The sequence below is a fragment of the Antennarius striatus genome, chromosome 1, assembly GCF_040054535.1.
Source record: "Antennarius striatus isolate MH-2024 chromosome 1, ASM4005453v1, whole genome shotgun sequence".
NCBI lineage: Eukaryota > Metazoa > Chordata > Actinopteri > Lophiiformes > Antennariidae > Antennarius > Antennarius striatus.
Genome location: NC_090776.1, coordinates 26,179,496 through 26,251,584, shown reverse-complemented (window position 1 = coordinate 26,251,584; position 72,089 = coordinate 26,179,496). Strand labels below are relative to the sequence as shown.

The 72,089-nt window shown below is 40.4% G+C and overlaps 1 protein-coding gene across 2 annotated transcripts; it reads left to right on the top strand.

Moving 5' to 3' along the window:
• Positions 1-24,262: 24,262 nt before the first annotated feature.
• sall1a (spalt-like transcription factor 1a) lies at positions 24,263-35,630 on the top strand. Of its 2 annotated transcripts, none has more exons than XM_068322677.1 (3): positions 24,263-24,410; positions 29,580-32,983; positions 34,021-35,630. In XM_068322677.1, the coding sequence occupies exons 1-3, from the start codon at positions 24,338-24,340 to the stop codon at positions 34,459-34,461; spliced, it is 3,918 nt and encodes a 1,305-aa protein (XP_068178778.1). In that variant the 5' UTR covers positions 24,263-24,337; the 3' UTR covers positions 34,462-35,630. The 2 variants fall into 2 exon arrangements, with proteins under 2 accessions (XP_068178778.1, XP_068178787.1); XM_068322686.1 differs by lacking the exon at positions 24,263-24,410 and adding an exon at positions 26,948-27,050.
• The last annotated feature ends 36,459 nt before the right edge of the window (positions 35,631-72,089 follow it).

The window sequence follows — 72,089 nt, the reverse complement described above, 5'->3', positions numbered from 1 at the left end:
GTGTGTACATATTTGTACACATTTATTAGCATTTATTATATGGTAATAAATGCATATGAATGGGTGTATGTGGGGTCGAGTGTTGAGCTGTTTCATGTATGTGGTTAACCTAGTGGTTGCGGACCATACCAAATTAAGAGAAATGTCCTGCATCACGGATAAATAAAAACACTTCTTAAGCTGATGGCAGCATCTTAATAATGATTATTTTCAGATGACATCAGTAATTGCTATCATCTATGACCCATTTTCAAGGTGGAAGAGAGATATAATAGTTTTAACTGTAAGGAAGGTTAGCTTTGGTCACAGCCATTATTATTTTTCATTTCAGGCAGGACAAGAGAGGAGTAGTTGCTTAAAAGTGATATTGTTTAAAGAACCCGTGTCAGAGCAGCTCAGGGAGAGATGAGGGACAGGAGAAAAGCAAAATGGGCGGGAGTGCTCTGGCTTCCCTCAAGCGCTCCATCGTCATTGGAGCCAGGGAGGCAGCTGCTTGTTCACCCAGCCAGGGCTCCCTTTAGCCAAGCCCCGCAGCACTTCTTTTCTCTCCTCTGGAGCTGGGCTGGGGACTGACGAGGCCTGGAACTCCTCTGCCTTACACATCGCAGCCAGGACAGCAGCGAAGCCAGCAGTCCATCCAGGCAGGCAAGCCCCCGCCCCAACCCCAGCTCCTTTGCGGTGCTCCACTGCCCAGTAATTGATGCTTTGCACTGGGGATATATTTAATCACCATAACAAGGAGTTGGTAGTTAAAAAAAATGATCTTGTAAAGGCCCTGCAAAGCTCTCTGAATAAGTTGGATCAAAGTTTGTGGGAAGCAGAGCATGAAATCCTGGAGTATGTGTGTATGGGCATGCATGTATTCATGCACTTTTATTCTTTTGCAATTATACGTAACTTGGAGATGGAGACACTCATCTGCATCCTCCTTGTTGCCCCCGTCTACCGCCCAACCCCCAACTCCTACCAAGAAACACAACTGTAAGCCAACAAATTTCATTACAACGGCCCAAAACTACACAATTTTAGAGCCTTCTAATTATTCCCCTCTCAGATGTGGTTGTGTTGAGAAAGGTCGTAAATCAACAGAAGAAGGAGTGCCAGGCCTGGAGCTGTGAGAAAACTGGAAACAATGATCTTCCCCTTCCCCTACTCTCCTTCTCTCATCATCCCTCTCTACAACACCTTACATGTTTGTATGTATTTCTTGACTTCCACAGACAACGAAAGATGAAACTGAAGGGCTTGGACAGGATAGTTGTTTGTATGAGGTCTGGTGGGTTCAGATAATGCGTGAAAAATACTGAAGCCACCTCAATCAGCACACCAAACCCCCAACCTATTGGCATCAGCTCAGATGTGGACATTTTCTTCCCCACTTGCTGCTACTGAGCAGCTCTAGTGAAGTATTTGGGACTGTAGTGTCAGTATCTCCGCTGGTAGCTGTGATGTGGTGCCTGGTTGTACAATGACCGGCAGACAGCTGAGTGGTACCTGGGAACAGGTCTGCCTGTCTGCTGCACAATCTGGACCTGCCTGTAATCAGCTTCGTTAAAGGTTCCAGCCAGTAATTACTCACTCTAGCCCCAAGATAGCAATCAAAGAGATGTTGGACTCCATGCTCTGCCTCTTTCTCTGTTTCTCTATCCTTCTGTATAATCTCTTCTGCTCTTTTCTTTCGTACTCTGGATCTATGTCTGCTACTTTATAACTGGAGACAATGTAAAGAAAAGCATCTTAGCATTTGGTTTTAGTGTGCGTGTGTGTGTGTGTGTGTGTGTGTGTGTGTGTGTGTGTGTGTGTGTGTATGTGTGTGTGTGTGTGTGTGTGTGTGTGTGTGTGTGTGTGTGTGTGTGTGTGTGTGTGTGTGTGTGTGTGTGTGTGTGTGTGTGTGTGTGTGTGTGTATGAGGAAGGAAAATCAATTCAAATTGAACTAATGGAAAAACTGATATTGCTTTGAAAAGTGCCCCGACAACCCACCCATCCCCACCCCCGCTCTCTGTCCTGGTTGCATTTTTCTCAATTCTCTGTTCTCTTATCTTTCAACAATTACAAGAGCAGTCTAATGGTCCTTTTAAGATGCCTGCCAGCTGTATTTGCAAAAAGAAAATAATGTCTTCTTCATCTGTGAGCAAATGTTGCTGTGTTGAGGTTTATTCTCATGTAAGGATTGCTGATGCCTTTCCTCTGAAGTCATGATGAGGACATTAAATTTGTTTGTCTGGGCATGAGATGTGAGCTGATTCATGGACAGATCTCATGATGTTATGTCAAGTCTGTCAACCATCATAATCTACCAAGCAGTGTTTGATGTGGTATGAATTCCTGATGTCCAAAGCTGCTAATGAAGCTCAGAGTGGTGAGCCAAAACTATTAGCTGATTAACCGATGAAGCTGTTGTTGGAAAACTACTGATGAAGTCAAAATATTCTTTTTCTGAGTATAGTCTCTTGGGTTTTGTTTTTCCTGTTTTTGTTGTGGTTGTTGTTGTTGTTGTTGTTATTGTGGTTGCCGTAAGTCATCTTCCAATGAAAACCGATTTTATTTGGGCTGCTGAGTATAATGTATGATTTCAAAGCATAATTTGGTTTTCTGGTCACTCATAATTTCTCTTAACATTAAAGAGACCAAATCATTAATAAAATATAATAAATAAAAATATAATAAATTAATAAAATAAAATATGAAACTGGAATGAATGTATATTTATATTCTTAGCTTGATATGTAGAATGTTGTCTTTGCACCGCTTTGTACATAATGTTCTGTCAGTTTTCTTACTATTCCTGTTTTATTTGATTTTGATTGGATTTTGGTTGATAATTTCCCACTGGAATAATATATTATGTTATACAAATTTTTGTGCTCATTTATTCAGGTGATACTGTTGCTTTAAGTAACATTTTGTCACTGGGTGAAGTCATCTGTTAACTCTCATGAGGAATAACAAAGCAGGCACCTGCATTGAAGCAAATGTCCCATCAATTATCACTGTTGGTTCTTCACTAAATTCACCCAGCACCCACCCCTACTTCCTGGATGGTGGCCATGGTCTCCTTTGTGAGAAATCTGATTAAGTACTCCATTCATTTAAAAAAATTTAATTCTCAGATTAGTTAACAGTATTTCTTCTGTTATTTTCAGCCTGCTCCCATATTGCTATGATGACATGCTGTGTAGAAAAACAATATTAAGACTGAAGACTATCATACTGTCACTTAGTACTTAGTTTGATGGACATGTTGCTCAGCTTTAATACCAGTTTATCCTGTGCTAAAGTGAATCCAACAGGGGAAAAATGAAGTGGTGTCTCCTTTCCTGTTAAGTCTGAGAAGTTAACCTGCTTAGGAATGTGGATGACGTGGGATATCAGGCAAGGATCATCCAGCACGGATCAAATCTCATCTCTAAGCACACAAGCCCAGAAATGCTAATACGTACATAGAGGAAGCGCAGGTAGTGACAATGGCTGAGAGAGGTCAGAAAGTGAAGCTGCAAAGGAAAGGGAGGATAGAGTTGAAACAGAAGCAGAGAAAGAGAGAAATAAAACACTGGAGAGTGGAATGAAGGAGTCAAGGAGAAGAGGGTATCAGACACTGCAGATCAGCTGAGACTGAAAAAGATAGAAGAGAGAGAGCAAGAAAGAGTCTGAGCAGGAGAGAGAGCAACACGAGCCAAGTGTTTGATGTGGATCACTGTAGGCCAAACATCTGAAGAAGACAAGACTGCAAACATGTCACACTGCAGCCTGCTTGCATTTAACAACAGATGTTTGCTTTCTCCATCTCCACTAATGGTTCTCCATCTAGGTTGGACTGACCTGATGAATTGGGGGTAAAAAAAATAAAACTAAAATAAAATATATATATATATATATATATACAGTATATACTGAAATGCATATATTAGAGGAAGAAGATGTGCTTTACTCACTCACCTATCCAGAGCCAGTTGTTCAGACATCCATCCCTATTCTTCAGTTTTTCCTTCATGTGCTATGTTCTCTGTTTTTAACCGCATGCCGGGCCACGCTTCCTCTTTAACTGTGTAATTAATTCCTGTTGGTGATCCTGATTTATGGGAGCAGGAGGTTGAAAGTTTTAAAAATATTCAGGTAACAAATCAAGACCCAATCAGCACATTGTGATTCTGAGGATGATGAGAGATTGGCACCCAACAGTTTTAGACCTACGCTCGTTTTTTTTTTGTTTTGGCATTGTTGTGAGAGCAGAGCCAGAGGACCTTCATGAATTATAGATATGAGGCTGAATGATTAGGGCTGAGACAAAAAGGACAGGATGGGTTAGCCAAAGCGCCAAAGCCTCTACTGTCCTGCTGCATGCTGGTATTACGCACATTAGTGATAGGTTGCTGAATAAAGAAGTATGTTCTGTCTCTGAGCAGTTTCGAGCCAGTAAACTGTGAGGTCATCGAGGGGATGCTGACAACTGCAGATCAGAGCTGATGGTGAGTCAAATGTATCAACTACCTTCAATTAATGGCATAACACAGAGCTTCAACAATGACTTCAAGTCTGACCTGGTGTCTGTGAGCTCAAACTTGTAATGGAACAGAAATGAACTTTAAATTTACAGACTCTACTTTAAATCTAGACATGCAAAAAAAAAAATCAAAGCATTTTTTTGACTAGGAAAATGAAAGAAGGGTACATTGGGAAGGGGCTAAATTGACAGTTAAAAAGGCATTTCATATTACATATGAACATTTTAGATTTTTTCTAGATTATTTTGAATTTTACTTATAGTTGTAAATTTAATGTTTAAATTATTTCCTTAAAATATTTCCTCCTCAAATAAAAAAAGGCAACAAACTAATAATAAAACCTCACCTGGATCCATTTGCTCTGTTAATTCAAGTCATCAGAGTGACAGTAAACCATATCTCACTTTGTGCTTTGATTTGTCTCGTCCGGTACGCATATGTAATACATGGAATTAAACATTGCCATTCTGTTTTAATGAACCACTTGTTGGAGGAGCATTGATTGTGCAGACATTAAGCCTACGCTCAGATAAGATAACACAACATTCTCTAATCTAGCGCTGTCCTACTTCACACTTGACCAGATGGAGTGGTTTTTTTTTTTTATCGTTTAAAGAAGAGAGAGAAAAATCTCTTTAAAAATTAATACATTATTTACACCCACTAACGGCTTACTGCTAAATCAAGTCCACAGCAGGCTCTGCTGAGTCCTCTAATGACTTCTTAACATATGCTTTTTTTTTTTTAAATCTTTCTCTCTTTTTCCTTACTTCATCGCTACACTGGGGTTTTTTAGCCTTTTATTAAATTTTCACACACATGCACACAAACACACACACACAAACACACACATTGTGACATTTCCAATGTGGGGAGGAGACCAGGTCCTCTGCTGCGGTGATACAATCTGACAAAGGACACACAGTGAATCTCCACTTCCCAACGCTGCCTGGTTCTGTCCCTCCTAGAAGGAGCTAAAAAGGAGGAGGGAGGACCAGGTAGTAATAAGCTTATCTTATATCCAAGCTGACCTTATATCTAGTAGGTGCAGCTCCCTTTGTCAAGACCTCTCAGATAAGGTCAGCCATTGAGGCCATTGTTTTAGCAGGTAAATATTTTTATATGCAACTGAAAAAGCATCTAGTGGGCGGCACTATGAGATTACCACCTGAGATTTATTAAAATGCTTAGTGATAAACAGAACAATGAGGTTTAAGTAGGGTAAGTGGTCCTAATTCATGACAGGAAGAGGGGATGCAAGAATTCTACACTAAGCAGAGGGGTCTGAGGACAAATGCCCCAGTAGTTTGCCAACAATTAATCCACAAACTCAGCAGCTGTATTGTTTCTGAGACAGAAAAGTAAAAAAAAATAATAAAAAAATACAGTTTTGTTATGGGGCAACAGTGAGATAAGTTTATCCAGGTGACAGTAGGTCAGGAACATCAGAGGCCGTTTAATTTTGTGCGAAGTCAAATAATACTGTAAAAGGATTTTGAAAGCAATATTCATCACACCCATATTTGTGTTTTACAATTTTTTGCATAGAAAAACAAAATGTCTGAAGATTTTTGGAGAGAAAGTATGCGTTGTTTGTTTGTTTTTCTGGACACTGATTAATTGCTGCTTTAAACCCCATGTATTCCATCTATGTACCAATTTGTGCATGCATGAGATCTTCCTCTGCCTAATAAATATTTTGAGATTAAAAGTGATTTTACAGATGTTCGGGCTGGCATTCACGGTAAGCGTATGTTTTCGTGTTAAGAGGATGTGTTTAATGCAACGAGGGAATAATTATTGAAAATACCAGGCTGCAATCCTAATCTGGGGTCCAATCAAAGCATGAGCCTTAGTCAGATTAAATTTACCCCCCCACACACACATTTCCATCTGCCTCAAGACATCTTCAAAGAAATACACATTGTTTTTGGAGGAGAAAACAACAGAATTAGATGTTGGCCTGCAGCATTCTCAAAGTCAGTGTTTACCAAATCAGCAGGGATTAAAGGGAAGGCCTTTGTCCTGGCACAGGAGCAAGTCTGCATAAAAGGACAGAGCATTCCTAAAGTTCCTTGACCCACACTTCTACACACACATACATACACACTAGTACATGCTCCAACATTACCAAGCCTATGACTTTACATGCAATCAGCTTGTATATTGCTTGGGTGCATTTTTAAATCCGCAGCAGCAAGTTTGGGCTTCGAATTGACAGAGGGATTAAACAACAGGATGCTAAAATTGTTGACATCATCATATGGATTCAGGTTCAGATGGACAATTTTTGTCATTGAGAGTAAATCTAGCTACTCTCACCTGTTTCTTTTCAATTTCCGCCACCCTGTTGCAGTTTGTAATGAGGCAGAAAGGGAAAAGGCTTTTCCCTTTGGGAAATGCTCTAATCTCAGAGCAGGACAGGTTTACAGGGAGTTTCTCTATTGAGTCCTGTTTACAGAGCCATGTCAGTGAGTTTCTATTTAACCCCTGACTGTAGACTTGTCACCTGTGGTAAAAACTGGGGTTGTACAGTGTTAGCGACAAGGGAGGACAGCCAGTATCATCACATAAAAAATGTCCAAATGTCAATGCAGTAACTTATTTGTGAGCAAGAAAATCCTTATTGGGTAGCTGACAAATATGTATTTGCTTAACAGATATAAATAATGCACTCAGTCACCCTGAGAAACAGGACAGGCATTTAGAGAGCAAAAAACGTCACAGGATTCTCCTGTGGAAGAAGAACGTATAAAACCTCCCTCCTCCTACCTCAAACCTATCTGAGAAATTTTAAAATATTGATATTGTCAGACGACTGACAGGAGCCATAAGCTTTATCTAACACATGACCTCTGCTGCATGCAAAAAAAAAAAAAAACCCACGGTGTTATGTAGGCCTCAAAAAGGCCTACATTTGCCTTTACTAAAGATAAACGAATGAGACCACTAGAGGTTAGATACTTACCTGCACAGACACCTTCTTTTATGGGCACAACTGAGCTTGAATACACCATTCAGTTGTTGATGTGACAACATACTGTAAGTGAAACATGAACAATCCAAACACATGACTGCAGTTTAACCACAAAAGCAAAAGTCTAATTATTCATTCATTCATTCATTCATTCATTCATTCATTCATTCATTCATTCATTCATTCATTCATTTTCTAAGTCTTGCCCAGTTGGGATAGGCTTCAGCGTCATCCGTGACCTGCAAGGCAGAATACGGCTGGAGATGAGACGGTTGGATGGATGGATGAATTAAAGATAACATTTGAATGTAACTGGGTATAATGTATACAAGTGACTATATATTAGCATAATAAAATAATTGCATTTATTTTTTTTTATAAAAAAATATTTGACACTGTAGTCTCTGTGTGCTCTGCATGTGCACAACATGAACAACAAAATGAAAGAAGAAGGGTTAAAGAAGATTCTGTCCAACTATCTAAATCTCAGTGGTGTGACACAGATGCAGGTGGATGTGATGATGGTGCTCATTCTAGTCTTTCATTGTGTTGTTTTTAATTATATTTACAGTGTACCTGTCAGTTCACTTCATGAGACTGGCAACAGATGACAGCAGGCTGCTATTACCTCATTTACTAGGACGTGGCCTCACCTGCAGACATTTCAACCCATTTGAGGGATTTGATGACATAGTTCCTGATCCTTGCGTGCGTCTGAGGGAATTCAGACATTCTCAGCCTCTAAGAAAGGATGGCCCTGCCAGTTCACAGTTTACTTCATTTCAAACTTTGGATTATTTCATTACTCTGCACAGACTTCCACTGTCTGCTACCTCATATAACTGACCAATTGTACAGGAAGTCCTCAAGATATGAACATTTGACTTATGAACACTCCTTGATACGGAAACCTGCGTTCCGCCATATCTGACTATAAGTTCCCCTTTCTACCACAACCCAAGCCAAGCAGCGCAACATTAACCCCCCAATGATTTATATTTCACATCATGTCAAAATAACTCAGCAAATATAAGATTAACTGTTTGCTCTGCTGTTGAAGTTGGGTTTTCCTGTTGATGCGTGATCAGCAGCGTTTCCACCTTCTTTTTATACACTTCTCTGCAAAAATCTGAGCAGGGAATGAACACACAATATATTTATGTATATGGGGACATTCTCGAACATCGAGACAGCTGACAGTTCGGTTCAGTTTGAAAGTTTGAGCCAGCAAAGTAGACAATATGGCATCCTCTAAGAAAATCTGTCACAACCTGCCAGTTATTTCATTTTTTGTAATTATTGATGGGGTTGCCCCCCTTGTAGGGCCTAAATGATGTAGGAACCGATGTTGGCCTGGTTAGGTTTCTGTTTCGAAGCCTTAACTGATGCCAACACTGAATGTTAAAAGAACAGGAATTATGAAACAGAAGAATTTGAAAAACATAAAATTAGAGCCAAATTTCAAAGTCACTCTTAAATACTGTACAGTGCGCCCTCTTTCTTTGCAATTAATGCATTTCAGGAACCACACGTGATTAATGAATTCCGCGATAGAGCGACGAACTATTTATCTTATTATTTACAGCAATTTAAACATTTATGAACCTCCCCATACTGATATTAAACCACCTTCTATCTGTATTACCTTTTCTCACACTCTTATCGACTGTGTAAAGCATGTTACCTCCCAATAGGCTTCCATGAAATAGACTCATACATTAGTTTGGAACAGTAATCAAATCAGACAAAAGATGAGCAAAGAAATCACCTTGACTTTCAGGTATAGATTTATAAGCTCAAATTTGTGGCCAAATGCTCATTTTTGTGGATAAATCTAATATTATAAACCTGGCCAATATCCAGTAGGCCCATTAATTAAACTTAAGGCCACTGATGTTGAATCCACATACAAACACACACAGTGTTGATATATTGTAAGAGGTACAGATCATAAATGAGGGAGGAAGTATCATAATCTCTCATTACATCAGTCACGGAGGTTATTGCAAAGACATAAACCACTGCTGCAGGAAATGACCTAACAACTGTCATAAAAGTCAGTTAAACACTACTCACCACCCCCCATCCACCCCCAACAAAACCCTTCCTTTACAATCAATATGTGTGGAAATGTATTTTACTTCTCTTGCAGAGAAGTGACTCTGTTGAAACTGTGTATCAAAAAAAAAAAAAAATCAAGTTAGGAGTATGCCATTGATGTCAGCTTTACTCACTGTAGGCTGCAGATCAACTGGAATTTAAATGGTTGATGTTCAAGAATGGTTTGTTCGTGGTACCATTTGCAACACATTGCAGCTCTCTCCAGATGGGTTCGCTTTGAAGATAAAAGATCTGTAAATCAGTCGACAATGGCACAATGGATCAAAAGCGAAATGTACGGTAAAGAATATCAGGAGCTGTTATGGATAAACCTTTAATCCACATCTCAAGGAACTCCTCAAATAATTGTCCACCAACTACTAGTTTTAAAACTCAAAATGCCAGTAATTCTTTCCCCTTCATGCCAGACTCAGGCTTCTCCTGAGGTCATGTTTTTGTGGCCATGTACCTTACTTTAAGAATTACCAAAAGCCATTTTATCAAGTAAAATTGACTTTCTGGACCTCCCTCTCAGTTGTGTCCCAATTATCCTCGCGAATCTTGGAGTAAGTATCCAAATGTCAAGCGTCTTCCGTGTTACTTCTCCTACATCTCCTTCCTCCAGTAATTAGTACCTGTGGGATGTGTCAGTGTGATCAGAGGCTGAGGGCTAAGCATGGCTCCATGCTCCTTCATAACGACTTTGTGTTGCATTTCTCAGATGGGGATTTTTGTTCAATAGAACGCCTGAATCAGACATTACAGCAGTGTCAGTGATGTGTAGGTAAGGGGCCAGGGCAGGTGGTTTACCAAGGTGGGTCTTTGTGTTCTCACAGCCTTGAGTGTTGCCTTCCCACCCTTGTTAAGACTAAATGTATGAGTTTTAACAAGTTTGGATGTAATGCTACAGCAAGGGTAGCACTAGAGTATACATCAAAGGAAAGGTAAGCAGATATTAGTGTGGTCTAATGATGAACACTTTCGCTTTTCACACATATGACAAAAGCTTGTTGTTTTTTAAATAACTATTATTTTTGCTTGTTGATTTACAGTACTTTTAGGGATGAAAAATTAATTCATTCAATTGTATAGTTTCTCTGTGAATCAAATGTATATATTTATATATACTGTATATATTTATATGTATACCACGCATTACTTCAGACCATTGTTACACATCCACATTTTCTTCCAAAGTATCTTCCAAAGTATCCTTCTTCAACCAGGCTGGTAGAATTCAATCTATGTCCATGATCCTCCTTTAAAGGGCTTTAATGTTTTTATATCTGTGCCTTTCACAGGTATAATGTATGGAAAAAAAGTGTTTTACACCAGTGTGCATCACGTAATGATGCTATAAGTTGTAATGCCATGTGCAACCACTATTTAAGTGTGCGTGTAACAACTTGTAATGCATCCAGACTCCAGCGAGGACACACCTGAAAGCACCAGACAAATAGGAGCTGCAGCTGGTGGGGGATGTAACAGCTGTTTTGATGGTGCTTGGTTTAGGCCAGAGACAGTTCAAATATGAGACAGTTCAGTGAGAAGTCATTTCCTTCAGGAAACCAGCAGAAAGTCCTGACTGCATTGATTCTAACAACAAATGAACCACAGAATATGACCAACTCTGTCATCCTGTAGCCACAAATATTCATATATTACAGCTAAATAGTAAATAATAACTTTCAAGAGAGAACTGGTCACTTGAGTAGCACAATCTTGATTCTTATGGTCATAATCTTGTTTGACAGTTTGATCTGATATTCAGGAGCCTGGTGCTCAGCAGACTCAATTATATGACACAGAAGTCAATTCATGCACATATGGTGAGTGGTCCATCCATGTCGTATCCATCAAGTACCATACAGCCTGATCACCTGCTCTTCTGAGAAAGCATAGGATCTGCTGACTTGACGTCCGTCTCCTTATCCATTGTTAGCAGTAGTAGAACCAAAAGAAAGGAACCAGTGCGCTCAAACGTCACAACCACATCTTATTTTGTTTGTACGTTAATGCCGTCATTTTGACACGAGAAACTGTTTGAAACTATTTGTCATTTCTGTTCTTTTCCACCTCCTTTGACCATTCAGAAATAAATTTGAATTCTTCCTCTCCTTACATGGCTGTCTGAATATATTTGATTTTAGTTAGGGTTACTTGGGGTGTCTGGTGTTTATACTTTGGTACACTGAGCATTGAATTCTAAAACTAAACTTAATCATTAACTTTTAAATGCTGAATTTTCAGAATTTCACAATTGTCACAAAGGATTTGGTATAGTTTAACTGTGGAAAAATGAGAAACAGGTCAGCAACTTGCTTTGGAGTGAAACCTCAGATCTGGTTTCCATACGATAGGAGTTACCTTAAACAGTGTAGTCTTAAAAACAACTCCGGTATCATGATATTTTGACCAGTTTGCTCTCATTCTTGCCCATTTTAACCTCCTGTAAATAAGAGAATAGGTGATAAACTAACACAGGGAATGTGTGAAATCGACTGATGGGGCCGCTCAGCTCACTGTCTCTGTTTGATATAAGAGCTGTTCTATGCAAAAGCACTCCCTGCTCGTTTTTACCCCTGTCCTCCCCCTTTGTCACTTAAAGAATGCTTGGTGCCTGTGGATTAATTAAAGTCTAAACATTAAATATTGATTGATGCATTATCAGCGGCTCACAGTCGCCTCCTCTCAGATTGATTTCCACTGTGATTTATTGTCATATTTGCAGAGTCATTTCACTTGATAACAAAGAGAAATTGCTTGAAACCTTGGTACCCCCACCATTAGCCCCCCACATTGACATCTTCCGTGGTACTTAGCCCTCCTCCCATCCTTCCTCTCGTTTCTCTTCTTTTCTGCAGTCTTTTTTATTCTTTTCTCTCTTAACGGACTTTTTCTCTTTTATCTTCACTGTCATCCTCGTGCCATTTAACAACTAGCCTGACTGGTGTGTAATGTGATGCGAATGCACGGATGTTTTTCTGCTCTGCCACAAGTCTAAGAACATAAAACATTTTAAAAAAAATTTTTTAACTCCTATCTTTAGGGAACAAGGACAGTTGATGAAACATTTATTAATTACATTTATTCATAAAAGTAAAACATTTGGTTTTTGTTTTGTAGATGTACTATCACAAAGACAGCAAAACAAAAGGGCCAACTCAAAAATCATTATCCAATTTAAAAATGACATGTTTAAGAAAAAGAAAAATCAAATGCGGAGAGCGTATATTCACATGTCGGTCCTCCAGTTATCGTGCGATTTTCATATATCAAACATAATTTATGATTTTTCACCTCAGCCGTCAACTGTGAACTCTATTATTTTGTAGGGGGAAGTCTGATTTATAGGCATATGATCCCATGTATCCACATCATCATTTGTTATCCAGGTATTTGCTGCCACTTCCCTGGATGATGCCATCATCCTGTTCTCTATAGCACACAAACACACACACACACACACACACACACACACACACACACACACACACACACACACACACACACACACACACACACACACTGGGTACAGAAACACATATAACCTTTCACAATGAATAAAATAATACAAGTAATATATTGAAAGAAAAAACACCTTTCTATTTCTACTGTCGTTATTCTAACTTGCCTTGTTTAGGCAAAATCATGTCATGATTGTCTTATTAAGCTCTCTGGTATAATTTAGCTGGCATTCTTATGTCGGCATTACGAGCACGTGTTATAGCATTCACTCAGCTGAGAGGATCTGTGCTGTCCCACACTGTCAGAACAGAAAAATACTGTTTGTAGACTTTTTTCCACAGATTGAGTTTCCCTGATTTTATTTGGATTTGTGGACATTGAATTATGAGATAATTTGAGTTTTTTGAACCTGTGTGTGCATGTGTGCATGCGTGCGTGTGTGTGAGTGTGTACATGCACGCACGAGTGTGTGTACGCGTTTGCATGTGCACACGTGCGTGCATGTTTGCGTGTACTGGATGTGCATCTTTACAACGAATATCTTGTGTGTCTTAATTCTTAAACCAGCGCCGAGGTGAAGAATGTCTGTCATGCAGGTCACCGTATTGTGTTGCCTGCTAAATTAAATTATCACTCATGAGGAAAAGCATGTTCCAAAGTCAGGTGCCAATAAAAAAAAAAAAACTGAACAAATGTGGTTCATGTGGTTCACATTTCCTCATTTACAATGTATCAAATTACACTATCCAGGTGTTTTGACCCTTTTAAAACATGCTTAGTTGTTTTCATTTTATCTGTTTAGGTATTTTATCAGGGCTTCTCATTTTCTCAAAAGCCCTATACAAACCCTATTCAGAACATTCGGCTGAATCAAGATACCCTCTCAATGTTTAACATCCATAATCAGTACTCAGCAAGGGAAATTATTCAGTCAACCCTAATTAACACTCTAATATTCTACAAATTGCTTGAAGATTAGACTTGTGCTTTGACTGTTCCGAATGATGCTCACATACACTTTACAAGCTCATCTATTGTCTGTGAGCAGTTAATTAAGGTTAAATTTGCTAATTGTTCATTTGTATTTTTCGTATTGGCCTGTCATGATAAATCGCCGTGCGGTAATTCATCTTGCGGTGGCGTACTTCATCTCTGTCGCATAGGAGCTGGTGGTGCGGCTGAAGATGAAATGTTCATTGTTAGCATCATCTGTCACACCGTGGGAGGAGAGTGATGACATAGCTGTGATTTGCTTGAGTTTTGGCTTCCAGGTCTCTTTACCTTGCAGCTCCCTCCAACTGTGCTGGATTTTGAATTAATAATCACAACTTTTTTTTTTCTAGTTGTTCTTGTAATGTCCTTGCTTATATATTGTGAAAGGAAATACATTTTTTTTATACATTAATGTTCATGACTTTCCCACTTTTTGTTAGATGTTCATTAACAACCTTATTCACATGAGCTTACAGTATGTAGCCCTTCATGGACTCCTCCCACCACATCCAAAATATGTTGTAAATAACTGGATCTAATAATAACTGGATCTAATTTTACACTACTAATTATTTAAATTTACATAACGCATGAATGCAATTGATATGTCATTGCATTGGTTGCTTTTCTCAAGTTAGCATTTGTGCTAACCTTGGGCATGTTTTCATTATTTTTTCAGCAAATGTGTCTGGCAGGTTTCAACTTCAAATTTAGCGTTATGTTTTTATTCTTTACTTCATTACTTTTCAAATGTTACATTCATTACCAATTTTCTATTTCATGCAGATTACTATTGCTTTTCGAGTAGTTTTGACCGACTCAGATTGTTACAACTAACTCAGGTTACAACATGCTGCAGCATACTGTTCGTGTGAACGAATAAACTAACTAATAAAGTTTAGGTAGACACCGATTTGCATCAATATCTTGATGCAGTATTATTTTTCAGTTTGAGAAATTCTGTTTTGGGAAACATGAGCTCAAATCTTTATTTGTAATCTGTTTAAAATAATCCATGATTACATTACGTTGAACAACACAAACTTGTCGCACAAGTATTTCCCAATCTAACCCGACTGTATATCTCTATTTGCTTTTTCCCTGTATGATGATATCCTGCGACCATACCAGATAAAACCCAGAAAGCTGCTCACCATCCTGAACATTACTGCATTTTCTCCAAGGCCTCCTGTTAGATAAACAAACCTCTGCACCCTCTGTACGATGAAGCAGTTCAATTCTCTCCCATCTCTATTTTCTCTGCAGTCTCTTCTCTCTGCGTGTATTGGCTTCGGCCTCTACCAATCATCGTATTGATCCCAAATGAAACACTGAACTCATCAATACGGTCTTAATGCGAGTTTGTTATTCATTCACTTGTCATTTAAATCACCCCGCACAAGTCATCCATTTTCTGTCATACGCTGCGTTCGTGTCCCACCAATTTGCTTTGTCATTTCAGGAGAACTGCGTGATTATCATCAACATCTCCCAGCGCTCACTTTGTCGAGCCACAGTAAACTGTGATCATGCCTATGACGGTTCTTCTCTTTGTATCTGTTTTATTACCTTTTGTTGCAAAAAAAAAGAAAAAAAAAGGTTCTTTTCTCTAACCACCAATACACCGACCTATTCTTACATCTTAAATGAGGTTTCATGAATGTCACAAATTAAGTCAAAGTGTAACACCATTGATTAGGCTGGTAATTAAGATGTAAATGTGCTAGAGGCCCGGTGAGCGATCGCACCTGGGATAACAGAAGAGTGCTGTTAAAATCATCAGGGGTCCTACCGCCAGTGCAATGCACTGCCTTATCAATGTTTAGAGTGATCTTCTGTTTAAGTATAGGTTCCACTCTTAATTCAGACTGTCAGATACTGTGCTACAAGGTGATGTCAGTTTTCTCCGGTAGGTGCAAGTAACTCACTGAGAGGTGGCTCTTGAGTTAGCCACCTGGTTAAACAAAGAACCACCAGAATTGTTACCGACTAAATGAGAATTATCTTGCAAAGTACACAGCTCACACTGACGTAACATTGCAATGAAAGGAACAATAAAGGACGCACCATCTATGCTCCCCAAAAATTAATATTATCATGAGTCATCAAATTAACTTTCCCAGACTACTGCATATTTGTGGCTTTGTTGAGAAGCACAAGCATTGAATGATACTGCATACCTTTTTGTGTGGAGAGCAGATGTGGTGTGGATTTAGGGAGACCAGGCATGTGCAGCCGCTGGCAGTCTTTTAGAGTTTGGGCATTCACACATCAGTGTTAACAGTTTAGCTTCTGTGCCAGGTAGAGAATGAATGACACGGGGCAGGGTGGCACATCCGTGGAGATGTTTGTCAGGAGGTGTCCCTCCCTTCTGGATGTTTACACTCACAGGGGCCACACTTGGCTGTTAGCAGGGGGAGAACACTTGGAAAACAGCCGTCCTGTGAGAGCCAAGAATCTTACTGTGAATATTAAATAAAGAGAGACAGAGAAGGAGAAAGGGGGAGGGAGAGGAGAAAACCAGCTATCTGGACCAAACAAAGCTGGGTTTGGAGAGGCTGGTGCACATAATAAGCACGGCTCTTTCACTGCACACCCAGGGCACTCTGGAAAAGTGGGGAGGCCACTGAATGGGAAAGGAAGTAATAAAAAAAGCAAACTTCTTTGAAAATATTGTGTGTGTGTGTGTGTGTGTGTGTGTGAGAGAGAGCAAGAGAAAAAGAGAGAGAAAGTCTGTGTGCGTAAGTGTTTGTGTGCAGCTGCCGGAGTGATGAGTGTGTAAAGTCTACCTGTTGTAATGTTTTAGGATTTGGGATTTGGGATCCCCGGCTTTTTAGAGGTCAGATCACTGTGAGATGAAAATAATAAATAGTGTAACATCACCTCAGATGGTGGGGGAATCACAAGTGGTGAAAAAGTAAGGAGCTGTTGTGTCTACAGAATAGGGGAGCCAAGTATGAGGCAAAGCAAAAGGGCAGTGGAGCGCAATGAGAGTCTGACATGAAGCTGAAATGCACTGAGAAAGATCCTGAGTATAATGTTTATACATACAGGAGTGGGCATTGGAGTGTCCTGCTGTTTTAAGCATTTCAGATGAGTGCATGCATCATTTTTCTGTTACTACAATTTTATAATGCTGTTCTGGAAACAAAGGAGGTGAGTTTGGTTAAAGTGTAAGAGGAAGCGGGCGGAAGGGGGGTGTTTAAAAAGAAAAGTACATGGGGAGAAGTAAATTCAGGGAGTTCAGCCCCCCCCTCCCCCCCAAGGTGGTCTTTTGGCGAGTCATCAGGGACCTGACTCCTCTGACATCCCGTATCCAACCAGACTTGTACAAGTGGTGTAAATAAAGAATGACAAGCCGCACCTCCTCTTTCACCTCCAGGCAGGTCTCATCTCTCTCCTGCTCTCTCCAGTGGAGAAACTGTGAGCAACAAAACAGTTTTAACTAAATAGCATTTCTTTTCTATCCCCCATTTTTTTTATTGAAAGATCTTCCAATTTTTGCACGATTTTTTTTTTTAATCCTTCATGTTTTACCATGTGGTCACTGGGTAGCTAAATAACACGCTATACAAAAACAGACAGGCACCCAGCGACTCCCTCTGACACGCACGCACACAAACATACATTTAGAGCTGTCTCTTGTGTGGTCACAAGGAGCTACAGAACACATGCACACACATAAGAGGACCTCACATTGAGCCTACAGCGCCGTTCTTTCCAACAGATTGCTGATTTTTAACAACCAAAACCTCAGTGCAGTCTAATGTGTGTTTGTGCTTGTTTTAAGAGCAATTAAGTACAGAAAGGCGTCATATTTAGCACCATTTTCTTAGGAGGAAATATGAAGGAAGCACAGGGAAAACTGAAGTGGCCATTTGATGAATTATATACTATTGGTCAGCTGCTAAAATGAAAAACACAGTCCACCCAATTGCAATCACTTTATTTTAGATAGGAAGTACAAATATACAAATAAACTATTTTACATTGAAAAGAACAAAAGAAGACAAAAAAGAAGTGTGAATGAAATTTACAACCTTTTACTTTGTTATAAATAAATAACAATTTTAAAATTGCTGCCGAGGCTGTAAAATTTGAAATGAAATGAAGGACATCCACAAAATAAAACCTTAGCCAACTGATTTAAATAGACAGCAATGACCTGAAGGAGTGATCATTTTCTGAATACCAACACAAGCGGTAGCCCTTTCCAGGTGCTAGACAGTGAGGCTCGGAGTAGCGTCGATGCTCCACCTGGCCTCCACTTCCTCCCTTCCTTCTAGCTCCGGGCAAGTTAGGGACAAGCTGGAGATCAATAGCTTACGTTTGCCCAAAGCAGCCTCATTTCTCAGCCAGGACACTGATGCTAACTATCAATAGTAATAAGGGGCTGTCTGAGACGCAGTTAACTGCTGGTCGACCAGCGCAGCTGTCTAGCCGCACTTGATAAACATCTTGTGCCCAGAGTCCCTACGAATAAACCGTTTGACATGTTTCAACTTTGTGGGTGTATTTACTGTAAGAGTGTGTGTGTGTATGTGTGTGTGTGTGTGTTTTTGTTTTACGTGGCATGTCTACCCACTCAGCGGTTACCTGCATGCAGTCTTGTTGTGTGGTTAGACTCTTTGGTGGCTACAGACACAGACATCACATGTGTACATTCTTTATGCCCTGCTTTTACAAGCGTGTGAAGCAGTGTAGGGATAATTGAATTTGTGATTTTTACTTTTTCTTCCAGGTTCTTAAAAATACATAAAACACTCAGCCTTTTGGAGACGCGGTGAAGTCTTTAATTTATTCAAGATGGTTGGAGTGTTTGGTTCCTCCTCCTGTCTTATTGATGTTTGTCGATGTAATCCGGCTCCATCCTGTGAAACATCTAATGAACTGAGCATCTCTATTCAAGAAAATATCACTAGTCTACCTCAGATAAAAGCAGAAATGTGTTTCTCAAGTATACAAAGGAGCTTAAGTGGGAGTCTCGTTGGTTCCCAGTAATGTGGTGTGTCTCATTAATACAACACAAATGAGGTTGTTTAATCAAATATAATCAAGTGAATGTACATCGCAACAGCCGGAAGATAATGAGTCCATTTCTGAATATGAGCAGTTATCCCAAGATAATGAGAAACAGACATTTTCTTAATATAAGACTGATAATTAAAATTGTACATATGTTTACTGCCTTGTCTATAAGGAAATAATCAGTTTGCTCATTTTGTTGCACAAATCACCGATAGATATGTATAAAAAAAACTTTTTTTGCTATAGAATTACTTGATTTCAGATTCAACCACTCTTTAAATACATTATGATTTCTTTTTTTTCACAAATGCAAAAGGCTACTGAATAGAATTAATTTAAATGAGTGTTTGTCAAGAGTTTGGGTAACCAGTGTGGGCAAACTATACAACACAATACTGATGTGGTTTTGTGCATGAGTGCACACCTCCTGTGGTATCGGGTTTTCAGTTACACCGGTGACGACAGGACACTGCTGACTGCCCAGCGTCTCTCTCTAATAACTCGGAGGCAGGGCTCCGAGTCAGGGATCCGCTGGCACACATCTCTGAACACTTGTACACTTGTACCTAGGCAGCTACAGCTGACACAGACACACACACCAGCACGAAGTAGAATAGACAGCATGTGTGTGTATGTGTGTGCGTGCCTGCGTGTGTGTGTGTGTGTGTGTTTCAGGCGACTGTACACGCAGCACATGAATGCTCACACGCATCGTGCAGACACGGCGTGTGCGACGGGCCTGTGACCTCCGGCACCTCTATGACACTCTTGATTGTTTGCTTGTTTTCACTCAAACAAGATGGGATCGAAAGGAGGTGTCCGTAAGTGCAGCTGAGATAATGTAAAAACAGGAAGTTGTCAGGGGGCACAATGGGGGGAGACATTCAGTGGGACAAGTGGTGGCAGGGTTGCTGGAGGACAATAGAAAGAGTTTGATCTCTTAATTAATGGAGGCTATTCTCTTCAGCTGCAGGTACTGAATTTTAATGTGGGTCATTTTTCAAATAGGTTTCTTCAGTAGTAAAAGGGAGCTTTAAACGCTGCATTCTGGTCGTCTGGAATACAGAGTCATTTCAGTTTATAACACAAATATAGATTGTTTCTGTTTCAAATGCTTGCATTGGTTTACAGTGCGCCCTCGTTCCTCACAGTTAATGCGTTCCAGGGCGCGATTAACCTTTTTCCCACACTCTTATCGACTGTTTAAAGCACTTTTGTGTCTCACAGGAGTCTGAGACTCACCGAACTAGCGCACTTCCGGATGCCATCAGCCAATAGAATGCGCGTACATTATCACGTGACTGCCTACCAAAAATCCACGATGAGGTGAAGTCGCGAGCGTTGATGCGCGAATGTGCGAGGGCGCACTGCATAGCGCATTTAATCATTTTAATGGGACGTCTATAAAAACATATGAAGATAGAAGTGTAATAATGATGTCGTTATGCTCATTTTGACATTTTAAATATGACAGGCTTGGGGATTTTTTTTCTTTTTTTGCGGTGGGACAACTTGAACAAAGCTCCACTGCATACAGTGACAGTGTGTGTGACTTGATAGAAGGAAGAAGTGGGCCAATTTCTTTATTTCTTTGAGCATGAGGCCAGCTTACAACAATCCCTTTAATCAAGCTCCTAATCCTTTTGCAAGATGTCAGCATGCCATTAATAAGGCCATGCACTTCTTGATAGTCACGTTGGGAACGATGAGGGTCAAAGCATTTACTGTTAATCAGAAATGAGGCTCAACATAGCGATAATACACTTTTAATCTCCCATGCAAAAGATCTCGTATGTGTTTACCTGTTGGTAATTATAAAAATAACTACTGTATGTGTCTGATGACATAATTTGGCATTTTTTCTGTTAAAATCTGAAATATCTGTCCTGTGGCTACAAAGGTTTTTTTCATCCATTCATCTATCCATCCATCTTCTTGAAGAGAAGACATCAAACAACTTTAAATATAATTTTTTTAAACTATTGTAACGCAAGAAGTATGAAATAATTATGGAGTTCATAAATACAAAAACGTCTTGTGAATTAGTCTTTTGTGTTAACATCCTGGGGTCGTCATAAAGCCTGAACCCGAATAAGTTTGTTCCTAATCCTGCCAATCGGGCTTCCATTATAAAAAACACACACACGCACACACACACACACACACACACACACACACACACACACACACACACGCACACACTCCAGCTGACACACACGTGCAGCTGACCTAGATGAAGGCCTGATCCAGCTTGTTGTAATTCTTTGGGCATCGCATGGAGCAGGGAGCAGGACGCGGAATGAAAGCCCACCACGTGTTGCGGTGTCACACAGAAACGGGGCTTTCTTGCGAACACACTGCGTAATGATCAGGAACAACTGAGAGATTCTCCGCCGTGACTACCACATTATGCGGCCAAACGCGCTGCGGTTCGCAGCTATATGATCAATCATGGGATGTCAGTGATAATAGTGAATGATGGCACCCGAGCTGGACCTGATGTGATATGTTGCGCACAACATTGATTGCGCTGACGACTGCGGACTTTTATGCGCCAGATGCTTCTGTCATTTTCCTTCGCAGGGAACAATATTCACTCAAACACTGTTGCAAACTGCAACCGGTAGGTGTCAGACGGAAAATATGCTCCTTTTTAATGAGACCCATCAGAAATATATATATGAAAAAGCATATTTATATTAAATAAGCTTTTTAAAATACTATTGTGTAGTTGAACTTATAAGGCTACGGATGATTTTCACCTTAAAGACCCCATACAAACACAAATAGAATATTAATCATAGACGCAGCCTTTATTTTTTATAATCAACTGGTGTTTTAGTCAGTAGCACATGAATATCAACAAACAAATGAAATAAATGACTAAGTCAAACACTTTTTGGGAACTGACATTGACTTATACCGAAACAGAGTCCGTCTGTGTCATTCAGCCCATGATTGTTAACACTGTATCCTCACCGTCCCGAGTGAATCCCATTTAATATGTCTCCCGCTCGGCTGGGCTGCAAATCACCCTGTTTACAATCTCACACCAACACTCACATCAATTAACTGGCCATTGATTTTCCCGCCCGGGACATTACAATATTGCAGACCCCTTTTTCCCTCTCCCGGCAGTTTCAAGTTTGGTGCACATAATTGAACGGGCTTTACCAACAGCGCGCCTCACATACACACAGTGTCATACAGACAGACACAGATTTTATATATATATATATATATATATATATATATATATATATATATATATATATATATATATATATATATATATATATATATATATATATATATATATATATATATATATATATATATATATATATATATATATCATAAGTGATATTTGATGGTATCAGTTGTATTTGATTTTCTCTCACTCCTTCCCTTTTTTTTCCATGAATAAGTAAATAGTATAAGGCTAGTCGAAACTAAAAGATAGCTGACAGAAGAGAGCACCAGATCCATCTCGCCTGCAGCCGCTCTTTAAATATTCAGTGAAAAATAATGGCATCCGAGGCATCACCTATAGTAACATTATTATCTTCATTTCTCAAAATCAGCTCGGCTGAGAGCTTCGTTTATCTTTTTCACGTAATAAATCTACTCGACTCAGCGCTCACATGATGCTCCTGTGGGACCTCTTGCCCTCCTTAAAACATTCCGACTGAAGGTGCGCCTGTTAGTGCATTATAGTAAAAAAAAAAAATTATTATTAATAATAATAATAATAAAGTAATAATTATTCTTGTTATTGTTATACAGTAGAAGTATCGTGGTTTAATATTACATCAGTAATTATAACTATTGGAGCGTGTGACCATTATATTACATACAGAATTGACTACAACAGAGATGCAACATGATATTGCTCACTTATCGCTGTCTGAAGAAAAAAAAAAAATCACATTTTGAATATTTAAATCAAATGAAAAAAGTTTAAATCATTCACTGTTGTTAGGAATATCTCAGCACGCAGTCATTCATATTGTTTTAACAAACAATCCGTTGAATGGAGGCGATGTAAAACAATCTTTTTTTCTTATTTTTAAAAAAAATTTGTTTGAAAATTTTGTTTGAAAAGTTCATCGGACGCGAGTGGGCAACAGGTATTTGATTTAAAAAAAATACATATTTATCGGACAAATAAAAAGCTTTATGTGTTTGTGTTCAGATGAGCAGACCTGTCTGAACTGTCTTTACCGCTGTTCATCGCGGCGCACTTAGAGCGTTTGGATCCTCCGTGCCCAATCAGAGAGAGGGGGGGGCGCGGATGGTGGGGATGGGGCGGGGGCGGGTGTGAATGAATGGCACGGTGACTGAATAGCCCGATAACCAATCAGATCCTGGATGGGCCGGGCTTCGCGTTTGTCCCAGCTTTTACACGGGCCCTCAAAGTTTGTTTATTCGCGGAATGGCGTGTGTGATGAAAACGTGTGACTAAGTAAACCCCCTTTCGACTAATAATACTCAAATGAAACTAATTGGGACGTCGGAACTCACTGTGGACTTTTTTTTTTGGGGACCGGGTGCCATTTTACGCGCGGAACACGCTCGCCCGACACTTGGCTTGAGCGCACCGGGGAGCCGCGATTGAAACTCTTCAGACAGGAGGTGTCGGTGCGCAACGCGACAAGCTGAATTACGGCGAACGTAAACGCAGGAGCGGCGGACGGACTATCGGGACGCAGAGAGAGGAGAAAGTTGGTGGGAGATCTTGGAGGTTTGAGTTTCGGGCGTCCAGTCAGTCCGCGTCTACAGGGGAGAAACATGTAAAGCATTACTGCGATCGCAGCTTGATCGATGTGAAAGACTTGAGAGATACTGTCGCAGGCATTGACTTGAAACGATGACATTCCCCTGTAGTCAAGATAAGCTGTGACTTGGCCAGCAGAAGGGGTTAAACCGCATCCAAAAGGAGTTTGGAGAAGCCAGCCTTTCTTCCCCATACGGATCAACTCATTGGGTGGGAGCTGAGAGAGAGACAAGAGTCCCCAGCAAATCAGAAGCTAATTGATTAAAGAGACTTCGTTTGAATAGGAGGGGGGGCTGGCGAGTTGCCAATCGCCCCTCGAAGAAGCCCCCCCACCCACCCTCCTCCTCCTCCTCCCTCCCCCATGATTAATCACTGAGCATTATTGATAATCATAACGGGGCACATGCGCGGTGGATGGGCTCGATTTACGTAATTTTTGAGAAGGTTTTGTAGTCATTTTTTATTCTTTGCCTGCTGATGTGCCAGCCAGCATGTCGCGGAGGAAACAAGCGAAGCCGCAACACTTCCAATCCGACCCTCATCTGCCCTTATCGGAGCACAATGGTGAGTCCAAGTTATCTCACGCTTCTTTTACCCCACCATGTATATCCACCTTTTTTTTTTTTTTTTTTTTTTTTTGGACTGGTTAAAGTTGGTGCCACAAGTCCGTTGTTTAGTTTTTCTTTGTAAATTTCAGCGTGTTTGGTGATAAAAGTTTGGTGATAAACGTACTGCTTTTTTATGAAATCCACTTCCAATTCGAATAAGAATAAACTAAAGAAGGACTTATTTTATACTTTCTTTCAACAATAAATTGTTCGATAAATAGAAAAATACATTTAATGATTCTAACTAAAAGTACGAGACCCAGTTCTCGATATTTTTTAAGTTTTAAAGCTTTTCTCATCTAATCGTAATTTAAACTTGGGAGACAGCTATTTAAACAAACTTTGAAACTCCCGCAATCAGAAGCCGGCTGACTTTCGGTCCTTCCTCGGTGCGTCCATGCGCTCAGCGGCCGCTCTCTGCGCGCCGAGGTGGACCACCCTGTCGCTCCGGACGGGACAGCAACTTTTTCTCATAGGTGCCGGCCACAGAAACCCCCCCCACACACACACATGCCCCCCCCAATCACGGTTGTTTCAGCTTTGCCGTGCGCGGAAAAAAAAAAATCACCGTGTAAGTTTGTACACAGTTTTTTTGTTGTTGTTTTTTTCCTTATAAAAAAGTTGAAAAGCTGCTTCAAATTAACACACTTCTTCCCCCCCCCCCACAGAATCTGTAAATCTTTTCTTCATTTTTTTTTGCAAAATAGCAGCAACAGAAACATCTCTTGAGACACGATCATGCGCCAGATATTTATTTTAAACTACAATGTAATTTATTAACTACTTTTTCTCAGCGAGAATCAACTTTTACCGACAGGCTTGTTAATCTTTATTTTGAGGTGCTCACGCCTAACGGCCTGCTGTGGGGGAAATATAAACATGATCATTCTTAATTCCCAAAGTCGATTTTTTCTTTTCTTTTTTTTTTAAAGGATGATGTTGTGTCTAAGGTGTGAATTCGTTTAACTAAGTAAATCCAAAACTGTGTTGCCTTGTTGCTTCAAGTAATTCCGAGGCCACAATCAGTCAGTGAAGATGAAATTATTTGCGAAGTGTTACAATTCTGCTGATAAGAGAATGTAAACCAAACAAACAAATAGAAACTTCAATAAAACTACGCAGTGATAAGGCTGTAGAGTAAGGTTTATGACGGTTGAATGTCGTAACAGGACGTTTCTATGTAACATGAATTTTTGTTTACCGACTTTTGGACTTTTCTATCAAATCTATCACTCATTACCGAGAAAATAAAAACCCTAGAAAGCCACTTATTTTTCGGGAAATTAGATACAATTTCTTAGTTCAAATAGACTTTGGTCTGTTGGGGAGTGTGATCGAAATTTTATGCTCCATTGAATTTTTAATCACGTTTTTAATTTTAATTTTGTAATTTAAAAAAAAAAAGAAAAAAGAAAAAAAAAGATAGGTCATTTATGAAGCAAAATAAAAATGACAATTGACTAAGTGCTGTAATATAACGTATGCAAGTCTCTCATCACCACTGTGTGTTTGGTTGACGACTGTCTGAAAAGCATGTGCAGGTAATTTGAACGGAACACTTGCCTCTTTCAGGAGAAAGCCATAGAAACAGTATTTTCAGCTCATTTCACATGATTTTTTGGAACTTGATTAATGCAAAACTGAGTTAATTCTTCGGTGCTGCGTTTTTCCGCATTTTCCTTTAAATCTAATTAACTTAATGAAGAGTTACTCTTGTCACCGACCCTAGTTAACTGTGGAAAACAAAATGTCTTGATTATGGCTAATAATATGCAGCATGTTCAAATTCAAATTAGTCTTGTGTGTGCAATTTTGTGGCTGTGGACATGTTGTCTTTAGGCGCTTGGGATATTTAACCGAGACAGTGCTCATTGCAAATGTGTTTTTGTGTAGAGTTGTGGTGGTCGGAAGTGAAAACAGAAAGTCATTGTATTCGTAACAAAATATCAGTGATGCTGAGGGCCGTGTAGTTACTGGGAGGTCATGGGGAGAGCCACAGAGGGTGGGATGTTGAGCTGTTTTAACCTTTGCCTGTGTCCCCCTGTGAGGAGGTGATGAGAGTTCAGGGCCCAATGTGTTCCTCTCTACCTCGCCAATGACCCAGGTGATCAGAGCTGTAGGCAGTCCAGCAAGGCCTTGGCTTTTTATTTGTGTGTGTGTGTGTGTGTGTGTGTGTGTGTGTGTGTGTGTGTGTGTGTGTGTGTGTGTGTGTGTGAGAGAGAGAGAGAGAGTTGGGGTCTTATCAATGTTGTGGTCATCCCCTTTTGCTCTATCAACATGGCCCCCCTAGAGGGCAGATTGGCAGGGCAGCCCGCTTGTGGTTGCTTGTCATTTTGCCAGTATTTATTTGGTGTAAGTCTAGGTATAGCCTGAAGGACTTGCCTTGCCTTTTTCCCTCCCCTTAAGCTTTAAGCATGTCACCGAGGCAGAGCTTCTTAATAAATTTGAGTTTTTGTCCTGGACCACGGCAGCTTTAGTGGAACCCCATCTAGTGTTCAGTGGAATGAGTCCTGAGGGCTGGAGACGATGAGACCAGAAACACTTCTGAAGTTACAAGTGTCAAGAAGCTCAGAGAGGCCCCCCGCGAGAAAATAATGTAGGATCTCTCAAAGCTGTCTGTCAACTTTTTTGTTTTTTATTCCTCACTTTCATGTCTGGTTTTCAGGTTTTGGTCACTCTCTGAGTCTCTGTCCTCCGCTCTTTGTCTCTCCTGACGCCCTTTAACACTGCGCATTGCTTACATTGTGCTTTTGAAAGGCATTCCACAGAAGTTTGTAAAAGTTTTCATATCAGCTTGACTTTATCTTCTTTTTAATTCAAAGTTAATCCTTGCTATTTTGGGCATTAAGCCTTATGCTTGCGTCTGTGCTGTTTGCTGTTTTTCTCTTATTAACAATGAATTTGTGATTATGCACTGACTTTATTTTTTTATCCTTCTTGTCAACCTTTCAAGTCAAATATAGAATTTTATACTTTAATGAGCAAGTGCATTAATAAATATGATTCATATTTTTTGTAGCTTGAGTACATAATATTTGGTGGAGTTGGTGCAAAGACTTTGTGCACTGCTGAGTCACACATTGTTGATGAAAATGTTTTGGTCCAGTTTCTTGATTAGTGAAATAGAAATATAAAAAATAATTTTGGGAATGGATTTCATGCTGTATTTCTAGCGATGGTTTGTCTTTGGTTTGGGTAGGACATTTTTCAAAAAGTTCTTCACTATAGTATTTAAAATCTTGAAGGTGCGGCACATGTGATTTTGTCATCTTTGTTGGGCAGTCATTTTAATTTGAAGAAATACTTTGAGGTTTTTTCTGAAACATGCAATTTAGTGGCTGTCGCTCAGATGATAGGCAAAATGTGGACAGTGTCTTTATTTAATGTCTGAATCCGGCTAAAACCAACGAGATTTGAGATTTCATATAAAGACACACACACACACACACAGAAAAAATGTTTGGTTTTTTTGCATGACAATTTATTTGTTTAATCAGTACATTTGTCAAACAATGAATTAACTTTATTTTCCTCAAAATGATTGCTAAGCGTGAAGGTGGATGGGTGGGTGTAAGCGCAGATTTGACATGAAGAGTTATCATCAAAGTTGAGTCTCCCCTGTTTGCATGGTTTGGTGGTGTGAGGGCCAGGGTTTACTGTCATGGCAACTTTGTGTTATCTGATGTCTCTGAGCAGAGAAACATTGAGGGAGATAATCCCTGAATTAAACAGGATCTGCTTTGAGTTGACTGAGATGAGCAGGGCCAGGCTGTGCCGACGATCCCCGCCGCTCCCATGCTGCGCAAACAATGGGAAGGCATCCTGTCTCTCTGTGGGGCAGGGCTGCACTTCTCTGGGTTTCATTTGCAAATGAATTCTTGGCCCTGATGAAAGTGCTGAGGGGCCAGAGCCACAATGAAAGGAATTCATAGAGAAATGCAATTTGTAAATCAACTTGTATGTTAAACAGAGATTTTTTAGAGTAACAAAAAGTGAAAAGAATGAGGAAAGTCTGGGGCACAGCAGTGGCTCTGGGGGCAGGGTGTCGTTATGCCTTTTCACTCCCTGACTCCTCTTGTTTAACAAAGTGGAAATGAAAAAAAATGTTTTTGAAATGCGATTATGACTTTTCAATGTTCATCACAATGACAACAGTTTGTAGCTGGGCCTGTTTGTGAGTTGTGTGAGCTGGTATATCTAGTTTTCTCAGTTTTAGTAAGTTTATTATGCATGCATTCCAATATACTACCCTCACCAAATTTTGACCAAGCCATTTATTCAAATAACATTTTTCCCTTAAGTTTTCCTCCACATGATTTCGCAGATGAGTGCCCTTTCCACAGTTTTCTTTTTTTTTCTTTTAAAGTTTTAACACATCCTTTTATGATATAAAAGGAATTATGATGGCTAAGGTGTTTCTCGTATGGAAAAAAGGGAAAAAAATGCATTGCATATTAACTCACTACATGTCTGTTTTCAATATATAAACAATTTTTTTTACTTTTTCTTTGTTTTGTTCGTTGTGTTTAATATGGCTTTTCTCATGTCTAATTTTGACAGCAGTCCCAACGGATACAAATTAGTTTAGTGACACATAACCTGTCAAAGATGTCTATACTTAGCTGAAAATGAGCAATGTTGACAGCATATTCAAAGTCTAATAAGTCCTTCAAATGCTTGATTTGTGCCGTGTGGACAAGTAGACTTTGAAGGGCTCGGAATATTGGAAATCAATGTCTTTCTATGAAAGTTCATTAAGATCTTATGTCCTCACTTCACTCTGTTCTATATTTTGATGGATTATCTGAAGAAAATGATTACCTTTGTTTGGGCTGATGAAACCCTGATGTACATCTTCAAACTGGACCAACTTTTAAGCAAAATTTGAGTAGTTCCCATTGATTTTGTATCTTATCGTGTTTCTGCAACCACTGCATTGAATAAGACCTTTTCTCATTTCTGCTGGCTTATTGTTGCTTTTCAGTCGTTTTTTGTGAACACGTCAAGGGGATAAGTGTAAAACTGATTAAGTAAAGATTAACAACAATGGAATTTGAGGAGATAAAGCTGCTTCTTCAGCTGCAAAACATTTGTAATCACTAATCCTCTGTTTCCTCTTTTTCAGGGGACACAGAGCTTTGCTCAGAGGATCCCCCCTGCAAGGAGTCAGACGCCCACATCTGCAGCAGATGTTGTGCTGAATTCTTTGAAATATCTGATCTTGAGGAACATCAGAAGAATTGCACTAAGAATCAGTTAGTTCTGATTGTGAATGAAAATCCTGCCTCCCCTACTGGAACTTTTTCCCCTGGGTCACCTCCCCATAATCCTGATGACCAAATGAATGACGCAGCTAATAACACTGATCAAACGGAGTGCAGTGACCTTTTGGAGCCTGACACTCTTGAAAAAGACAAATCCATGGACATGGATGTTTCTGAAATGAGCAGTGGTCATGAAGAGGAAGGCAGTCAAGCACAGAGCAGGAGCCCCGTCAACACAGTCAGCAGCCATGGTGGCAGGAGCACGTCTGTCCCTGCAGTAGGTACTTCGGCTGTCTCGGTCCCTCCTCCTTCACTCAGTAACTTGACTGAGCTGGGGAACTTCTCTATGATCAACAGCAATGTCATAATTGAAAATCTGCAGAGTACCAAAGTGGCTGTGGCCCAGTTCTCCCAAGAGACCCGTTCTACTGGGGGCCCAAGAGTGACAGTGCCCGCCCTAATGGAGCAGCTCCTTGCCCTGCAACAGCAGCAGATCCACCAGCTGCAGCTCATCGAGCAGATTCGCCACCACATACTGCTACTGGCCTCCCAGTCTCCAGAAATGCAGGTGCCCCCCAATTCAGCTGCAGGCACAATGGGGAATGCTGCCAGCCCACTGACCACACTGAGCTCACACCTCTCTCAACAGCTGGCTGCAGCCGCAGGCCTCGCACAGAACCTGGCTAGTCAGTCAGCCAGTATTAGCAGCCTAAAGCAGCTGGCTGCAGCAGCACAGCTACCTCAGTCCAACCTTAGCAGCAGTGAGACATCTCAGAGCATTAGCACACTGGGGCCATCAACAACCAATGCTCAGTCCTCTGACAAGAGGCAGAGTCACATGAGTAGCCTTCATTCTCAACTCAGCAACTCATCATTAGCTAAGCCATCAACACCAGCATTTGGAATGCGTAGCTTGTTAAGCTCTGCAGTGAATCCCCTTCTACCTCAGCCCCCACCTGGAAACCCCATGTTCGCAAGCTCTCTGCCTAGTGTCGGCACCACTGTGGAGGACCTCAACTCTTTAGCAGCTTTGGCCCAGCGGACAAAAGGCAAGCCACCAAATGTCACTTCATTTGAACACAAGAGCAGTTCAGACGACGCTTTCTTCAAGCATAAATGTAGGTTTTGTGGTAAGGTCTTTGGGAGTGACAGTGCTTTGCAAATCCATCTGCGTTCTCACACTGGTGAGAGACCTTACAAGTGTAATATCTGTGGCAACCGCTTCTCCACCCGTGGTAACCTGAAGGTGCATTTCCAGCGTCATAAAGAAAAATATCCACACATCCAGATGAACCCCTACCCTGTTCCCGAACATTTAGATAATATACCAACAAGCACCGGCATTCCATATGGCATGTCTATGCCCCCTGAGAAACCTGTCACCAGTTGGCTGGACAGCAAACCTGTTTTGCCCACTCTGACATCTTCAGTTGGCATGCTGTTGCCACCAACCATGCCTAGCCTGCCACATTTCATCAAAAAGGAGGATCATTCTATAGCCATAACAAGCCCTTCTGCTACTGCAAGGAGTGACTCAGGTGTTGCTGAAACATCAGCTAAAAGTAGTGATGGAGTGTCTGAAGAGGGTGAAGGTGCAACTCTGCCTACCTCAAATGGGAAAAGCGAAGAAGGCAACCACTCCTTAATGACAAGCGTGAGCTCTGCTTCAGAGAGCAGCGTTGAGTACACAACATCTAATAGCCCACCTATGATGACCAACCCACTCATGCCTCTTATGTCTGATCAGTTCAAGGCTAAGTTCCCATTTGGGGGAATTCTGGATCCTCTCCAAGGGTCAGAGACCTCAAAGTTACAGCAGCTTGTGGAGAATATTGACAGAAAGGTGACAGACCCAAATGAATGTGTCATCTGCCACCGGGTGCTGAGCTGCCAAAGTGCCCTGAAAATGCACTATCGCACTCACACTGGGGAGAGACCATTTAAGTGTAAAGTCTGTGGCAGGGCATTTACCACTAAAGGAAATCTTAAGACACACTATAGTGTCCATAGGGCCATGCCTCCTCTGAGAGTCCAACACTCCTGCCCTATTTGTCAGAAGAAGTTCACAAATGCTGTGGTTCTACAGCAACACATTCGCATGCACATGGGTGGGCAGATCCCCAACACCCCTCTGCCAGAGAGTTATCCAGAGTCCATGGCTTCTGACACTGGCTCATTTGAGGAGCGAAACTTTGATGATCTGGACAACTTTTCTGATGACAACATGGAAGGTGTAGAAGAAGGTCCAGATAGCAGTGTGCCAGACACACCTAAATCAGCTGATGCTTCTCATGGCAGTCTATGTAATTCACCAGCCCCTGCTGAAATGGCTTTCCAGGAGGGGCAAGAGAAAAATGGCCAAGAGAATTTCCACAATCATGAAATACAAGAGATACAAGTCAGTCAAATGAAGGCTATAGCAAATGGCTTATTTGAGGGGGACTGCCTCACAAATGACTCCTCATCCCTGGGAGGGGATGTTGAAAGCCAAAGTCCTGGGAGTCCAGCTGTGTCAGAATCTACCTCCTCCATGCAGGCACCATCCCCTACCAGCTTACAGCTTCAACAACGAAAATCTCCAAGTCTTGAAGAAAGACACCAGAGGGCCCTATCCTTCGAGCATTCTAGTGCAGGCCTCTTGCATTCTCACCCTTCCAACATTGGAGCTCTGGACCTGACATCTGTCAATTCCGCTAAAGAACCCACAGGCATGATGTTCTCATTCCGTGACCGCAGCACTATCAAGAACACATCATGTGACATCTGTGGGAAGACCTTTGCTTGTCAGAGTGCCTTGGACATTCACTACCGAAGCCATACCAAAGAGCGGCCATTTATTTGCACGGCCTGTAACAGAGGTTTCTCCACTAAAGGCAACCTAAAACAGCACATGCTTACCCATCAAATGAGAGACCTGCCCTCACAGCTTTTTGAGCCCTCAAACACCAGCCTGTCCTCCAGCCCAACCCCGTCCCTCCTCTCTGTAGGCTCTCTTAACAAGCCAGAGGTCAATGGTTTCCTCCACAGCTTCCACCAAGAGATAAAGGACACACCCCCTGGCTTAGTCACATCATCTGCCTCCACATCTCCAGTACTTTCTGCTGCTCCACCACGCAGGACACCGAAGCAACACTTCTGCAATGCCTGTGGAAAGTGTTTCTCCTCCTCCAGTGCTCTACAGATCCATGAGAGAACCCACACAGGGGAAAAACCCTTCGCTTGCAGCATCTGTGGTCGAGCTTTTACCACCAAAGGAAACCTCAAGGTAAATGTTGAAACATAAGAAAACTCCTGGTCTCCTAAAAGTTTGCGTGAGAATGTGAAAAATGAGTCTCAGAGCTGTTATTTAGTTTTATATGGCATGTCAGTGCACTCAAGAGGTGGTAATGTTGTATAATTAGTTAATGACACACACCCTTGAGATATTAAAAAATAATGGAGTGGAAAGGCTGAATCACGCAAATAATATGATTACTGGGTGGAAATTTTGCAATGCAATCAGAGGACAATATTTCAGTGCACACAATTAATTATTATAGGTTATTTGTGTGTTACATAAGTTTGATGTGTTACAGATACGACCGGCACAAATTAAATTATTAAGGTAAAGATCCTACAAAAACCTTGGAATAATCATCCATCATGTTTACATTTCTCGTGTTCTTTTAATGTAGGATTTTGGTATTTGAATTGATTTTTAAATCTCGGGGGGTGGGGGGGGGTAAAACCCTTGCTTTTAATTGAAATTGGTCATGAGAAATGTGTTTTTCTTTCTCCACAAAAGTTATGGAGAAAAGTCTCAGACTTAGTCAACTTACTCAGTCGTAACTAAGAAAAATACACTAAAACTAAATAATTTCAATGCAATTTTCCAGGATTATTATGTGGGAAAAAATGTTTTTTTTGTCATAGAATGAGTATTAGCATAGGGGAAATGTCACATACAATCCTGTCTGATATACTGTCTTGAATGTGAAAGGCATGATTTTACCACACATCTCTTTGTGAGATGAGCAAATTAAGGTTTAGATTAAACATCAATCTTGCCAGAAGAGGATGTTTACACCATGTTGGTACCTCTCACAGCAAAGGCAACTAAATGCTGCACACAGGGTGTGAAGCTATTTTAATTTGGACTTGAGTGTTATTATTATTTTTTCCATTGCATCATCTCTTGTGCAGCTCTTGTGGCCAAGTGTGTAAACATCACTAATTTTCATCCCTCTCATTGCTCTGTCCCCCCCCCCCTTTTTTTTTTATCCCCGTGTCTCTCCTCCATCTCTCTTTTTTTCCTTGTTGTAGGTTCATATGGGCACACACATGTGGAACAGTGCTCCTGCCAGACGTGGCCGCAGGCTCTCTGTGGATGGGCCAATGGCCTTCCTGGGTACCAACCCAGTCAAGTTTCCTGAGATCTTCCAGAAGGACATGGCATCAAGGACGAGCAATGGAGACCCAGCAAGTTTCTGGAACCAGTATGCTGCAGCCTTCTCCAATGGTCTCGCAATGAAGACAAATGAAATTTCTGTCATCCAGAATGGAGGCATTCCACCTATCTCAGGTGGCATGGGAAATGGGAGTAGCTCTCCTATTGGTGGCCTGACAGGCAGCTTAGACAAGCTACACAGCATGGAGCCAAACGCTGCTCTTGCTGGTCTGGAGAAAATGGCCAACACAGAGAATGGCGCCCACTTCAGATTCACACGTTTCATGGAGGATAATAAAGAAATTGTCACCAGTTAAAGTGTGTGCCCTCAATGGCACTCAGACACATGAAGATGCCTGCTGGCATACTGTACACATATGTAGACACACAGAAGGGGACAGACATGGATAGAGACAGGGACAAAATCAACTGAACTGCTTTGCTCGCCATCAAATCTTCACGAACACAAGTGTGAAGACAAGTTGCTTTTTTTGTACAATGTACATGTTATAGTTTTACGGAGCTTATTTATTAGTGTTTATAACCTTGCTTGAAATCAAGTGGAAGCATTAACAGTTAGGTTTTTTTGTTTGTCTGTTTTAAACCCAGAATCGGTATGTGTGGGTGCTTAAAATGTTCTTTTGAAACTTAGACTTTCTGGGTAGATAAACTTACCTTGGCATTAAGTTATTTTCTGTCTGTAGTAGCTCTAACTGAACTGTCTATGTTCATGTGATGCATTAGCCCTGTAATATGCAAACAGGCTTGCTGTAAATAATGTACACTGATCTTCTGTAGATGGTCTAACATCTGTGTTCATGCTCATTCCTCTCATCACCAAACAAAACAATTCAAGGGACTAAATGGTAGTAGTGCCCTTTTTTTCTCTCATTTAATATTACTTTCATTTTATTTAAGACAAAACATTGAAGTTTGCTATACTTTCACTTTTCTTTAGTGTTAACTCTTTTGATGTTACTGTTTCTGCGTATTGTATTTTCTACTGTTGGTTTACTTCCATACTTTTTGGTTTCTTCTTTTTTGCTCATGTTTTGGTGTCATTGAAAGCAAGACAGAAGGGAACCTTCCACTGGCCTATTTCCTTGCTTTTGGAACTGAGACAGCCAATCAGATGAGCAGGATTCTTCTTTTGTTTCTGAATTTCCATGTTGCTGCTATGTCCCAGAATCTTCACTGACATCAAGTGCAAAGTTATGTGTCGAAACTTCTGTAAATACATTCAGATGTGGAAATACAAACTCTTGTAGGAAAATGTACATATAGGTTACACAAGAGAAGCCCAACATGGCCAGGGAGACAAAAAGGTAGTGTTTTTTATGAATATAAATATATATTGGTTTGACAACCTTCGGACTGTTACATGCACTTTCTTGGAAAGTTGGAAGATCTTTATGGGTCCAGTTTCTCTACACTTTAATACCTACTAACAAGTAAGATACTGTAATTCTTTACTCTAATAATCAAATACATACGTTTTCCAAAAGAAATTTTGTGTTTGTGTGCTTTTATTTATTCTTACCTCTAAATAATGTTTCTCGAGGTCCGTTGTGCAGCCTAAAGATACATTATGGAGCAGAATCATTTAGTTATTTATAGGTGTTTGTTTTTTTCCCCTGCTCTATAATTGGAATCATGATCGCAGTTTTATCCTCTTAATTTCCGTTTGCCAAATTGCAAATCCGTGGAAGTAAATTCAGCGCTTTTACGAGAAAAGGAAAAAAAAAGATTTCCTCCTGCCATTAATTTATTCCCGATTCTCAGATAATAAGAAGAAAAAAAACTCCCAACATGGAGAAATGTGTTTTAATGCCCGTGGACGACTGTTAAACCCGCACAGATCAGCGTGGGACAGATCCCGGTGTTGGTGATGCTTTGGAGCAAATTTTGGTCGCTTCATTAAAAAATGCGACGGTTTCAATATTTTCCTTCAAAAAAGCCCCAAAAGAAGTTGTCGAAACGATGTCACGGTTATCCGGATCAAGTCTTTGACTGCCATGCAGGGCCTTTTTTTTAAATAGAACTTCCCCTTTTTGTATTTTAACAGCTGCATTTCATTTAACACGTCGCTGCACATCCTGCAACGCAGGAGTGTTAATTTGTTTCCAGCAGCCCAGCGCTCTCCTCTTCCTAACGAAGCCCAAATCCTTAATATTTACGTTTTATATTTCAAGACAACTAAGCTAAATAATTCTTGCCCACTGTTAATTTTTTTTGTTAAAATTCACAATTGATTTCTGCGTTTGTTGCGCTGTAAATTGCCTTTTTGAGAGTTTTTTTTTAATAGTACATTTAAAAAAAACGCTCTACTGTTTCTGTCTAATTTAGCGATTCTTTGACTATTATTATTATTACTATTATTATCATTATTATTATTATTATTATTATTATTATTATTATTATTATTATTATTATTATTATTATTATTATTATTATCATTATTATCATTATTATTAAAATAATAAGCTATTTTTAATATATATGATAACGGAATTAATACAATTTCACACTGGAAAACTGATAATCTACAATTCTGTTTACTTTTTATAATTACAGTAGTGTTAGCGGATTAGTAGAAGCTTCCTCTGTAATTGTATATTAAACATAAAATGTGTGTAAATATTTGTTTCTGCAAGAGTACTGTAAAATATGTTTTTTTTTTCTGTGTTTTTCATAAATATGTCAGAAGCACAAATATACAGGAGAAAATTCATGCATTGTCTCTGTGTGAGTAGTCCCAGCACTAAGCATGGTCTCCATCTCTTATCCTCGCTTTAGTATCGATTGAGCTGTGCAGTATTACAAAAACACTTGAATCTCAGGTGGCAGGAATGTGTACAATTGATCTTTTCCACTGTGGCTCCCAGCAGTGGCTTTTTGCTGCACAACACAGCACCACAGGAGAACCTGTGTGAACACACTGCAACACAATCACTACAGACTAGTGGGGCTGTCCCAGGCTGCACTGTTCACTGACACAATTTACTGTAGTGCTCCAAGTCTACTCCAATGCTCTGCAGCTTTACTGACAATTTGGTTTCCGGTTACTGACATGATGTCCTTTATATCATAAACACACACCGGAGAGGGCGGCTCAACTGTGCATCTTCACAGATTCTCATAAATTGACCTCAAGATATTTCTGATTTATTCTTTACTTTTTTTTTCTCTGTTGTGTTTTTATTGAACTGCTGGATATTCTCTCACATCGAAGCTAAATGGCTTGGTGGCTTTTTGCTTCACTGTCTGGAGAGGATGGAAACAATCAGCAAAGAAACATTACCCTTTTTAGCTGTAAGCCACTTCTGTCCACTTACAGTAAATTTGATCATTCATTAACGGATTGGCCTAAAGTAAAGCCTGTGTGTTCAGCTGCCATACTGTCAATAGAATAATTTCCTTTTATTATAATTGAAATTCTTTTTCACAAAAAGTCATATTTTCCTGACTTTTCAATTAAAATATTTTAATGAATGAATATCACGAAATGACAGTATCTTAAATTTAAAGTTGTTTAATTTTGATGACGTGGCAGCCAAAAAGAACGTTACTGAGAATAAAAACAGTTCAGCAACTAATAGTTTAGATGGGTCATGTGGGTGTGTGGGTGTGTGTGCTCATTCATTTAGAAACAAAAAGAAACACAAAGAAAATGAAGGGGAAAAAAATAAGTCATCATATTTTACTAAATAATCAAGAAATCAAATCAAGGAGATTTAATTAAGAAAAAACCTGACTTAATTTTTTTTTTTTTTTTGACCTTCCATTTTGCAGGTCAGAAATGAAACTGCAAAGGAGATCATCCTGAGAAATCGGAGTCCCCTCCCATATCATCTGCCTTGCTGTCAGCCCTCCTGAGTCGATACAAACCGTAGCCTGGGGCCTCGCCTGGACTCCCCACCGAGGTTCTGGCCCACTGCTGGGAGATCAAAGACCCATGGAGAATAATGGTGAGACTCATTTAGCCGGCCGCGGTTCACTTTCCTCCAGATGCCCAGTCAAATCTGCCCACACTGTCAATCATGATCAGGTTGAAGGACCAGCATGAAGACCTAAGGCCAAGATAAACATACAAGAACATACTTCTCTGGTGCTGTTACACATATTCATGCAGACCATAATGACTTCATAAAGCATTATTTTGATAAGATTCACTCAAATTAGATTTCAAAAAAGTAATCTCATCCTTTATATTTTAGGCTCAAATAAATTCCGTTCTAAATATTTACATATGTATACAAAAATGAGTGTTCATCTGTTTTTGTTAATGAATTGTTACTCTTGTGTGACCTTTAATAATTGTAAAATGGACTATGGTCGTATTTTAGTGAAAAAAGCACGTTTATTGTTTCTATACTTTAAACACAAGCCTTTTTCTAATTTACGTTCTCATCTTCCTCCAGTCACTTCATGCTGTTTTTATCTTCCTGTGGTTCTCATTGTGCTTCCTGTGGAAAATGGAGCCAGTCTGCTGCGTGTACACAGCTGGTCGGTGGACAAGACTTCCAGATTGTAAGTACAAACACGAAGTAGGATTTTTCAGGTCTGTGCACTCTCATAGTTATCACAGACGAGTAATCAAAGTCTTTTAGGAAATATCCATCCTGCCTGAACCGAACACTTTTTTTTCTTCATTCTGCTTCTGTTTGTTCTTCATTGAAGTGGTGCTTTGGTCTTATGAGGGTTTGGAGATTGTCTTTGCATGGTTTATTTTTATGGCATAGCAATCTGGAGACTATCCAAATGTCAAGGTCATTTATCTTGCAGTTCATCCACTCCTTGGCTTTTTTTTTTGTCGTGAAAAAGAGAGGCACAGGCCCATATTGCATTTCATGACCTATTGTGTCAAATGAGTACCCAGACAAACAGGTGGGAGCTCTGATGTGAGTTCCTGGTGGACTAGACTCACCCAACTTGAGTCTCACTGGGTCATTCTTTAATAAGGCACTCAAGCTTGCAGAATGACCACAGTGCTCTGTTTCCCCCATCGTTAGATGGGAACTTTCAGGCATGCTAATGCACATACAGTGAGAGCTTGTCTCACGAACAGTGCTCCGGCTATCTGTGTCTTCTGGTTTATCATCGCCACTGAAATTGCAAGGCTGTTTTACTGGTCTTTTAAAAGAAGAGGGGCATTTAGACCATTGTGATGCTAATTCTTTCAAATTTGATGTCTAGGTTTTGTTCTTACAGGTCAGGATAAGTTTATGAGACTGGTTCTTTTGACAGAGTCCAAGCACCTTTTTGTAATCTCAGAAAAGTCTGCATTCAAAGGCTGCCCTCATTGCCCCTGAGTGCAATGTTAAATTAATGTGCATTTCCATTTTAAGATGAATCACATGTTTCTCTGTTTTGTACAGTAGAAAGGAGACAGATCGTCTTTCTTTGGTTTTAAAGAACAGCTTTGAGATTAAGTAGGCTGATTGTGGTCCTTTCACCATCAGAATTACAGCTGGTAACCCTAGCCTGGCCTGTCTGCTCTGAGGCTGAGACACACACGGAGTTGAGGACACTCTCTGTTAATGTCATCTCACAGATTCAATTTCCTCGTCACAATTCGTACCTCGAGTCCCACAACCTCTGACACATATTCAGATTCTTTCTCACAGTGTCAACGCATACTAGTGAGATGAAAAGATATTCTGTGGCCACAGAGATATTGATAGTGTCAAGACGGGATGTCAGAGCGAAGCCCTTCAGCTGCTCGTCAGGTGCCTTTGGTTCCATAGGTGCTTCAGAGAGGTGTCTTGAGTTTATTGAATTTGTCATTTTTGGCCTGAGAGTGCAAAGGGCACCTGTGTGCTGCCGCAAGCCCCAGCGCCACAGCCACCACCCACATCACACGATGACAGCTGATCTGTAGGGACAACCCTGAAGCTGTTGATTTTTTTTTTTTAATGCAGTCCATCAGACTCAGCGTACATTATTCATCAGGAAAACATCTGAAAGGATATTTGCTTTGTCAATTTTTTCTCATAAAAGCCTCCTCAGGCACACACAAGTCACCCTTGGTTATAGCTAGAAAACGCAGCTGCTTCAGAGGCAGGTTCAGGCTTCTGTGTGGTTCCTGGCCACCCACATCAGATCAAAGTAGTGGTCTGCTGCAGTGTCTGAATATTCAATGCTATTATTGGAATGTCATAGGTTCCCCTAATCTAGGGGTGTCAAAGTCAAATACACGCAGGGCCAAAAAAACACATTTGCTACAAGCAGAGACCAGACAATGTTTATTAAAACGTATTAAAATGAACATAGCCTATTGAACCAAGAGCTAACACAGTGTGTATTATTTAATGATTAATTAAAATAAAGCAATATTTTTTATTGCTCTGTTCATAACTTTAAGGGGAAATCTTTTCAACAGGCAAACAGCAAAAAGTAAATGTTCTTCAAAAACAAAGTATGTTCCTAAATATCAACATAAATTCATAAATGGCATTGCATGCATTATAAAGTGAAAATACATTACATGCAAGAAATTAAGAAATTAAAAAAAAATAATGTGCTGCTCTACAGTCCTATCAATCACTGCTTTCAAATCGTAAAATAAAAAAAAATCAAATCAGTTGTATCCTTTCTCATGGCTATCTGCAATTTTCCCTGACTCCATTCAACTGAAATAAATATCAATAAATAAAATAAAATACAAATATCTATGGCACACAGACAAAACAGTACTTCCTTCAAAGAGACGTCACGTCTTGTAGAAACAAATGTAAAAATTCAACTGAATTTAAAACTGAAAATACGTTACTGATGTGTGATGCTCACTTGTCTGAGGCTGACCCTGATATTTGATGGTGTCGCATCTTTCGTACAAATTCATAAATGTTGGGAGTCAGGCTCTGAGCTGAGGTAATCCTCAGGAATGAGCGAATGTGTTTATCAGTCAGACGGCTCCTGTGTGATGTTTTGTTCAGATTCATCAGAGAGAACGATTGTTCACACAGGGCTGTGCTACAAAACATAAAGAGCGTCCGAGCAGTTTGGACGCGCAGCTGGGACATTGTGTCTGGGATGAAATGCGCAAACTCAGCAGAAGACGCACAGGTTTACCTTTTACCTCTCAGAACATACACTGACTCCCCCCTGGCTTGAATCCACCTGCTATCAGCGTCCACCTTCCTTTATCCATTTTTGAGGAGCGCAGTAGCTAAATTCAACCTCCACTCTGACTGCTGATAAACATCCATTGATCTATTGTCATGACCACTTCATCCGGGTCACGGGAAGCTGAAGCCTATGCCAGCTGGCTTAGAGGGTGATGCAGGGGGAACTCCGGGCCAGTGCACCGCAAAGCCACACAGAGACACAGACAACCAAGCACACACTCATTCCTACGGTTGATTTAGGACCGGTCAGTTAACCTGAAGCACATGTTTTTTGGAGGTAGCAGGAAGTCGGACAACCCGGAGACAACCCACGCAGACACGGGGAGAACATGCAAACTCCACACGGAGCGGGACGCAAACCCAGAACCGCATTGCTGCGCGGCAACAGCGCTACCCACTGCTCCGCCCTGCTGATCAACATTGAAAACCAAAGCCCGCTTGCTGCGCTGCAGTGACTACCGCTACCGTTGCATTGTGGGGAATGCAGTTTTGGTGGGTGCAAAACACCAGCGGGCCGATGTGGCCTGCGGGCCGGTTCTAATAGTAATTAAAAATTATCCGGAAGGCCATAAATAATTCTTGGTGGAGACTATAACGGACATGTTAATAATTCACCATGGGCCAGATCTCGCTCTAATCAGTCTCTGACTGTGAGAAAATGAAGAGGGACTGATAGACATTTTGCTCTGATCCTCTGTCCTCCATGGAATATAAGACTGCTGCAGCCCACAGTGTATCTAACTGGTCAAGATCACCGATCTGCCACCCACCCCTTTATAAAACACTCACGTCTTTAGTCAAGGTTGATTTTCTCACTGGACATCTTTTTCTAGGCAAGAGGAAAATGGTTTCCTCTGTGAAATGTGTAATCAAACATAAGATAAGAAATGCATTAGGTCATGGCAGTTCCCACAATGTGCTGTTTGATATGGAGATGTGTGTGTGTGTGTGTGTGTGTGTGTGTGTGTGTGTGTGTGTGTGTGTGTGTGTGTGTGTGTGTGTGTGTGTGTGTGTGTGTGTGTGTGTGTGTGTGTGTGTGTGTGTGTGTGTACATGTCTTTGTGTGTGTCTGTATAACTGTATAACATGGCTGAGGCACAAGAGCAAGATATTTTGACTCATGTGGATTGAAGCATTCACTTAATAGTCTTTTATGGTTTGATGATTTCTTACATGCATGTTTTATACATGCGTGTGTGTGTGTGTGTGTGTGTGTGTGTGTATGTGTGTGTGTGTGTGTGCGCACATGTGTGTGAGGGGGAGGGAACTTTTGTGAATACTGTACCTGCCTCATGCTCAGTTAAGCCTATGCCACCTGTGATTAATAAGAAATATCCCAGATCTAACAGGTTAATTCTTTGATCAATCAACCGACAGAGAAGCCTCCAAATGGCCTAGTTTATTTTTAACCATACCATCACAAGCACCAAGGTTTTACACAGCCAGAAGTCACTCATAGTGATAGCTTTTAGCTAATGTTTATCATAGGTGAGAATATTTTAGAGCAGGTCTCTTTGTTGGATTTCCTATGTGGGAAAATGTAATAAGGTTCTTTCCACCATTGAGAACAATGTCACAAAATTGAAGAGCAGAATGACGGTCTAAAATATCGCAGCAAATTATGATGCGAAGCTCAAGTTCATATATTTTTTAACAATGAAAGTGGCAATATTTTGTTTCCTTTTCTCCTGTGTTGTCAATATTTGCAATACAGGGTGTTTCCTTTCCACTGCTACTTCTTGCCTGAAGCACGTGTGCTATGAAATCAACACCGCACTCAGCATTAATGCTCTCTGAGGCTTGGCCGGTTTACTAAATAATCGATCCAAATAAAAGCAGGAGATAAAATTGACTGACCCTCATATACTTAATTATTGCAGCTGTTTGACCAAATAGCATTTTTCAGGATGCTGCGTGTCACAGGCCATCAATATTCCTTTAATCGCTGTTAGTTATTGCCCCACTTTGTTACTGCTGTGGATGGCCAGTCTCCAGTGGTCAGTTTGGCCCAGGGCAGAAAGAGAATGAGATGCTAAATGGTTGCGCAAACAATTTGATTATACTCTTTAATTCCCGTCATATGGATCTGCCAGGCCTGCTGATGCACTTTTTTCTGCAAAGGCTGTACAGAAGAGTGCTGACCTGCCCAGCTCACACCCCTGGCCTTGAAGGAGTTGGGTTTTTTTCCTCCATGGCCTCAGGATCAATAATGTCTGCTCCCTTGGTATGGGCCAACGTCTGGCAGGTTTCACCTTTTACCAATAACCTTTCAGGTCTTGCATGATATAGCACTGTTCAACATTCACTCCATGTTCAAATGTTGAAAGCTTTACCATATTGTGTTTGTGGCCCACAGTCCTATAGCTAATCCAAGGTGTTGTAATACAAGGAGAGTTGAGGGGTAATTCTCCCCATGGAAACAGACCCACCTCAGCCAAGTAAAAAACCAGGAAAAAAAAAAAAAAAGCAGGGCATGCTCTCAGACCATGTTGCCAAGTTCCCAAAATTAACATTTCAATTCAAAACCAATAATAACGCATTGTGTCTGGCATGAATGAGCGCTGCTGCAAAGGGAAGGTGATACCTCCTATTCCTGTGTCAATGAAAAAGCTCCTTCATCTTCTGCTGAAGGGCCCACACAGTCTGAGGTCATCCAGTCAGCCTTGGTTACACTGCACAGGCATGCCTGGGTGGACGGCTCAAGCTTCCCGGTGCCTTTACAAAGGCCAGGAACTACAAACGCGTGCGCACACACACACACACACACACACACACACACACACACACACACACACACAAACACACACACACATACACACACACACACACACACACACACACACACACACACACACACACACACACACACACACACACACACACACACACACACACACACACACACACACACACACACAGAAATAGCAGACTCATGTCATGTTCTGCATGTGGTTGATTGCTTTCAAGTTTTGCCAAGGACTACTGAGGATTTTGACCATTCCAGCCTCAATAGATATTACAAGGGTACATAATTTCCACTTTAGTTTTGCAGTTCCTTCCACTGGAACGGCTGCAGTCACACAGTGTCTGTAAGGCAGGAAACATGTTTTGTATTTTTGTGCACATATTTGTCACTATTCATGTCAAACCATCTGCTCATTGACAATAGATCTCAGACATGAAGCAACAGCCCATTGATGAATGTGTTGTAGTTTTTTTTAAGTCTCTTCTCTCAATCACCTTTGTTTATATTGAAATAACCAATGGCGGCCTGGGATTATACAAGTGTGTGCCTTTATATAGCGTGCCCGTGTTCCCCGAGTACAGAAGGTATGACGTATCACACAGCATCACTCGTGATATTTTAATCATGCATAAAGCGGTGTTTTATATATAACAAACTAAGATATGAGAAATCATCATACACACTTTATATTATCCTTTACATCAACCAGTTGGGTGAGGATATTTTGGGCCTCACATTTACACGTTCTCCTTTCATTTTATTCTTCTTGGAGATGGCTACTAGCTGCTGCTTGCTTCAACAAGTCAGACCTGCTTCCTGTCGTAATGCTCCACTGGAATAATCTGTCAAAACAGATGTTTTTTCTGCTCTGTTACTAACTACCTCCATCACCAAGTCAATCAATCAATCAATCAATCAACTTTTATTTATATAGCGCCTAATCACATCTGAAGACATTTCAAAGCGCTTTACAGATAGAAAGCCAACAATGTGGTCCAGAGCAAGCATAAGCGATAGTAGCAGGGAAAAACTCCCTCATTGAGGAAGAAACTCCGGGCAGGACCCAGGCTCTGGAGGGCGGTCATCCGCCTTGACCTGTTGGTTGGGAAATAGAAATACACTGCGGAAAGAGATAGGTTAAGTCAAAGAGAGAGAGAGAGAGAGAGAGAGAGAGAGAGAGAGAGAGAGAGAGAGAGAGAGAGAGTGGCAGATAGGCCAGTTTTAATGTCCATAGTGCGCTGTTGCTGAATTGGGGGAGGGATTTCCAGGCCTTTGGGTATCCTGTCTTCCATCCACGTTCTCCACCTGTGGAACAGAGGCACAAAGACAGTGGTAGTATTGTGCAGACAGAGAGTGTGATTTGACAGTAGTTGTAATAAATTCTAGGAGTAGTAATAAATTCTAAGAGCATAGAAACATAAAGAAAGCCAACGTGTCCAACGTGCAACAACACGTTGAGTCCAAATTGTTGAGTCCAACAACATGTTGAGCCCAAGTCCAACATGCAACAACAGTGAACCCCCCAACTACAAGTTTGTGGTGTTTAAACAGCAAAGGGAGACACAGTATAGGGGCAGCAGTCCCAATTGAACAAGAAGTTCATGATTGGTTTGTAACATTTGGGCATCTCGGTTATCTGAATGGCTTTGCCAAGAAGGTGCCTGAACCAAGCTCCGCTATGAGCATCCCTTCATAAAGAGCAGTGTGGCTTTTTCTACTGAGACCAAATGAGTGAAACAGTTTATGCTAGCTGTCAGCTCCAGGTGATGCAAATGATGTTATCCTGAGCCAATCCTTACACTGCACTCTCTTGTCTGAGAGGGTTAACTTTATTTAGCAGACATTTCACTTCTCTGTGATGGTGTCAATAGTTAATGCTAATGTGAAAGACATTCATATATCATGTGGTGCATTTTACCTTTTGTTTGAATGCAAAGTGAATTTTTTGTTCTGTGATGTTTTACCAAGAACGTGTTATTCCTCATTGCATATTAGTATGCACACACAGCCTATATCATACATTTATGACACAAAGCTCTTTGCTGTGTGATGTCTTGAAGTGAGGCCAAAGCAGCATCTTTTGGCTTGTTGCAATGACATCAGCACTCCTTGCAAAGAGGCCAGTGCCACTAATAAGGCACTGCTGGGATTGCTGCCCACTTAGGTTGTCAATGAGTCTGTCTTGATCTAAGGATTAGACCAGTCATTCCAATTACAGCCTGGTGCCTTAAGGTTTGTCAAGCATTGACACAGATGCCTGTCAATGACCCCGGTGCATGTCCCAGGACCCCACTGAGTGACAGGTGCCAGCGCACCAAGAGATGATGACAGACTGTGAGTATGTGCAGTATGGATCGTGTTTGTATACTGTACCCATCTGTATGAGTATATTCTATTATTCATTAAATTCTATTATTTATTTTTTAACATTCTATTGTTATTAGTTTCTCTTCCGTATCATAGCACTCAGCAAAATAAACCTGTCCTAACGTACACTGCATGGCAGCGTCTTAGAATGGGATGTGTCTCATTTCCATTGTCAAGAAATTGAGTGGAAGTCTCTTGAGCAGATGATGAGAAAGACCACTACCACAAAGCAGATGATGCACCAGTCAACTGTGCATATAAAGAACTGTGAATCATGGATGCTCGTATGCTCTGGGATGTTTATAATTTAATGCAATTAAGAAAAAAATAGGTAAACTATCACTTTGTGAACCTTTGACAAACCAGCTTTTGGACTGCAGCAATGCCATTGTAGCACAGATTAAGATAAAAGGAGATCTCCACACCTGTCCTTGTACACCTTGTATAATTTGATCATAAGCTGATGATTCCAGGAATTGATTGACAATCAAATTCTGGAAATATGTTACTGGAAAAATATACATAAATGGAAGGAAGGATTGTTTCTCTCTGTAATGTATTTAATCTGTTATTATAAAACATATTTAACAAACGTTTTTCTTTTTTTTATTATTGTGGCTGATGGCTCCTAAACCAAAATCTAATATTTACTCTCAATCTATTATTTTCTGTTAGCATGTAGGGTAGACTTTCTGAAAGTATGGCACTACCTGGTTTCATCTGGATTATCCATTCAAAAGATGTGGAAAAATAAATTAACTATACCAAAAAACAACCACAGAGCCTCACTCAGTAACTTGGCTGAAGTCCTAAATTGGTCATCTCTGCCCCCCATACACACACACACACACACACACACACACACACACACACACACACACACACACACACACACACACACACACACACACACACACACACACACACACACACACACACACACACACACACACACACACACACACACACAAGCTTTCTGTAGCGACTTTACACCCACAGAGGTGGGTCATGTGAGACAGACTGCTCTGTTTGATACTTATTATTCACCACCTGGTGTTATTTACATGCCATTAAAAGATAAATGGGTTCTGCTCTCACTGACTCTGATGCTGACCTGTCTGACAAGATAAAATAATAAAAATAAATAAATAAATAAATAAAATCATCCTTGTATACTAAAATAAAAGTGTGCCGCATCCTGTTTACCAGTCCGATATAGCCTTTTTGCTTTGTTCCTAATTTTCATAGCAGTCCTTCCCTCCACTTTTGCCGGGTGTAATATTATCTGAGAGCAATGTTAGCAGGCTGTAATTAAATATGAATGGAGCGCTGTTGGTTGCCTGGTTTGTTTGGTTGAGTGCTGGCCTGGGGAGGAAAGCTCATCAAATCAGTTGTCTTGGCGTCATTCTACACCCCTATAACATCCATGACATGGAATCTCGGTTGTCCCGTGTATAAACGGGCTGGGAATCACCTGTATTTAGGGTTAATGGATTCGAAATAACTCACCAGCTTGCTCTTTAATGAACATTGGATTGATGAAAAAAAAGCCTCCCCCCGCCCCATTCTCTCTTGTCCTCACACTGGAAGAAAAACATTTTTAAATTGCATGCTGGCAGAGATAATTCACTTATTCTGTGTAATTGGATGCTGACCAGGGTTAATATGTAGGGTGTCATTAAATGGAAATGTAGTGTTGTAAATGGGGACAGTATGATACTGGGAGTCTTTTCTATAGCGCTGCCCCTATGGAGCTGATTGTGAGCTCCTTCTTCTCATTGACAGGAACCTTCTTTATTTGAGGCAACTCAAGCATGAATTCTGCAAGGGAAAGATTGGGGACAGTTATATTCACTTCTAGTTGTTGCCCAGTTGAATGAATTGACCTTTAAGATAAAGAGAGTCTGTTGAGCAAGTCAGGTGAAGAAAAGGCAGCTCAAATAGGGCAGATGTGGTGAATGGAACATTTTAAATTCGACAGTGAAGAAGAACTGCTCGACTATGGATAGTTAGGAGACTGTTGTTTGCTGGTAACCCTGCTCTGCCGCTGCAACAATGCCTGATGGGAGGAAGTGCTCGCTGTGGATGCTATCTTTTTTATTCAGACAAGATCAAGGGAATTATTTTTTTCTATTTTATTTTTAGTATAACTGCCAAGGAAAAATCCTGTCATCCTCCAGTAAATGATTTTGGTTAAGGGAACGCAGCAGTGAAATAATGCAGGGTAATCTAGAGACTGGTTAATTAAGTCGCTGCCTCAACCTCCATGGGAAAGGCCTGTAATTAGGCTTCCAAAAGCAAAGGTATTTTCTACAGAAGGGTCCCTTTGAATTCCTCCTGACTTCTAACTAAATGCAGAGCCTATATGGCTTCAGGAGAGGTCATCAACATGCATTCTCTCAGCGACAGCAACACTACCAAACTCAACCAGTGGTTAAGCATGTCCTAAAGAAGAACCAATAAAAGCCAAAGCATGTGGAAGTGCTGTAAGTAATAAAAATAACCAACTAAACCCTTTTGGTTGGTAGTCTGATGTCAGATGGGCTGTGCCACAACTCACCAGCTTTGCCACCTACAAAGAGGGCAGACTCTGAGCTGCCTTGGTACTTTTGGTGAGGAAGTTAATCATATACCTCAGAGTAGAGCAACACAAGAAAAGCAGTGTTTGTAAACCTGCCCCCACGACTCTGCCCATAATTGGCTCTACAAGTGACTGCCTCGGCTTCCTGTCAGCATTATATCTGTGTTCACACCAGCCCAGCTGGTAAGACATTTGTTCTTTGGAAACATGGCTGCTGTTTTGATCTTTGGACTGTGAAAGCAAAGCAGCTTTAACAATGGTAGTAATGTGGGGAGGATTTTCCAGGCTGTGGAAGAAGCCAGAAAAAATGTCCTGCTGCCTTAGAGCGTTGATCTGCACTTTGGTAATGCTGTAGGTGCTTACTTTGCCTTTTTGTTACATTTGTTTTATGATGTTTAATAATTTATTGTTGTTTATTCGAATGAATTCTGTGAAACACAATACATCAAACGCAGACACATTTTTTGTTCTGCCTGTGAGAAATGCTCTAATTTCTAAAAGGAAAAAAAAAAACTCCAACAGTGAAATTTTTCTTAACTGTAGTAAATATTGAAATTAGAACATTTCACATGTGATCTATTGTGTACTATCATTATTAAGTGTATTAATACAAATGGATATATGGCATTTGAATATTTTAGCAAAGAACAATATCTTCCTCTTAGTTCTTGCAGTTTAAAGTAGTAATAATTGTGACATATTTTCCTACGTCAGTCATCCTTTACTTTTGCAAATGATTCATTTACATAAACATGTCTTATTCAGTTTGTTTTGAGTCATTTTTAATACTGCATCTGACTTTGTATCATCTTTTGAAGCAAATGTATATTTTATTTTTTTAAATGAGCAGCATAAAGACACTGAAAAGGGCCAGACACATTTGATGACGTACAGATTATTATTAGGTGGCAACAGGGTTGGAAATTTATTTTGAAGCCAACACATGGCAAGGATCTGAGATTAAAATGGGAAATGTTAAAATTCTGCTGGTGACACCTCGATGTGTGGAGGGATGTAACTTCCTCTGCAGCTGTCAAGAAACACTTCCCAAGCTGCTGCTGCTGCACTCATATCTGCACCTCCACTCTGCTAATAGATCACACAATGAACATTGAAGAATGGAAAATAGCTGGAATGTGCTCATAATTAATCACAGTAGTCCTAAACCTAGAGTTAATAATAAATGTATAATTGTGAACAGTTGTATGATATGGATGTACCTTTTCAGATTTCAAAGCCAGTTTCAATTTAGTTTGTTGCCTTTGGCTTGGGAAAGACTTACATAAAGAAATGCTCACGTGATGGATGATGGATGCATTTGCTCTGATTGTTGATTAATACAGGATGTTCTATGCTTTGAATGTTACATCGTTAGTGTTGTTCTTTTGAAGGATGCATAGCTATGCCGACAGAGATCTTAGCCAGGTACCAGGAGGAAGAGCTCAAGCTGCAGCCACTTGACCACATGTGTTCATAACAGTTGCCCTTGTGTAACAAAGAACCACTCCTCTTCACTTCTCACCGGACACATAACTGTATATAACTTTCTTTGGCTGGCTCTCCCATTAAGTGGAGGCTTTTTTTTGGTTTTGTTTTTGGGTAAAATCAGAAACTGATGAACTTCCTGCCCAAAAAATGTAATTGTGGCAGTTTCATTTTGTACAGAAACAGTTCTCTGCCCTTTTTAAGACTTTATTCAAAAGCATCTACATGGCGATTGTAACCCTAGTTTTCCTTCCTCTGGTCCTGTCAGGTTTTGAGGGAGTTTGTCGGAAAACTCGGCAGATAATGAAAGACTTTCTGATTGATATAGTTCATATGTTATTGATACATTTTTCTGTTTTGTAACATTTGCTGTTAAATTTGATCTCTATTTTTTAAAAAACGTCTGTCCGCCACATGTGTCAGTATTTTCAGTATTTTTAACAAGCCTCTCCTCCATTTCCTATTGTTCTACTTTCCTCCTTTATTAAAAAAGGGAATTGAGCACAAACAATACTTTGAAGTCAGAGAAAGAAACCTCAGTCATAAATAGCAGCGGGGGTGAAGGTAAATATTGACTGTGTGACTCCATACTGATGTCTCCTGTGACGGTAGGCCTTACGCTTCTCCTCCACCAGTGTGTGGTCGTAATTGAATTGTAAACAACACCCACCATGTTATTATTTACAGTGCTGTACTGCTCGAACCATCAGTCGACCAGACACCACCTCTGCTTAAAAAGGAGAGCTCTGAGTCACGTTGACGTGTTACCTAAAAGGCTGTGAAAACAATAAATGGCCAACTCATCCATAAGTCATGGCGTTTGGCATGGCACCGGTGCATCCAGCAGAAAGGAGCTTTATGAATGGCACAAAGTCTGTGAATGATAACGGTCATTAATATGTCCATTGAGGGTCACCACATTCATGCCACATATCAAATCCCCTTTGAATGAGATCAGTTCCCTCCTGTCAGAGCCCATTAGATCCGTCTCACAGCCCCAGTGGCCAGCTGACAGGGGAGAAACCCTAACCCCAGCCCAGAACCATTAGCATTAGAAAATGAGCAATCAGCTGGAATGAAGCGCAAGAGGAGGGGGATTTGTCCCAACTTTAGTAATGATACCCGGCAGATACAACGCAAAATGTAACACCATGTCAGAGAAGTCTTATCCTCAGTAACCAACCAAAAAAGTCTCCTGCAGTGATTTCTTCACATTATTTATTTATTTTTTTTATTAAACTCTTCTGCGAGAACTGAAGTTCACTCCATGCTTTGTGGATCATTGTGTCTCTTTTAAAGGCTGCAGACTTCATCTACTTCCCCTCCACTGAAAATGTTCCAGCTGCTCATAGAAAATTGTGTTGAACCTCTTTGACTTTGCGAAATAATTGAGTTAAAACACTCGATAAAACATTAATTAGCTTAGCAGTCTGGAGCAGATAACATAGATAAAACCCTATGTAATTCATATTGATTAGAATATGCACATTGAGCGTAACCTCTTAAGACAAGTTTTCCTTATTAAATGGACACAAAGCCGAGGTCATTATTCGTACAAAGAAAGATCGCTTTAGATTTTATCTTTTCACATAAAAAGGTTTGATTGGATTTCTTTCTGAGGAAGCTGCACAATCTATTTTATTCTGGTTTGATTGTATTACCTCTTAATTAGTTTGTATATTGAGTAGAACAGGCCTTATTGATTTGAGGTGCATTCATTTGCATTGCAAAAATCCCCTTTAATCCAATATAATCTCACCCTTACTCAAACACAGCAGACTGCGTCTTTGAGTCACTCTTTTCCTTCTTGTTTTCCTGCTTTTGGTTTCTCTCAGAGTTAATATTGCCTTTTCGAAAAGATTCAGTGTTGCTGAAATTGTCCTAAATTTAGCTTTTTATTTGAAGGTATATCAACTCATTCTATGTGTATGTCCTGTCACGAATTGCATGTTATGCATGGTAATTTATTGTCAAGTATAATAACAAGCTGTAGTATTTTCATGTGGATATGTTTTGGGGTTTATATTTGAGCTGTTCCAGTGAATGATTGGTGTTTGTAGGTGTTGTGTGTAAATCTTCTGCTAAAACACCCTGGAGCCCGCGGAGCCGTGTCAAACAGAAATCAACATTGTAGGCATCAAATCCCACCCACCCGTCCGGCACACAGCAGCAGGCTGAACAGTTCTCTGTAATTAACCTCACCTGAACTTTAATGGCCCACCTCTGGGACCCAGGGACCCGGCTGTGTAAAATTACTGTCACACATTAAACCAGGGGGGAGCCCTGCCAGAGCAGTGTGTTCCACTAAGACAACTGAGAAGAAAAGGCACCCTTGTGTAACACCTAATACCACCAACAGGATGTCAGAGCACTCACAAGCATTTTGGGAGTGGAGTGGTGGGGGCTGGTGGTTTTTTTATATGCTCCAGAAAAGAAAGACCATCTGAGCATCTGTAAGTATTTAGGACATGGTGTTTTATTGTTTTATTTAGGTCATCTCTGTGCTGACTTTGTATCAGAGAAGATCCTGTATGCATCGCTTCCGTCTTTTACTGTTCAGCTACAAGGGTGATTCATGCTAATGCTAACCAGTCCATTAGATAAAAATACCATTTCCACTGCTGTGTAGCACGAATTACTTCAGGCGTAGCTAAAGCAGCATTTTTATAACACCAAATTAAAGTTTTAAGAATCTGCTTTTAATGGAATTATGTTGATCAGGTAATGTTCTCTTATTGCTTTATCTTCTTCTCCTTTCGGCTTTTCCCTTCGGAGGTCGCCACAGAGAATCAGTTGCCTCCATCTAACCCTGTCTTCTGCATCCTCTTCTCTCACACCAACTACCTTCATGTCCTCTTTCACTACATCCATAAACCTCCTCTTTGGTCTTCCTGTAGGCCTCCTGTCTGGCAGTTCAAAGCTCAGCATCCTTCTACCAATATATTCACTATCTCTCCTCTGGACATGTCCAAACCATCTCAGTCTGGCCTCTCTGACTTTATCTCCAAAACCTCTAACATGTGCTGTCCCTCTGATGTACTCATTCCTGATCCTATCCTTCCTGGTCACTCCCAGAGAGAACCTCAGCATCTTCATCTCTGCTACCTCCAGCTCTGTCTCCTGTCTTTTCCTCAGTGACACTGTCTCTAGACCAAACAACATCACTGGCTATCACACATCACACCTGACACTTTCCTTCACCCGTTCCATCCTGCCTGTACACGCTTCTTCACCTCTTTTCCACACTCTCCATTGCTCTGGACTGTTGACCCTAAGTACTTAAAATCCTCCACCTTCTTGATCTCTTCTCCCTGTAACCTCACTCTTCCACTTGGGTCCCTCTCATTCATGTACTCTGTCTTACTGCGTCTAACCTTCATTCCTTTCCTTTCCAGGACAAACCTCCACCTCTCTAGCTTCTCCTCCACCTGATCCCTGCTCTCACTACAGATCACAATGTCTTCTGCAAACATCATAATCCATGGAGATTCCTGCCTAACCTCAAACTTGCGAATCATTGCTTTATATTTTACATATAATTCATATAAATATCCAACCAGTCCTGCAGCTTATAGTTACAGTGCGCCCTCTTCTTTGCGGTCAACGCGTTCCAGGAACCATACGCGATTGAGGAATCTGCGATCGAGATCGCAATCTATTTATTATTTACGGTAATTTAAACGTTAATGACCCTCCCCATATTGATATTAAACCACCTTCTATCTGTATTACCTTTTCCAACACTCTGATAGACTGTTTAAAGCACTTGTGTGTCTCATGAAAGTCCGAGACTAATGGAACGAGCGCATTCCGGATGACGTCAGCTAATAGAATGTGGTAACCAGTGACAGCCGACCAAAAATCTGCGATGAGGTGGAGTTGTAATCGATGACACGCGATCCCGCGAGAGCGCACTATATATATAGGTAATTAAACTGCTTGGTTGCCATTGGGGAAAAATTGTCTTGACATTTACTAAAAAAACAAACATTCATTGTTGATTGGTCACTGGATGGCAAAATAGTCTGTCATGGTCAAAGACCCAAATTCTGTTGTGATGGAGATAACAGCCAGTATTCATAACTACAAGATGTTTTCTGTCAAAAAAAGAACAAAACAGCTAAAATTCTGTAGATCATCAAACAATATTATTTTTATATTGAGTAAAATGGATTGGTTTGCAGGGATTATCTACTGATTTAGAACGTAAACATATTAATATTGACAAAAAATAAGAAATTTTTACATTTTTATTAGGTTAAAAATAAAATTATCAACATTGCAGATAATCTAAATTGAATATTTTCATTAGTGTGCTACATAGCAGAATTTTATACCTACTTGTTGTCAGCTGTTACAGACAGATGTGCGTCATAATTCATAACTAGACGACTAGTTCAGCGCAATGCTCCAAGTGAGTGTAAATCTGACACTGCGGTACTGACTTTGGATGTTTAGGAGTTAGTTGAAGGTAGTGAGAGTTTATTGACAGTCAGTGAGTCCAGATTTAAGTTTCAGCTGTTCAGTTACACAGAATGTGATGATACTGATCACTACTATAAAAAAAGTTGTTTGTTTATACACAGTAGTGATGACAGAAAGACATAGTGGTTTACTGATATTTCACCAATCCGAAACAAAAAACACAACAGCTGAAGACCTGACCTTTCTCATCTTCAGCCACTTCAGTAGTTCACTCACAACAGCTGCATGTAGCTACTGAGACATTTGGCAGTGTGAACATGTGCATGTTGAACACTGATCTGAATCCTGTGTGTGGCACGTCTGAGCCCTGGGCTTTGGTGGAGCAGACGGGTGGGGCACAGGGTACATTTCTGATGGATAGAGTTAGTCTGAAATTATCCAGTCGCCCTGTAGTACACTAGAGACCGATTTCTGGGGGATGTTTCACCATGTGTTGTTGCATCGATGTGTGTGTGCTCATGTGCCCAGTGGCAAAAACACACACAAAGGGCTGAGTCAAAGCCACTATCCCAGGATCAAACACTTCAAGTGGTCTCTGAGCATCACCATGCTTGATGTTTTATCAGCGCTGTGGTTCTCTGCCACGGCTCAGTGATACAGTGATACGGACAGTGAGAAGCTTTACGTCACTGAGACGTCTAAGGTTTTCTTCTCTGGGTTGTAACACATGTTACAGTCATGTCAGCTGCCGGCCCAACATTTTGTGTTTCCTGCACTTTTAGTTTATTTATTCTTACAACAGATTACTGACTTCTTTTTTTGTGCACTCTATTTGCGACCTAAAACCACAAATCCAAAAGTATAGATTTTAAGATTTTTTGTAATTCAGTGACATTATTACTCTAGTCTCTGGTCTTATAAAATGTGATCTGTTGTACCCGTTTACACTGTTATGTTGAATGTACTTTTGTATGGCTTCAGTACTGTGCTGTGCTACATGTATTATCTTTCTATGTTTTGTTGTACTTTTGAATAGGCTAAAATAAAAATTCCAATGAAGTGCACAATCACTTAAACAAGATATCAAGATAACTGTGATGTCAATACAATTCTCAGTACCTTGAATTGAAAGATAACATGTTTGTTGCTGTTTCTGTCACTCTTGTGGAGTTTTAAAGCATTTACAACCAACAGATCAACTTTAAGTGATTAACGGCTGGGCAAAACTGGAGACAGCCCAGTCATACACATGAGCATTATATGTAACGTGACAGGCGCACACGCACACATACACAGACACACACACACACACACTGAATCCCCTCTCACACACCGGCTGCTGCAATATCCCTCGAGCCTCTATCTGTCTGCCACTTGTATGAAGGATAAAGAGACAGGATGTGGAGTCGGGGGCTCAGGCCTATGACTGAATGCACCGTCAATGGGCTTATTTTCATTACAACCCAACAAATGTGTCACCCCAATCATCACACGGCTGATTTTATCCTTCTGTTACTGTAGCTCCACAAGCATTTCCTTTTGTGAGCGCTCTCTCCTGATAATCCCGCTGACAAAGGGGCCATGTGCTGCCGCAGAGTTCCATGACCAAAAATGTAAAACTAGTCGTTTCCACTTACATACTTTGTCGGTGATATCATACATAATGAAAGAGTGTTTGTAAGCACATTTGCTTGTTAAGTAATTCTTGTAATCCCACATGTTCCAATAACAGGTATTTAGAGGTAAACACTTACTGGAACTCTGTTGTTTATGCAGGTTTTGTTTGTTAGAATAAAGTTTTCATTCATTCATTCAGTTATTTATTTATTTATTTAGTCATTCATTCTGAAAAAAATTAAGAACTTAAGTGACATTTTACTTTATGTGAATTGCTTCATGGAAAAAGTAAAGAGTAAAATTTTTGACTTGCAGGTGAAATATTTTCAAGTTATCACACATGGTATAGATTAATAGAGAAGTGTGAGTGTAATTTAGAGGCACAGCTCTGGATGTGGCCTCAGTGCGTTCAGCTTGGCCTCCTAAACCTGAGGAACCCCTTTATGCCAACTCTCACTTACAGACTAGATTTAATGGGCAGACCCGTCGTAAACGGGATTGTGTGTCTATTTTCTTCCAGCGCTGCCTCGGTCTTGACAGACCGTGCTGTGGAGTAACCTTACCAGGTGAGGAGTGTTGCTACTAGTGTAAAATATATGCAGTGGCAGACCTGCTGTGATTGGTGGCATCCGAGGGGCAGAGTGAGCTATTTGTTACATGCATAAACCCTGACCATATATTTCTATCAGAAGACAGGCCTTGTAAGTCAATGGATTTTGAATGGTTACTTCTCCTTGCCTTTTCTTTTAAAGCTTAGGTGATAAATATGGCAACAATAATATGGTATATGTAACACCACTAAGGAGCACTGTTCACCCTGATTGGCTGCACAGCACTACTGTATGAGAAAAATTAGTGAATTTTGTATTTTTTGTCTGTATGTTGGTAGGATTTCATAAAAACAGTTGGATGGATTTTCATTAGAATTAGAACAGAGTAAAACAGAATTAGAATGATTCAAGAAATACGACCAAAGTTTGGAGTAGATCTGGATCGAGGAGAAGATTCATATTCCTTCAATTTTGAGGGAACCCATTTTGATTATTTTACAAATCTTGTTTAGCATCTATTCATAAAGTGTTGTCATCACCACACGTGTTACTGAGGCAGAGAGTAACATGAGGTTATCCTTTCTGTTATCATGTGTAATTTATATTTCATCTATTATTTAGTTGTCAGTATTTACTATGGGCTGACCTGAGCACAGTAGAGGAAATATGAAGATGAAGTTAACAACACAGCCACGCATACGTACACATAATGAAACTATCAAATCTCTGTAAACAAAAACTTAATATCCACCCATTGGAATGAAATGTCGAGTTATTTATATTAATACAGTGCAAACAGTTGAATCAAAGACAGACCTCTTTGATTCAGCTGTGATATACTAGGAAACAGCAGTACGAGACTCTGGTGATCTTCTTGTTACTCCTTTGGACCCGAATAGCTTTTACATATACTGCCCAATAATGGCTATTATGTTTATCTGATATCATTCAGCCCAGCCCACAATTTAAAGTTTGAGAATATATTGACTTGTTATTTATATTTCCAAACTTTCACGGAATACAAAAATTCTCATTCTTTTTCAAATTAGCCAACAAAGTAATCATTGTCTTTTTATTTTGGTATTTTTCATGTCTGTATCCGTGTCTTAAGTTAAAACAAGGCTCAGCTTCACTTTGTGCATAGCCAGAAACTTTTTATTCTACACAAACAAGGCGATCAGGACACACCTACACAGCCACTTCATCCGACACAAGATGTGTCTTAACCAAGACATAATTACTGTATGTCATCCATGGCAACATCTGGAACACAAAAACACACAGCAGTTTGTGTGGATGGACTTACATCAGTAGCGGGCTGTGCATTTCACACCAAGGTCTTCAGTGATTGTTGTACTTAGTCACGCTTGCATAAATACACCTCATAATACTGTAAGCGGCTTAGAGGACTGAGGCATTTATAACTTCTCTCAAATGGGACAAAAACTGGTACTTTTGGAGAGGCGTCAGCCCCACTCCTTTTACTGTCACTCACACAGAAGAACCCCACGTCACAAAACTACGTCACAGAACAAAATGGCTGGGCCATTTACACACTGAAATGACCATCATTTATGACAACACTACTGGAGAAACAAAATACAGAAATGCACTAACACACTACTAGATGCTGCATCACCTCAATCGTGTATAATGGGCAATTGTCCTGCAGTAACAGCAATATAATGAAACAAGTCTCTTTGAGTATTTCCATTATAATCACACGGTTGTACAAGTGTGGCACATTATTTACACAAATTGCAGAACAGCAAGATTTTTTTTTTATTTTTAGTATATTTGTCAATTAGTATATTTGTTATGGTCCAGCCATCCGGGTAGACGCCAGCTTCATGAGTTTGGTCCTGGTGAATAAAGCTTCGGAGTTCCCCCCACAACAACGTTAGGTCCGTCACGATCAAGGATATAAACCACTATGTTTGTAAATGACAAAGCGGCTCCGTAAGTGAGAGACGTGGACAAATGTGAAGACTGGAGCTAACTCAGCTAGCGGCCTGAACTTCCGGGTAGATGCCAGAAGATTGACAGCGCGAGGTTTTCAAGTGAGCTTATACAAATATGTAGGTGGGGATTTTTCTTTTTTTTTTTCAAGAAAATTCATTATATATTTCAGCCAAATGCATTAAAATATAATTAATTTTTATCATAAATATTATCATGATTTCTAGTTATGTTAGGCCAGCAGAGAAGGCCTTGCTGGCCCTGACTGCCCATCACTGGTATTCACATCTTCACATCTTAGCAGAGTTTATTCAAATACTATAGATCCAAGAAAAAGGTGACGGCGGAAACGCTTGAAGAAGCAATTGTCCTTAAAACACCCTGCTATGGTGAAATTCAGTGTCACGACCTCAGCAGCTTCTGTCACAGCAGGTGCTTCTCCTCCGAGGTAAACTGAGCCACAACATAAGGACACGCAGACAAATGATACTGTTGTGTGTCAATAACTGGACTCGGGTGCATTTGTGTTCCTGACAGCTTCATATGCAATTAATTGAGAGGTCGCTGTCACGTGATAATCATGGCAAAAGATATGATCAAAATAATAATATATACAGCTCTCTATATAGGTAGGGGTTTAGAGATCATCCATTACTTCCATGCGTGGCGCGTGGCACAGGTCTGCTGTGCTGTCGTTTTGAAGCAGGTATTGAGTGAACATTTATATTCAGCCGTGAGGAATGTGGCACTGAGCTGTCCTATACACTGCAGGGTCTGGAGGAATGTGTCAGAGCATAGTCTGTTCTCTCCTGCTGCAGGAAATGCTCTCCCTCTAATCCACCCGATTTTCACCCGAGCAAATATATTTACATGATTTTCAATATGTTGCTTTTGTATGAGTGTCATGTGTCCCTGGGTAGCTTCAGCATTGTCTTTGACGTCTTTGAAGGTGTGAGCGTTTTTCTACCCAAAAGCGTGCATTTTCCTACAGACCGTGCTTTCACCAGGGAAGTCTCAAATATCGTCAGAATGGGTGGACCAAGAAACCCAAGTTTCCAGTATCATTATTGTTTTTGTTAGAAATGTTTTGTTCTCGAATTCCTAATAATCAGTAATTTTATAACATTTTTCTTTCATTTTGTCCGACATGTCACAGTTGAAAATACAACAAAACCACTTTGATTTGTCATGTGTTCTCATATTTCAATATCTTTTGATGACAAGTACTTTTTGTTGGGAATATTGGGTAAAAATCGCCAGGCATTAGTAATAGTGTTACTATTTTAAGCCATGGTGTTCTCGGGTTAAGCAGCCTGTAAGGGTTTTTTCTTCAACTTGTAAACACACCTCCATCCATCTGGGAGATGTCCTCTCTCTACCTTTTATTTTGGGCTCCATGCTCTACAACTTAAATCATTGGAACATAGTCACAACAAGTGATGCTAGTTGGTGTTGTTGAAAGCAGACAGAAACAGAGCCATTAACGTGTTTGCGTAACGCTGCAGTGAGCTGCAGGGCAAACCGTCACAACAACTGTTAAACAGCGAACAAATGTCATTCTTTATTTCACCATTTAACTAAACTGTTGTGGCAACCCAAAACAACCCACTATTATAAATACAGTATAATATGATCAACGGAGAAGCTTCATGGGCTTTCAAATAATGCATTTGGACATTATGTGTTGTGGAGTCACTTGACTTTAAATACAAATCTGAAAAATTAGAAATTATCTTTATTTTTGGATAGGTAATCTGTATTAAGTGTGGGGTCATTTCTTTTTTTGGATTTAGGTGATGTTTATTTTTTATCTCCTGACATTCTGTAATTCATTGTTTTCACTTCAACATACCCTACATTCTGGATATCATGCTGGAAAATAAGTAACAATACGTTTGCCTTTTTTTTTTTTATTGGCAAGAAAAACTCTGTGGGCTTTGCAGAACTTGAGAAAATGTGGACTCTTTTTAAACTGTTTCAAATACTTTAATACATTTTGGTTGTATTTATGTTTCACCTGTGATGTAATATTATCCAACCACATGGACTCCAGCCAGCACTACAGCTTGTCCTTTATTTTAATTCCCTAGCATTTCTCAACTTTTTCCTCTGTGCCCAAGCAGAAACCTGGATTTTAATGACATTATTTGAACGGATAATTTCTATTTGTTGTCTCGGACTTAAAGTAACCACGGCCCTGGTTGCGGCTTAGCCTCCTGTCATTACTTGTCGCCTGAGGGATGCTGTGATTTATCGACAAGGTAAACAGCTTATGAATGGGACCAAAGCTTTAGTTATACAGTTTACAACATTTGAGTAACCTCAGGAGGTTTATGTACACACACTTTCTCAAGGCTACTGTTAGGGGAGAGAATGAGGTTGGCAGCCTCTTCTCATGTCAAGGGAAATTCCTCAATGTCTTAATTGTAAGCCAGCAAGATTAATTCTGCATGCACAGTTGCTTGTGTAAACATTTCAGGGTGATGCTGAGACATATTTAAACAAGTTTCAAGCAGCGTGAAGACTGACGGGGATTATTTACACCAGTATGTGCACTTTTTTCTAGGCCATGTTCTCTGAAGCTGAACTGAACTGAATGAGCATAACTCATTGAGTTGGGGGGGAGGGATGTGAAAAAATGACAGAAGAACAAAAATAAGATTAACAGGAAAAATTTGGCTTAAATTATATTTTGTGATTCAAAAATTATAATTAAAATTAAATTTAAGAGTTTTTAATCATCAAAATTGTCCTGCTTGAATAAAATCATGGTGACGCAGTAACTACAGTTGGGATGAATTTAATGATTTATTCATAATTCTTTATTCTTAATTTCCTGGTGTGCAATTCAAGGAAAGGACCAGTGACCAAATAACCAAAAATCATTTTATTTTGACGCTCTTGCGTTCTTTTTTTTTTTTTTTATTGCATAAATTCAATTAATCCCTGAAAAACAATTAGGTGCCTCAGGAAAATATATCATTTTTGCTTTTTGATTCCTCCTCGGGACAGTCAGCATCAATGGGAGACAATCTGAGACACATTCTGCATGTGCTTCAGTACCTTAGGTAAGGCATAGGCTGCTTTCAGCTAATAATAGACCAGCTAGTCCTGTGTCCATGGGCGCACGTGGAATAGAGTTACATACAGTACATGCATCTATCAGAAATCAGGAAACGGAAATGGACAGTAAAAATTATAATTTAACCATTTTAGTATTACAGGAGTGTCAAAATGTTCACACTTGGATTGGATGCAGCTGTTATTTAGAAATAATATTCAGTGAAGTCCTTGTGTGTTTTCTGATTTACAAGTTAAGGGTTTGGCACTTGTGTGAAAAAAAATAACGTAAAGACCTTTTCCAAGGGTTGATACTTCTCCCCGTGTTTGCTAATGTGTAAATAGGCTGCTATTTTACACCAGCCTCTGCTGACACCATACCTATCTGCTCACAGGCATCACCGTGAGCAGATATTTAAACACAGCTATTTTAAAAATGGCCCTCTTCCTGTTGTGTTTTTGTGGAAACTTGATTTTATTCAAGCCTCAGGAAGTGCAATAATTTCAATGCAGATGTTTTTCACTGTAAGCAGCCATAGCAATCTGGGGGAGTCAGAGGATGAAAGAGGGAGTCAGGGAGAAAAGAGTGTTTTCCAGTGGTGAAAAGCATACTGAAATATTTTACACAAATGGTAGCAGTGTTGTTTCATTTACTTTCTAATTAAACCAAAGTAAAGGAGTTTGTTGAAATAAATGTTACTTTAAAACACTGACACTACTTCAAGTACACTTGAGAACAATGTACTCTGCACAAAAAAAAATACAAGTAAGCAAATGAAGCAAATGACATATAACAAGCCATGGTTCTTATTTTTTTCAGAACAACCTGAATTTAACGGCATTTTCCCACATTGGTTCCATTGCTCATGCATAAGCAAACTTAAGCAGAAGTAGTTAGTAAAATGAACTTTATCTGACTGAAAGGGAGTAAAATTTCAATTGCTTAGGTTTAAACACAAATTATTTAAGAAAATGCTCATATTTACTAATCAACATTCTGTTCAAGAGGAAAGATGTGAAATATTTCTGATAGATATCAGATAAATTCTGTAAACTGTGAAATATTAAACTATGTGTCATGGGTGAACATGCAGAACACCACCATTCATAGTTTGATTCAAACAAAATCCATCAACAAGTTGTCAGAAGATCAGGCAAGGAATGGACAAACAGGTGGAAAAATCACAACAAAGTCCAAGATACCCGAAGAGGAGGATGAATCTTGCGACAATCTGGAAGTGAACTGAGGTCTGAGCAGAGCATAAGCAGAGTAGTTTGGAGAGGGGAAGCAGGTGGCCACAGCAACACAGGGGACAGAAAGTGATGTGGTTTTTCCAGGTTTGAAGCAGGCTTCAAAGCAGTTGTTCAGAAAAAAAAAACAACCCACCAGTCTGGGGCGTGCATCGGAGCGCCGAATCAAAGCGGACATCACTACACGACACCATGGGAATGGCTGTAAAATAAGACACATAAAGTGTCACTCTGAATACTGACGGATTTTTTTAGTGGAACTCGTTTGATCATTCAAATTGGAATAAAGATGTTTATAGGTGATGTTAGGTTATAGTTGAATTCACATCTGAAACATGCTGCACATATTGAAAAATATATATTGTCAGTTTTAAATCAAGCACAGCAGCCAATAAACTGTGTGATGGATGCTGATAAACAGAAAACAATGATGAAGATTAAACTCAGATCCAAAGCCATTTGTGTGTGCTGAGGTGTTGTGGTCGAATCAACAAGCACTAACCAATGTGCTCTGGCCTAGTGCAAACAGAGCAGCAGGCTCATTTGAGTAATGAGCTGGCATGATGTAACCAGGAGAGGAAATGGCTTAGTGCACCTGGTCGTTTACAGTTTTCATTAATTTGGAAAACTGCTGAGTTGCGGAAGAAAACAATTTTTTTTTTTAAAAAGAGAGAGAAAATAGATAAATTTCAAACCAGCCACTACTCAGAACTGTAAATTATTTAAATAGTTGAATGATCGAGTTTCTGCTAATCATTGCACCCACTTCTCAATAAAGGTCAATCCATTTGATAGAAATATAGCTCACAGGTCACGGCCTGCTGGTTTCCTGTGCAGAACTGGCAGACTCACGCTTCTACTGTACTCGTCTGCAAACACACATGAACATTTGTCCCAGACGTGATAGCTCCAGCATCCCTTGACATGCTCCTCCCTGCATGGGAAGATGCATGCCATTCATCCGAAAGCTAATATCCTGCTGTCATATATTGCTTTTCTTTTGTCTTCGTCCGTGGTCATCAAAAGGTCAGAGAGGTGATGTGAAGTTGTAAAATGGCCTGAGCAAGGGTGACCTATGGCTGCCTGAGCATTCCTAATGTAATAGTGAGCCCCGTGGGCTTGGCCTGCCAATACTGGGCTGATTATAACGAATCAGGTCCCTCTTAACACAATAATGTGATCAATTTCTCATTCCACTGAATAAATAACATGGCAGATAGGGAGCTCTGTGTGACCCCCTGTTAACCCTTCGCCTCATTATTCATATCAGTGCCTTAGAAGAGAGAGGGAAGAACGGAAGGATAGAAATGAAGAAACAGGTCAATTTGAGCTAATTATTAGTTAGACAGAGCTGCTTTCCAAAATGCTGCTGGTCAGATTAATATCATGGGACTTTTTAGTGGCATCTGCTGAGAGTAAGGCCTGAGAAACCCTGGACACGACCTTCTTGACACATGATTTACTGTTTCCCAGCCAAGGACAGCAGTAGCCCACACCTAAGCCCATAGCAGTCTGTGGGCTCATACAATAGGATTGCCTGGATTGTGTTGTAAGTTACTAGTTAACTGACGGAAGGTAGTAGAATGCCTGCGTATTCACCAAAATACGATGCCGTTAATGCAATCATTAATAGTCCTGCATCATACATAACAGGACACCTCTCTGAAACATTTAAGTCCCATAAATCTGGACAGTTCTACATTTACTTCAGGCAGGTAGTTGCCCTTTAGTCTTTTTTCCGGCCTCAGTAATGGAGCCTCGGCTGAGGAGGCAGGATTTCTCTGTGTTGTAACCAGAGGCAATGCTCTGAGCTTTACACGATACCCAGTCGAGCTCAACCAGGAGGATGTAACACGGTCATCGCTCTTCATTTATTTACCTGTGGCACTTTTTTTCTTTTTTTTGTTACAGCCCTGCTCTGAGTCTGTGCGCACCACACCTGTCACCCAATATCGAGACCTATTGCTTTCATCTCCCTGGGTATTGGTCTTCACTTATCTCACTCTCATCATCTACCTTTAATCAAGTAAATGGATGCATTTAAATGTTGCTAATTTCACTTTGGTAATTGCCTGTGTTTAATCAGGTTTTATCAAAAGAGTATTTGAAGTAATTTGAAGTTACTAGTACAAAGTTTGCTATAGTCAGTGTACATCTATAATGACCTTGACACGAAAAATAACCTTAAACTGTAGTGTTGTGTTTTGTTACAAGGATGAGTGGTGGCTTGAGAGGCCGTCATCCAAGAAATTTAATTTGATTTCATACAAAACACTAGACAGGGTAATACTAATGTTAGCTCTTAAAATAATGAAAATGACTTATTTGTGGTTCAATGAAATTCATTCATTCATATCTAAATTATGACTTCATTAATTAATTAGATAAATAAATTATGAATTAAAAAGGACTTATGCTTAATTCCTAATTTCTTATTAGACTTCATCATGTAAAATTATGTCTGATGTCAATCCAGCTACTTTATGTGTAGCAGTTCGGTAGAGAAGATCCCTGTCATCTCTCATCACACACAGACCTGATGACGGCCTTAGCATCCAGCTGAATCTCTCTATATTTCTCTGGCCTATGTTTACATCTCCCTAATTATCTGGAACATGTAAAAGGGAGGAATGTCACCACCAAGGCTCCATACCATTTTTTTTTTTTTTTTTACGTAAGCCATTACAGCTCCTGAGAGGACACCAGGAGGGAGGGCTCAGTTCCACATGAGAAGACTTCCTCCTCAACAGGCAGTGTTTAAAGAAGAGCAACAGGTGGCTGCTGGCAGAGGGAACCTGAGGCTAAGTGTATGTCAGAGAGGAACTGCAGCTGAATCATGGCTATTTTTTTGACCCTCCTTACATCTGCACTCTTCCCCTGTGAGGAGGAAGGGATGGGAAGGGTTGAGGAGCGGGGAGGAGGCGTTTTGTTCAGCTCCTTTCCACAAGTTAATGTGGGGCAAGGGATGTCTTGGGGGCTAAGAGAAAAGGGGAAACTGTAGATGGTATTAATTACAGCTCAGTTTTCACATGGCTGCACCCTCTTTATGTTTGTATGTGTGTGTGTGTGTGTGTGTCTGTATACACACACACAAACACACGCACGCACACACACACACACACAAACACACACACACACACACACACAAACACACACACACACACACACACACACACACACACACACACACACACACATCATCATCATCAGCATTTAATTTATTAGCTAAACATTCATTTAGAGTCACGTTTACTTTATTCACATTTTTCATTATATTTTGGTCCCACCAAACGCTTTGGGGGAAACATCTGACCCTTAATGCGAAATGCTCCACAACGCTCTCAGGATAACCTCTACCTGTGTCTTTATGCTGATGCAGGGCAGGTAGCGTGTGGTGGTCTTTTAATCATTTTTTTTTTAAGGAAACAAACCTAAACAGCTAAGCTGCAAATTACCACTTTCTGAAGTAACAGACTTAAAACACACCTCCCGCTTTGGGGGTTATTGGCAGAGAAAACAGAACAGTGGCCAGGTCTGGGAAGAATCCCTGCATGTCTTTCCTGTTGGCCTCAGTTTTTCCATGCTGTTATCAACCCAGTTGATAATGTGGAGCTCCAGGCTCTTTTTCTCAGGACCCACACCACACCGCCACACATTCTGATGGCGTGACACAGACCTCCACTACAGAGCCCCCTCTGTCTGAAGCACAGCACACTGCCAGGCTGGGACGCTGCAGCTGGTTCACATATTGGTGCAGAACTGTGCCAGTCTGACTACAATTACTGATCTGAGGATTTGTACGACGATGCCGCCTCAGTTGTGGGTTGCAAGAGTTTCTGAAAATATTGATAAGTGTTTTTGGGTAAGTAGGCAAGTGAAAGGAAGGAAGCAGGTAAAGAACAGTTCAGTAATGACGTAAGAATAAAAAAAAAACATGTGTACTACATGAAGTACACAAGACTATGGTCTTTGGTTCATAAACTAAATTAGTTGTATTGGCTAAGAATTGTTCTATGCAAACAAACCACATGAAATAGACAAGAAAACATATTTAGTTTCTCAAGGGCTCTAATAGACATGTCTGTTTTTAATTCTAATATTACTCAGGTGTTACTATGTTATTTAATAGTATTTAAAATCATTAGGGGATTGTGTTTATATCTCCTTTCTATTATTGTAGTTTGAAAAGGATTTTAATTATTTTTCTTTATAATAGAGAAATATGAATAATTTGGGATTCACATATTTCAATCAACGGTAGTAATATTTTACTTTGCGAAAAATGATGCTGATTAGCTTTGTGTTTTTATTTACCACATGGGTTGGCATAGCAACTGATACACAATTGCACAACACATCTTGGACCGATCAAATGGTTGGGTTGAATTACATTACTTTGTTTAAAACAGTTCACATACAATATTGCAGGACAACATGGAAATGTTAGCACATTACTGGTATGTCTTTATGGTTATAAAATAAAAATTGTTAAATCAATAGCAAAATGAATAAAAAAAGATTAAATTTAATGGAAAATAGCATTATAGAAAATAGAAAAATTGAAAGTTATTTAACATTTTTCCTCACATGATTATAGCTAAAGAGCCTGTGTTGTATCTGTGAAATTGTTTTTTCAAATTAGACTGAAAAATTACCAGGAGAAGTAGTTCAGTATGAGGTTTAAATTATATATGGACTATTTGAATACTATTAATTGTGTTAATGAATCATTCTCTGCCGCTGTGACCCACCGCTTTGCTCTGGGTCTAAGTGGGAGGTAGCTACCAGACTGACACACAGTAAAGTTTATTAAACACATCAGCTGGTTTGCAGCCGACCATTACTAAAATGCTATATTCCAGCAATGAGAGATCAACAAATAGGTCTGGGAAATAACAAGCAGGGGGACTTTGGTCTTTTAAACCAGTGAGTATTATGCAAACTTTGAAGAAAGAATTTATTAAATCTCTTAAAACAACTGAGGGGCTTTATATTTAACTTGCCAGAGCACTTTGGACAAGTATTGGCTGTGGTTTCCAACTGGCTCTGAGAGCAGTCTGGTGGCTCCGAGGCAAACTTCTGGAGTCCCCGGTTTCTAAAATGAAACAGCTGCATAGTGTGACACATTGAGAGAGTGGTGGGGCGTAGGAAGGAGGAGATTTCATGAATGAAGTCAGTGGGAGAGGGAGGAGAGAGAACGCTGGCTCAGGGCTGAACAGTAGGTGTGTCATTAAAAGGGTTTGGGGGGCAAACAAAGTATGGGTGTGAACTCAGATGTGGGTCATATAAGTTCAGTTTGATTCATACCGAGAGAGAGGAAATGATGTTGTTGTTGACACTGGCTCAAGGTGCACAGCAACCCACTGTGTAATTTGTAGTGTAGTTTACACAGCTCTCCCCCCAGGGAGCCATGAGCGGCTGTCCTACATCGGCTGTTCCCCCTCTGCCAGATCCCTGCGTGTCCCTGCACTGCACAGCTGACAGAGACTGAACAGAGCACCACTTGGACTGCGCAAAGGGATATTTAAATCCAAGTGAAATTAAACTTCAGAGTCTCACTTTAGAAGAACCTCCAAAACTATCTAACAGCCCTCTTACACTCAGCGCCAGAACAATATCTGTATAATTAATAACCACAAGAAAAAAAAAGAGAGAGAGAAATCCACTTTTCCAAGCCAAACCAGAGCCATGTGTATGATGGTATGGAGCACACACATACTGTTTGGATTGGTGAGAAGAGGAAAAAAAGGAAAAAGCACTATAAAAAAAACAGCTTTCTGCTGAATCTGTGGAAAATTATGTTGAGAGGCAACACACTCTGTTGCATCTACCTGTCCAATCAGTGCCAGGAAGTGGGGCATGGATGGCATCCAGCTGGTGGTTAGAGAATGAGTCACAATCACAATGTACACAACGGAGTGGCAGACTTGTGCTTGGCAGCTTGTTCCATTTTATATCGTGTATCTGGAGTTTTCTTCCGGCAAAGACACAAATAAATTGAAAGTTTACGCAAAAGATAACACGGAACTACACAACCACCCTTTGTCACACATAAATAATAGTTGTCTCTCATCCATCATCATAGTTTTTCACCTCCTGATTCCAATAAATAGACAGCTTCTCTCTGTTGTGGAGCAGAACTTCAATATAAATCCCACAATCCAACTCTCCAGCAATAGTTACATCTGCATAACATATGTCAACGGGTATTTTACGGTGGCGTGAGGGCATAGCTTACATTTTTAGGATGGGTGGTCTCTGTGGTATTTTTAAACAATTATTTTTATTAACTTTGGCATTCTTTGCACCCTACTTGATCCCTTGCTTCCTCTTTCATTCATGCTTCTTAACCATCTTGTTGTTTAACTCACTTCCATCCGTCTTTTTATGGCTGCTTTTAATCATTTTAAACTGTGAACATTAATAAACTGATATCATTGCCTCTATAGACTCTTACTTACTGTACATGGACTTTCTCACCCCAGCCGCTTGAGTCTTTGCGGATATGCTTATGCTGTTCTTGTTGGTGTGGCAATCTATCTCACAGTAGTCTTCGAGCTCCCCTGATCAATATGGTGAACCAGTGGTCATCATCACTCATTGGGAACTGGCACACACAAGTGCATGTGTATGTATGTTTTCTCTCACGTGCAAACACACAAAAGACATGACCCTTTAAACCTCGGCGGCTCCCGGGGTAAGCAATGGGACATAACCCATAAAGCACAAAATCCATCCAGTTTTGATTAATGGATTTAACATCCACCCTCAGAACCATACAATGCTTCTGTATGAATTTAATCAGAGTACAGTGACAAATAGTGTTTTTGTTCTCCACTAAGAGCCCTCATTGTTCTTTTGACAAAGCGACATGCAGATGTCGCCGCCTCAGCAAGGCCCCTCTGTGACTTGTTTCGAAAACATAAATGTAACGGGCTGTAGTCTGACATCATTGTTCGAGTATTATAGATGCCTATTTTGTCAACACATAATTAGTGTGAATGCATAACTTGATACCATTTTACGAGAGGATAATATCCAGGCTGTGGTTAGTGTGCATGTTTGTTTTTATGAGATAAATTTTACAGCCAAGATGTCAGAAATATTTCTTTGATTGTGTGATTTTATTTCTAAATCCAACAAAATATTAAAACATCATGTGTGACTTTGACATTTCTGAGATTTCATTTGTTTATTTGCTTGTTTGTTTGCAAAGCCTTTACCATACTGAGTCTCTGCTGACTGTAATGTTAGTCGGACATGACCCCCTGATCAGGATGGCATCACTGGCATTCAGGTCCGAGTGTCCTGGTACTGCATAATGCAGTTTTCTCTTTGAGGCCCAGCATCCCACAGGCCCCCGTCATTGAAGAACCCCTTTTGTCTCATCTCTCACTGACACATGGAAATGTTCTCCTAGTAAGAGTTTACATCACTCTGAGAGGCTCAGTGATGAGCTTTTTACAATGCTAAACGGCCTGGCCTAAGTGGCGTGCGTCTCCTTCTGAGTATGTCTCCTGACTGTCCTCCTAATGACTTAGAAAATATGCACGCCACTCCATTTATGGGCAGTAAAAACAGCCATCCAGCTGCATGGTAACAGACTGTGAAGGGTGTCATAAAAACTGTCTCCGTCATATTCACTTGCAATGTAGCGCAGACTGGCAGCTCCATCGGCTTTCATAACATCCATGCAGGAGGACTGTCACAGAGCTCTGGGGTTCTTCTGTGCATGTCACAAGCAGCCAAACATGAAGTAAAACAGCCGCCATGCCCTCCCCTGCTACACAGGGTGACATGAACTAGCAGCCCTGCACATAGGAAGTGACATAAACAAGCAGGCCCCAGAGAGGCGGGCTATCAGCAGCGATGATGAGCGACTCTCTGGATGCTCCTTGACATGTGGCTGCGGTGAGGAGCTGAAGAGAGCAGGCAGTGTGTTATGTGTGTGTGTGTGTGTGTTGGGAGGAGGGGCGGGGGTGGTAGGTGGTGAAGGCGGGTGTCGCGGGGGTAAGCGGTAGAAGTGTGCGCACGACTGCATTATCCGGCTGATTTAGTTATGACAGCTGGTGCCCAAGAGGAACACAGCGGTAGGGGATAGGATCGGCCAGGCTGCAGACAAATGATGATGAAGAGATCACTTTAAAGAACAATCTCCATAATATTTCATGCTCGCTCGGCAGCTCCCAGGCAGCCCCGACTGCAAGGCTAACTGCTCTATCAATTGATTTGATTCACTGCCACAGCTACTCCTCGCACATAGTATTTCAAATAAATGACACAGCAGATAGGAATGATATCTACATCAATATTAACCCTGAAAAGAACTAATGGATGCCGGCTGCAATTTGCGCTATATCCTGAGTAATGCACGGGAGGCAGAAGGCAGGTGATGGAAGAGTTATAACTCAGGCTTTTCCTGCCCCCCCCCCCCCCCAAGGCCCAAGAGGATACAATTTGACCCACTCCCACCCCACCCAACACAAATATACAAGCTACATCTTTTCCTTCTCCCTTGGCAACCATTTGTTTTTGTATTTATAAAGCACATTATGGCATACTCTGCTAAACTAAACCATCTCTCAGGCTGGTGGAACACAAAAGCAGTTTATCAGATAAATCACCCTTGACCAGTTGGCTATTAGAGCAGCCAGGAAGTGGAGCCAGAGCACGTTTTGTGCTCATAATGATAGCGTTGTGGCCTTTTATTAATGCGTGGACATGATGCATGCTCCTATGTTGCCGTGGTTTAACATGGCTCAGCACTCTTTAAC

Bases quoted from the DNA above. Each gene is read 5' to 3' on its own strand.
- sall1a (XM_068322677.1), top strand. From the start codon at position 24,338: ATGTCGCGGAGGAAACAAGCGAAGCCGCAACACTTCCAATCCGACCCT. The intron at 24,411-29,579 runs GTGAGTCCAAGT...CCTCTTTTTCAG, and splicing joins GCCCTTATCGGAGCACAATG to GGGACACAGAGCTTTGCTCA. The intron at 32,984-34,020 runs GTAAATGTTGAA...TCCTTGTTGTAG, and splicing joins CCACCAAAGGAAACCTCAAG to GTTCATATGGGCACACACAT.